This window comes from Rhinolophus sinicus, chromosome 1, assembly GCF_057876585.1.
Source record: "Rhinolophus sinicus isolate RSI-liver-muscle chromosome 1, RSI-T2T, whole genome shotgun sequence".
NCBI classification, from domain to species: domain Eukaryota; kingdom Metazoa; phylum Chordata; class Mammalia; order Chiroptera; family Rhinolophidae; genus Rhinolophus; species Rhinolophus sinicus.
The window spans coordinates 178,989,485-179,061,573 of NC_142501.1; the positions used below are offsets into that span (position 1 = coordinate 178,989,485).

General features: G+C 37.9%; 1 protein-coding gene and 1 pseudogene across 2 annotated transcripts; both read right to left on the reverse strand.

The window, feature by feature from the left end:
• Positions 1-39,248: 39,248 nt before the first annotated feature.
• DDIT4L (DNA damage inducible transcript 4 like) lies at positions 39,249-44,417 on the reverse strand. 2 transcript variants are annotated; one of them, XM_074323086.2, is made up of 3 exons: positions 44,132-44,417; positions 43,140-43,279; positions 39,249-41,382 (listed from the first exon to the last, which is right to left on the reverse strand). In XM_074323086.2, exons 1-3 carry the CDS (start codon positions 44,191-44,193, stop codon positions 40,892-40,894), a joined length of 693 nt encoding a protein of 230 aa, XP_074179187.2. In that variant the 5' UTR covers positions 44,194-44,417; the 3' UTR covers positions 39,249-40,891. The 2 variants fall into 2 exon arrangements, with proteins under 2 accessions (XP_074179187.2, XP_019613213.1); XM_019757654.3 differs by lacking the exon at positions 44,132-44,417 and adding an exon at positions 43,586-43,982.
• Positions 44,418-46,765: 2,348 nt separating this feature from the next.
• Positions 46,766-47,691, reverse strand: LOC109461429 (large ribosomal subunit protein uL23 pseudogene; annotated as a pseudogene).
• Positions 47,692-72,089: the final 24,398 nt, after the last annotated feature.

The following is a 72,089-nucleotide window of genomic DNA, read 5'->3' on the forward strand; positions in this document are numbered from 1 at the left end:
TACTTTTATTATAAAACATATCCCGCTTTGTGTGCTATATTAAAAAAGAGAAAAAATGAAAAGAAGTTTAGCAAATGCTACCTGGTAAAATAGAAATGACCATCAATTAAGGAGGTGCTGGTAATTTAGAGAAAAGCTGACTTGTAGAGTAAAGGCATTCACTGCCTTGAAACAATGGAGGCGAACTGGGCAATTAATGCAAGGGTTGATAGAGATTCATGTTTTGAAGTAGTTCTAACTGCCACTTGCTAAGTGTGAGACTTTGGGCAAGTTCCTTTTAATATGTTTGAATCTCAGCATGGTTAGTAGTGAAGTGTGTTACAAACATAAACTCCACTGTATTTATATAGATTCTCCTAACAAGGAGTCTTTGGGAAAATGCAGGGGTAGAAAGTTCAAAACAGCACAGTAAATGAGACCTTTGCTTGGAGAAGTTAAACACAGAGTCTTGCAGAATAGAGGAAATTCTTAGTGAAGGGGACAAGACAGCATAATGTAATGGGTCAGAGCATGAACGTTGGGCCAGACGGCCTGGATTTGAATCCTAGCTGTACGACTGACCTGGAATGTTCTCTTGAACAGGTTATTTACTTTTCTGTACCTCAGTTTTCTCATCTGTAAAACAAGGATGATAATGATAGTGCTTACCATATAGTCTTGTTATAAGAATTAAATAAGTTAATATGTGTAAAACACTTAACATCTAGCATATAATGCATGCAATGGAAATACTTATTAAATAAAGTTTGAGGAAAGAAAAATCAATTCTTAAATAGTCTTGACAGTTTTGCATGTACTTTATACAAGAGTACTCATTATGTGAGTATTTATTACTCTAACTTAGATATTATGTAGTTTGACGAAATTAAAATGAATAAAAAGCTATGTTTTTAATTTGTATATAGGATTTTTTAAAAAATGAAATAGACTTTAGTGGATTGAATGTAGTGTATCCTTGGGTCTTGGTACTGTTGAAACTTTGTACCAATCATAGGTAATCTAGGTTGTCTTAGCAGTCCATCTGAATTTGGATAGAGCAAGCTTCCCTAAAGAGCCAAAGAAGGCCAATAAGAAGGATATTTGGAAGAAGACCTGGGTTCCTCACTGTGGGACCAAAGCACTCACAAAACATTATAAATAGCTTCACACACAATTCTACAAGAGGAAGCTCTAGGAAAGTATAATGTCTAGTCTTAGCTGCTATAGCGTGAAGAATTGGCAGGGAGATATTGTGTTGTGACAGGTTGGATTATTCCCAAATTGTTTGCTCTCTGTCACATGCTTTGACCATTGAGATGTGAGTGGACATGAGAGTTGTCTCATCCAATAGAAACTTAAATGCAATTGAGTGTTGTCTTAGATCCTTTTCCTATTCCCTTTGCCATGAGAACAGTAGGTCTCAAATAGTGGCATTTGGGTTTGGGAATGAAAAGACACGTCAGGCCTGAGCCCAACTACATTCAGCAGGGCCCAGCCTAGTTACAGTCTTCAAGGAGCATGAAGAATAAGCAGGTACTTGTTGTAAGCCACTGAGCTTTGGGGCTGTGTGTTGCTGCAACAAAAGCTGACATATAGCACTGCTTGGTATAGTTTTCTCAACTCACCTCCTTAAGGATGTGGTGTAAGTGGTCTAGAGAAATTTGTGGTGTCGTAAAAGCACTTTGGTGCACTAGCCAAACTTAATTTCATACTTAGAATACCCATATGTTGTAAAGACAGTCAATTTCAGAGTTTGTAAACGTGTATTCTCAATTCAGGGCCCTTTTTGCTTATATCTTTGAGGGATTAGTAATAACTTTTGGGAACAAGAGACTATTGCCTTTCTCTGTTGTTACTGCAAAGCCCACATATATTGGTGGCATCACTTGAATTGTCATAATTTATTTGAAGTAGATGGAATGATAACAATACTCTGACTTTACATTTCTATAGCTTCTTCCATGTGAGGTATTAAAAGAACTCTTGAAACAGTGCCTCATTGATTCTTCCACAAGCAGTGAAGTAGCTATAATTATTACACAACATTTGCAAGGTAGAAACATGGAAGCAAGTGAAACCATGGTTCTGGGCAATAACATACTTGGGTATTTGAGGTTACATAGGCAAAGTGACAATGACCAAATACATTTAATATAATTTCTATTATAAGTTATCTTCTATAGCATCTCTTTTGGGACTATAAAAAGTGCAACTTTACAGTAGAACAGAGAAGGTAAATGATATCCAATGTAAGATGAAGCATCTGTTTCCATCCCTTCTATGAATGTTTTGACAAACTTCCTTACTTTCCTTGCAATTTCCTCACATTCTATATAAAAGTGATATCATTTTTGTTTTTTTTCTCCTTTCATTCATTGGAATTCTTGAAAGAATTTCTTTGCGGTTAAGTACATGATTCAGTTATAAACATTTAATAGATACAAGAGAACAATGTATATTCTTGGCTAGCATAATACATAGTTCTACATATTTCTATTAAAGTAGGTTTATTCATTGTGAATTGCATTTCTTTAGAGCCTTAGTTATGTTTTCCCTGCTTGATTTATCAAGTTTTGAGACATATTAAAATCCTTCACTATGATCATGATTGTTGTCAAAATCACCTATCAATATTCTATTGATTGCTTTTCATTCATTGAAGATTTCATCACTATTTACTACTACTTTCCTTTTTCATAACTATTTCGGTATTCCTGTAGTTGCATCATTCAATACCCTTTTCTCTTATTATCAATTGCTCTTTCTTCCACCTTTGCTCAGCCACCCTCTCCCATACCTAAATCTTGTCTTTATCGATAATTTTTAAAAATTGTTATTATCAATAACCAAAATGGTTTCAATTTCAAGCATTCCACATTCTGTCCATTATCTTTTCCTATCTTTCCAGCCCACTTTCTACTGTAATAGTCTTTCAACTACCATATCCAGTCCATTCACCCCACCATTCTTTTATTGTCCATCATCCACCTCATGTTTTGTTTTTCTTCTACTTACTCAGCTTAAATTCTGTGGTCCATTATTGTAATCGCTCCTTTGTATAAAGCCTCAAGTCCCTTTCTCCACTCTCCCTACATTTTATGCTGCTTCAAAACTCCATCACTGGTTACACCCAACTCTCTACCTGCTCTGTGCTTACCAGTGACCATTGAAACGTCGCTGGGGAAAAATGCAAAGTCAGGTTGACTGGTTTTTCTTTTCATTGATGTCCACAAAGGACACTGTCACTTCTACTACATTCCCCACTCATCTAGGAAACTATTTTGCAGTTCTCCTTTGCAGACCTTTATTCTTCCTTTCTACTGCCCGCTCTCAGCTAATAGCATCACTTCTATTTTACTGAGAAAATAGAGGCTCTTAGAAGTCAACTACCAGCTCTTCTCTCTACCAGATATACCCACTCAGCTGCACTCAAAGATGGGTCTTTGCTTCTTTCCAGGACCAACCTCTCCCTTTTGTATTCTGTCCTTTGAACGCTTTTCTAATGGATTTGTTTGCTGTACTCCAGCAATTATTCTTTCTCTTCCTTCCCTCCCGCATCACTAATCATTCACTCTCATCACTGATCGTTCTCATCAACATACAAACATAGAGTAAAACGCCCATAAAAACACAAATCTTTCTCAAATCTCACACCTTCCCCCCAGATACTGCACAGTTTGCTTTTCTTTTTAATATTCGTTTTGTCCAGTCCTCACCTTGCAGTCTCTCTTAAACAAGTCTACTTAGGCTTGATCCTCCCGGTTTACCAAAACCATTCTTTTCAAAATTACTAATGACCCCCAGGTTGCCTTCAGCTTAGTCCCCGTCTTTACTACTTAGCAGCATTTTTATACAACTACTTTATGCTTCCTTGAAATACTTCATTCCGCTTCTGGGACATCTCACTTCCTGGTTTTCCTTTTGACCTTCTGCCTGCTCCTATTTAATTTCCTTCATAGCTTCTCTCCTCTTTCTCATGTCTAAATGTTGGAGAATCCCAGGGCTTAGGACTAGGCCTATTTCTCTTCTCCCTATACAAGATTTTTCTGATTTTCTCAGCCAAGGCTTTTATAATGCTTTATATGTTAACAACTCCTAAATTAACCTCTCCAATCGTGGCTTCTCCCTTTAGCTATATATAGGTTTGTAAATCCAACTTTCTGCTTGAGATCACCTCTTAGATGTCAAATAGGCATTTGAAACAGAATTCTTGAGTTTTCTGTTTATATGTGCTATTCTTGTAGTCTTTCCCGTTTCTGTGACACTATCGCAGCTAATTATGCCAAAAATCTAGGAGTTATCTTTGATTCCTCCCTTTTCCCCATACCCCACATCAATCTGTCATCTTTACCAGATAGCCCTTATTCAGTCATTTCTCAGCACTTCCACTACTGTCACCTTCATCGAAGCCACCATCACACCTCTTTTTGCTTCTACAAGCCTCTGAACTTCTCTTCCTGGCTTTCACTTGTTCCCCCCTTCAGTCAGTTCTGCAGAACAACAGTGGGAATGATGTTTTACAAATAAAAAATACTTAAAGTCTTCCAGTGATTCCCAGTTTTCTTCATAAAATAAAAATTCCCTGCAGTGGCTCCCAACGCCTTCTGTCCCTGACTGCCCTTCAAATACATCTCCTTCTCTGCCTGGCTCCATCAACTCCTGCCACACCAACTTCCTCACTGATCTCTGAACACTCCTAACCTGTTCCTGCCATAGGATCGATCTTCATGCTTGCTACTCGTGTCTCCTGGAATGTGCTTCCTCCACAAGCCCAAATCACTTTCTAGTTTCATTCAGCTCTTTGCTCAAGGAGCACATTTTAAGAGACACCCTCCTTGATAATCAGATCCTAAATTGTCTTAAGTATGCTTCTTTAGTCTCTTAGTCTACTGCGTTTTATTGTATTATGCATTTCTTTGTTTATTGTCTGTTACCTACTATGCTAAAATATCAGCTCTATGATTGTGAGAAATGTGTCTGTCATGTGAGACTCAGTCTATTCACTGATATTATCTCTAGTGAATAGCACTTATCAGATTCCAGGTGCTCAATATGTATTTGTGGAATGATTAATTCAACAACGTTGAATTAATTCTTTTAAACACTTAGTATAAAACATTGTTATAGCCTCTTTGTGGATTGTAAATTTTATAACTTAAAAATATTCTTTGCTTTAATTAATGATCTGCTCTTAGATTCCAGCTTATTTGGTATCAATATTGTGCTGTTTTTATTTGTTTCTTTACATTAGACTGTTTTTATTTATTTTATTTACATTAGGCTGTTTTTGTTTCTTTACATTAGCCTACTATCCCTTTGTTCATCTCTTTTTATTTATTAACTTTGACTCATAGTAATATCTCTGTTTCATTCTGATTTTCCAAATTCTGATAAAATTATTCTATGGAAGCATTGTCTTTAGCAGGAGCTAACCTACACAGAAGAATCACAGTTGCAATTTTTAAAATTAGGTAGGTTTTTTGAAGTTAGCCCCTGGAATAAGAATCTTTTCTTGGAGCATTGCCAGCTGTGGGGTGAAGGAAAAGGCTGTAATCTGTGGGTCCTACTCATTTGCTTCTGTTGAGGAGCCAGGATGGGCAGAAATGGGGGGCCTTTGTCAAGTCTCCAGTAGATCAGCAGATAGCAACCTATAGGGTTGATTTGTGTGACATGCTTTTCATCAAGTTTATTTATGAATGGATCCTGGTATTGAATGATAGTATCTGATAGAAATTGAAGGGAAATTTACCCATTCACCATAAATTATATTACAGTAAAACTCCTCTTTCAAAATCATTTTCACAACAATTATTCTAACCTGGGACCCTAACTGTCATTTCTCCCTCATTTAAATTCTTAGTATTGCTGTCCAAAGCCCATCCACACTCATGGCTGAATGAGAAAGGCCAGGCAGCTGTGAACAACAAAAAGACTAAAGTGCATTCATACTCTTATTGGTGACATGTCCAATATGAGGATCTTTCAAAACTTTGCCTCACATGCATAAAATCGTGGCGTCTTTTCTCATGTTATCGACCCTAAACCTGTTGCTGATAATCTAAAACTAGCTCCTCACTTTTCTAGACAAATGTATCACTCATCTTAATATCTTTCTGGACAAAGGCAACTAGGCAGCTAATAATCCCTAGCCAGGTTAATAAAGTGATAAAAGAAATAAAAACCAGAAGAGGCCAACTGGGGATTGTTATCACATATAAATCTTATTATAAACTTATGATCTTGAAAAAACTAAAATCTAATACATCAGTTTAGAGAGGTCCACATCGAACCATTAGATCCAATAATGAGAGCAGATTCTAAGATATAGTTACTGATAGTGTATCGGACATTGGAGCTTGTTAACTGAGATTTACAAAATCAGTTCAATTTTCTTGAATTTTCATATTTTAGAGAACTTGCTGATTGAATTAGTAATTCTGGTGAGATGTATGTGTGCCCCATGCAATAGAGAAGAAACCATGATCACTGTTATATATGGGACCTGACTTTATTGCCTCAACCGTAGTGCCTTAATAGATAAGAAAGAGACCACAATTTCAAAGCGGATAGGAGATAATAATTTTTGATACTCCTCAGTTTTTAACAGGGCTTTGGACCATAATCCTGTATAAAGCAAGTAACTTAGTTAATTACCTGTGAAGTATTTATAACCAGTAAATCTCAGAGGAGACAGTAGGAAGTTATATTGCTTGAAGTTAAAGATTATGTGGAGGATTTAGTGATTGTGGTTATGCTCTGTAGCAGTGTTTTGAAAACCTACCTTCCTATTGATAAATCACTTGAACTTAAAAAAAAAAAAATCTGCCCCACCTGCACTGAGGAGCTTAAGAAAAATCTGCCCCACCTTCAGATATTCTGAATTAACTGGTCTGAGGTGTAGTACAGGCATCTGATTTTTTAAAAAAGCTTCCTGAGAGATCCAAGATGGTGGAGTAGATAAACACTGTGCTTACCTTCTCTTGTGAACACATTAAAATTACAACTAAATTATGGAAAAATCAACCTGGAGAACCATCTGAAGTCTAGCTGAATAGAAGTTTTATGACTAAGGATATAAAGAAGAAGCCACATTGAGACTGGTAGGAGAGACAGAGACGCGGAAGGGGATAGTCCCAAGCCCCCATATGTTGGTTGAGAATCAGGAGAGGTATCTTGGCCATGGAGGTTTCCCATGGAGGAACAAGGGACCCCAGCTCCACACCAGAGTACTGGTGCTGGGAAGAGGAGCCCCCACAACATCTGACTGTGAAAATCAGAGAGGATTCTGACCAACTGGATGAGAAACCTAGACAGCCATGAAAAGGTAGCATGGATGGACCTGGGGGTACTGTGCTGAGTGGAGTATGTCAGACAGAGAAACACAGATGCAATGTGATTTCACTTGTATGTGAAATATAAAGAACAAAATAAATGAATAAGACAGAAACAAACTCATAGATACAGAGGACATTTTGATGGTTGCCAGGTGGGCGGGGGTTTGGGGGGTGGGTGAAAAAGGGGAAAGGATTAAGAAGTACAAATTGGTTGTTACACAGTAGTCATGGGAATGTAAGGTATAGCATAAGGAATACAGTCAATAATATTATAACTGTGGTGTCAGATACGTACTGGATTTATCAGGGTGATTGATGGGAGGAAGGTTGGGGACAGGGTAAAAAAGATGAAGGGATTAAGTAGTACAGGTTGATAGTTACAAAATAGTCATGGGGATATAAAGTAAAGCATAGGTAATATCCTTAATATAGTCATAACAATATATCATGCCAGGTAGCTTACTTTTTAAATTATACATCTGTCTAACCACTATGTTGTATACCTGAAATCAATATAAAATAACATTGAATGTCAACTGTAATTTAAAATTTTTTAAAGGGGAGGAAAGGTAAATAAGATGTCCAAATGTCCAGGTATAGAACAAATAAGTCATGGGGATATAATATACAGCATAGGGAATATAATCAATAATATTGTATAGCCTAGTATGGTGTCAGATGGTTGTTGGACGTATCATGGTGATCACCTTTTTAGGTATACAAATGTTGAATAACTACGGTGTACACCTGAAACTAATATAATATTGTATGTCAGCTATATTTTTAATAAAAACCTTAAAAATAGTAATAAATAAACAAACTTTTTGAATGATTCCAATGTGTGGCCCAAGTAGAGGATTAATGTTCTGTGGCTTAGAAATGGGCCTTGGTCTTCCTGTATCTGTGCACAGGACCAGAGCTCCTGTGTTCTTATCAGATCCATCTCTTTTCCCAATTTTCACATTTAACTGGAAACACAGAACACATCAGCCACACCCAGGTACTTGTCAGGGCATGTTCTCTTGAACTCATGAGCACTCAGTAATTACGAGAAATTAACTTAGAAAAGCATTACAACAAATCATCCAATAAAAATTTTTCTGGGTTTCAGATAAGGGAAAACAAACCCCAAGTATCACTATAAAACAAATAACCACTACTACTTAGTTTCTAACCTCTAGCATAAAGAATTCTTAATTATTTTAAACTCACTTGTCTTTGTTTTTTCAATTCTATATATTATCGTGCGCTATGTTTCAATTTTGACATGTATAGATCTGCTACCCATACACATAGATGACAAACTTTTGAAAGAAGGGACTCTGTCTTTTATGTCTCTGTGTCCTTTACCTCTTTTATATTCCCTCAGAATACAAAGGGCGCCAGGAATCTAGTAGCTGTTTGATAAGTATTTTTCAAAGCATGAATATATTAATGAATGAACAATTGATCTTTGTATCTGAAGTGACAAAATATTAATTGTATCTCCTTAGAACTATAAATATTTTAGGAAAATTTATTAAGAATTTTAAGTACAAAAATGAAAGCCAAGTACTGTACATTATATTAAAATACACAGTAAATCCCACCAGTGACAGCTTTCCTAGGTAGGCTCAGGCCTTCATCTTCTTTCTACTGAGTATTCTGTATTCCTTACTTTCAGCAAGTCTACAGTCACAGGAGAACCTGTATGTGTGATGGATGGCAATTTATCAGCTTCTTTCTATATCAGTGCCTGAAACTTATGGCTCCCAGCACTTCCCAGTTGCCAGTGATTGATGGGTTTGTTTACCACTTCTCCCTTCGGTCTGCAGGGAGGTACTGAGTGGGGTTTTTGCCAGTACTCTCCAAGGTTTGGCTGAGTCCCAGAGCCAAGAGCTCTATAGCCCAAGCTGTGTTTGCGCCACAGAAGCCCCAAGCTTTTTTGGATTTTAATCACTTTCTGAACAGATGCATTTCTCATAGGATTGACAAGGTATTGACACTTGCACTCTGCTCATTAAAACGTAAACTTTATTTGGTCATAAAGCAGTGTTCATTTTTTTGTTGTTATTATTGGAAATTAAAATTAACAGAAATTTGCAAATTAAATGGAAAATATTGTTTTTTTCAATCTGACTTCTGTTTCCATAATTGCATTTTTCACTAAAATTAAAGAGACTACTAAACTGTAATCTCAAATTATTAATAATCCCTTTTTAGTTGAAAGATGATGAGTTAAGTGAAAACAAATATGTAAGATACCAGCAAACTTCCTGTGTACAGCATGCATCTATAAAGTAGCATACTGTTTGCTGTCCTTGAGAAAGGAAAACATGCATGTGTGCAAGAATAATTACGCTTTACACACATAAGTAACATGTTTACTTTTCATTATCAGATTAAGATACATAGTGTGTTACCTAATTACAAACATTGGCTTTCACACAAAAAATAGGAGTTACTTTTAATTTCATAGAAATTAAAAGAAGGGAGGGAAATAAAGCCAAAATTAATGAAATACTTTTTTTGTGTGCCTTCTTGCTGGCAGAAAACATCATATACATGGTCTGATAATTGACTTGTATTGCTTTGTAGGCCTAGCAGCCCCTCTCTCTCTTTATTTCTCTTGTACTGTTTATTGCTTTCTCTGAAAAGTCCATGGAAACCAGGTCTGGTATTTTTATTGTGCTGAAATGATTCTGGTAAAAACAGGTTCTAAATAAACACGACAGGTGTCAGGAAAATAGCTGGATCTGCTTTAGACGTCTAACAGATGGGAAAATATTAAACTGAAAATGGAAAGAAGGAACCTTTGATTGTCTAATACTGACATATTTTGATTGTAGGTTTTTGATCATTTCCAAGAGCTGCTAGCCATCAGCCTTCATCAAACCACGACATTGTGTGAGAGGTAAAAACTGACAAGGGAATTAAACTGAAGAGAGATGTCCCTTAGAAGGACAAGAAGAGAGAGGGGAGGCTATACCGAGTTGACCAAAAATATTAGTTAGAAAAATACAGTGATTTTCTGAATAAATCTTTAGAAAATAAATACTTTTTATAATAAAATTGCCTGTGCCATAATATCTAAGAAACTGCAATTTCATAAGTTGTGTAAAGCAATGTTGCTATGTTTCCTACTTTTGTAACCTCTGATTCTACAAGCCATGTGAGTCAGAAACTAAACACTGAATATGTCAACAATAGCAAATTATTTCACCAGCTCTAGTCCTTGCAGAATTTCCAGTGTTTCTGGACACCTCCAAAGCGTGTTTGTCTAAGCTGTCCAATACACCCCTTTTTAGCTATAATAGCTCAACTGCCATTTCTTCTTTTTCTCTTACTCTTAACTTCTTGCAGTGCCTGTTGCTGAGAACTTCAGTTCTCAAAAAGTTTTATGAGAGCACCTTGCAATTGCTGTCACCCTGTACAGTGTGTGTGGGGGTCAATATGATGGGATTCTTTTGGTGGCAAGTAGCAGAAACCCAGTTTAATTTCCCCTTGATTGGCTGATGAAATCTAGTGGCAGGATGACAATGGGCTCAGGAGTAAGGGAATCCAGCCCTGTCAGGAGTCTCCCTCCTCCTTTACACCCTTTGGTATCTTCTTTATTCTCATCTTCAGACTGGCTTTCTCTTCTCCAAGCCACGTGTTGATAGTTTCTAGTCATTGTATTTTGAAATCCAGGCACTCCGAAGAGACCATCAGCTCTCTCAGTTCTAGAAGTTGTTGGCTCAGTGTGTGTCAGGGGCTCTCCTCTGGGTCAGTCAACATGGCTGTGGGGGAGTAACACTGTGATGGGCTCAGCTAGAGGCAGGGGCCCACTCCTGGACTAATCAATGGTGGTTAGGGAGCAAGCTTGACGTGGTGACATGGCTGCTAGGCAACATGTGGTCAGGAGTCAAGTCTGCCTTCATCACCACTCAACCCCGAGCATAGTTCTTCTCACCAGTAGGTATTTTACAATTGGAGAATGAATGGTTGATTTGTATGCATACGTGTGTGTGTGTGTGTGTGAAGCATTAGTGGTGGGGAACAGAGGAAACAAAGGGTTTCCCATGCCCTCATAGCACTGTCATTTCCCACTGATGCCTAGAGGGACTGCATTGAAACAAACTGAAGACATTCCATAGGTCCCATGTCATGCTGATTTCTGACACTGCAAGAGCTTGCGGTAGTGTCTTTCATGTTCTGTGCTTCCATGAGGTAAAGAGAATTCGTTTTCTGTGGCCACTGCTGCTGTTCTCTCTGATCACATCAGCTGAGGTCAGGCTGTGTGTCCCTGTTAGGTCATGGCACCAGGGAATAATGGTATAGGACAGATGCCTGTGCTTCTCTTCACGGAGACCACATGGGCTCCTCTGTTTAAATGGGGCTAACCCTCTCTTGCTCCCAGGGCAATGGCCTTACAGCAGTGCTGCCCTGTGCTTCTCGAGTTTTGGGGGGATTTTATGTATTCTTTCAGCATCCTACACCCTAACGAACTCAATCATGAGTTCATTAATAAAGGGAAATCTTAGGCCCCCAAATGTTGTGGTCTGCTGCTAATAATTCCTTTTCCATCTGAGGTTATTGAGATAGGAATCTGAAGCCCCCAGATGATATAGGGATCTGGGTCCTGCAAGTGATATAGGATCCTGGTGTCTGGTGCCCAGAGACCTTGGTCTCATGTACCCAAAGAATGAGAACAAGGACTCGGAAGGAGAGGTAGAGAAGCAAAGATTTTTATTAAAGCGAAAATATAGCTCTCATGAGAGAGGGGTACCCGAAATTGGGATGCCCACTGGCTAAGGCAAAAGGCTCTTATTGTATACTTTTTCTTGTATGCTTGGGGAAGGGAGTCGGTGCCTTCTGATGGATTTTGTCTATCAGATTTGTTCTGTTTGTAAATAAAGCCTGAAGGGATTTCTGAAATAACCCATTTATCCCCAGAGCAATTACATTGTTGCCCTGGAGTGAATGAGTCATTTCAGAACCTGGAGTTCCAAGATATGGCTGCCTTTGTTTATTCTACCAGGGACTTCCCTGTTTACCTAACAACATGCCAGCTACCCTGTCTCAATATGGTACCCAGAGTGGGTCAAATTTGTATTCCTGAGTAACTTTTCCTTTAGGACCAGTTATGTTCCTGTGTGGTTCATGCTCTACTTAGCCTGCTGTGGTGGCTCTACTTAGCCATGTTCCAATCTTAAGGTACACATAGTTTAGGCTTGAACTGGGACCCCTGTGTTTGTCTGACTGAACAGGGTAAGAACATCACAGCACACAACTTCCATTTGTCCGTTTCAGATACCCTACACAGGACGGTGAACAGGACCAAACTTAGGTTTAATTGTGAGTGCTGGGGAAAGTGTCTTAATCAGCAACACCTTTTCCTTCTAGTATCCAGGTAGTACTTCTCCTCTGGATGATGATATCTCTCTGCCTTGAAGGTATAGATCCACCTAGGTATTTGCATTTTTAACCTTTTAAACTTTTGGTGCCATTGTCATGTAAATTGTTTCCTGATGCAATGGCAGGAGGGGGGGGGAGGGCGGTTATTTAATTGGCTCCAGTCAATGGAAGGGGAGATGCTCTTTGTTGGTTGAGGTGCTGGAGTTGGGATAGGATGGAAGTCAGCCGCAAGGGCAACCTGAGTTCAGGCTTTTGAAAGGTGATGAAATTTCAGGGTGAGTGATGATCCTTGTCCCCTTTTCCTCTCCAAATATTCCTTGTGTCTTTGGAGAGTTAGGAGCGAGCCACAAGAGTCCACTAGAGGCCTGTTTTCCAGGAGCTTCAAGGTTGGAGGGTAACTGGTCATTGTCACCTGATTTTGGGACCTGAAACTCAACCCAGAGCTGCTGTTTCCTCCACCAGCATCCACTGTCTTGCAGCTCCCCTTTCTTTTTTTTCCTGGCCTGGATGCAGGTCAATCATTTCCCTTAACTTCAACCACTCTTCAGCTACTTGTTCTAAAGTGCAAATATATATATATTTGACTTACTATATTTACTACTTGTTTTAAATTTGGAAATAGTACCAACAATTGACAAAAACTTGAAAAAGGAGAAAAGATTAAGAAAATACAAATGTTCATTATTCTAAGTATTCAACGTTTTGTGTATATAGTAATTCCTTTCTGTTTTTTTTCCTAAGCATAGTTTTTAAAAAATATATAAACAAATATAAAATAGTTATAGTCACTTGGAGGTATAGTTTATCTTACTTGTTCTACTTATTTTATACATGCCTTTTATACATTCTTGCATGATCTTCATAATCAGTTGGTATGTTTTTAACATAAATTAAGTTAGTATTTAATTACGCTTTCACCCCATGAGTCAGAATGCTTCCTTATTTGATTTTAACTTCTGGTAATAAAGCTTCTAACAAAGGAATCTGTTTTTAGAAAAATCCTCTTAAATAATAGATGTAATGCTGCAGTCAATTTGGAGCTTAGAGCTCCCATGATAACCAAATTGGGTCATAAGACTGAACAATTTTTTGTTTGAGATAGACCCAAACACTCATCCATCAAAAAGTTCAGTTGGATAGTTACATAACCCAACGTAAGGGAAAGGGAGAGGAAATATGTATTTCATCTAAGATATATGGCCTGAATGATGTATAAACTTATAAATGTGAAAGAGAATTTGCTGCTTTTCATGCCAGCTCAGGGGACGTTGTGGGGCTTTTTCTCATCTCTCACTCTATTGTTTTATGTTTCCCCCGACAAACTTAAAAATTTTAGGTAAATTTCTTTTTGTTCATAATCTGGGTAGAAATGACAGCATCTTACAATTTCAGCTTACATAAATTAATTAGAGAATTAAGCCACTTTCCAGATATTTCAAGTTCTCTCCCAGTTCTAGCACCTCAGACAAAACCCCAGAACAATTCCCTCAGTTATCTGACTATTTCAGATGAATTTGGCTTATTTTGGCCTGGATTGAAATCACACTTGTGGGGTGTACATCTATTTATCTAAGAGGTTTTACAAGTTGTCTGTTTTGAAAGAATGCCAGAAAACACCCTTCAATAATTGCTATAGCTTAATTCCAGAGCCTGCCTGCTGAAGCTTTAGGTGTGACGTTCATTAGCTCTGTAGCACATAAGGCCATCTTCTGAAACAGGGGAGGGCCTAAGAGTGAACCTCAGGAATTTGCCAGAGTCCCCTGGGCTGAATGATCTCTGTGCGGCCAGTGTCCAGGGAGAGCAAAGGACAGGTTGTGAAGGAGAGAATCTCCTTGCTTCTTTTTCTTTTTTTTTTTCTTCCCAATGTGGGCAAAACCTCCAGTATATTAGATTGCAAGTTTTATTATATTTCATTTGTATCCATAAATATTTTTAAGGAGAATTTATATGAAGCATGTAATTTGAGAGACCAACCATTTTGACTTGTGGCTCTGAATTTTCTCTTCTTTAACTTCATTCTTCTTCCCAAATTTATTTCTAATTCTAATTTTGGCTGGTAGAGGAGGTGAGTTGACATGTGTTTTGAAGTGTCTTTTTAGTCCTTACAGATGTAATTGAGCCTTGAGAGGAGAATCACAACAAAAGAATTGAAAGAGCTTGCCATCAGAGCAACACAATCAAGAAATGGTGATGGGAGGAGACTTCAGATTTCAAAATGTGGTCACTTGTATCTGGAGTGAATATTTTATTTTGTTATGTTTAAATATCTGAATATTTGGTGGCATCTAGGTCAGCAGTTTTAAACTTTTCGGTCTCAGGGCTACTTTATACTTTTAAAAATTACTGAGTTTCCCTAAGAGTTTTTGTTTATATGGTTTATATCTATCAATATTTACCATTTTAGAAATTAAAACTGAGAAATTAGAAATATTAATTCGTTTAAAATTCTAAAATAATAAACCAGTTACATGTAAATGTAAATAACATTTTTCCTAAAAGTATTCATCTTTCTAAAACAAACAAACAAAAAATAGAATTTAGTAAGACGAGTGATGTTGCTTTACATTTTTGAAACTTCTTGTACTTAGTACAAGACAATTGGATCTTCATATCTGCTTCTGAATTCAATCTGTTGCAATATGTTGTTTTGGTTGAAGTATATACAGATATGTAGTTTAAAAAGGATATTTTAATAACCTTAAAAAGGTCATTATGAGTAATTATTTTTGGAATTATACCACAACTAGGCAAATGATATAATTTTTAAAAAGATTTTTATTAAAATATAGCTAACATACAATATTATATTAATTTCAGTTGTACATCATACTTATTCAATATTTATATAGCTAAAGAAGTGATCACTGTACGTCCAGCAACCATCTGACACTGCACTATGCTATCACAGTATTATTGTCTATATTCACCATGCTGTACATTACATTCCCATAACTTATTTGTTTTATACCTGGAAATTTGGACTTCTTAATCCCCTTCCCTTTTTCACTCCCCTTTTAATTTTTCATTTACAGTTGACATTCAATATTATTTTATATTAATTTCAGGTATATAGCATACTGGTTAGGCATTTGTATAATTTAAGAAGTGATCCCCCTACATAGTTATTACCATATTATTGACTATATTTCCTGTGTTTTACTTTACATCCATATGACTATTTTCTCACTATAAGTTTGTACTTCTTAGTCCCTTCACCTTTTTCACCCTGCCCTGCAACCCCCTCCCATCTATCACCCCAATAAATCTAGTGACCATCTGACACCATACATAGTTATTACAATATTGACTATATTTCTTATGTTATGCCCTATAACCCCATGATTACTGTGTAACAACCAATTTATACTTCTTAATCCCATCCCCTTTTTCACGTACCACTCCAACACCCTTCCCATCTGGCAACCATCAAAATATTCTCTGTATCTATGACTCTGTTTCTGTTTTGTTTGTTTATTTTGTTCTTTAGATTACACATATAAGTGAAATCACATTGCATCTATCTTTCTCTGTTTGACACTCCACTCAGCACAATACCCTCCAGGTCCATCCATGCCACTGCAGATGGCAAGGACCCATTCCCTTCCAGGGCTAAGCAATATTCCATTATATATACAGAGGATGCCAAAAAAATGTATACACATTTTAAGAGAGGAAAAAACTGCATAAAATTATGCTGATGGTAACCACTTTGAGCACCTCTTGTAATTGCAGAAGTCAAACGTGACTTGTATTCATCTTTTGTTATCGGTATTTACTGAGTATTACAATTTTAATAGAGTTTTTTCCTTTCTTAATATGTGTATAAATTTTTTTGGCACTCTCTCTCTCTCTCTCTCTGAGTGTGTGTGTGTGTGTGTGTGTCTGTGTGTGTGTGTCTGTGTGTGTGTGTGTATTTACTCTTTGTCCATTCATCCATCAACAGAAACCCTTGGCCATTGTAAACAATGCTGTAATGAACATATGGATGCACACGTTCCGATGAAATAGTATTTGGGTTACTTCAGATAAATACCCTGAAGTGGGATTACTGGGTCCTTCTCTGTCTCTTGTTATACCTTTTGTTTTAAAGTCTATTTTTGCTACCTCAGCTTTTTTTTTTTTCCTTCTATTTTCTGAAAAATCTTTTTCCATCCCTTTACTTTCAGTCTGTATGTGCCTTTCCATCTGAAGTGAATCTCTTATAGGAAACATATATGTAAGGGTCTTGTTTTCTTATCCTTCAGCCCTCCTATGTCTGCTGAGGGGAGGATTTAATCCATTTACTTTGAAAGTAATTATTGATAGATATGTAGCTATTGCCATTTTATTATTCATAATTTTATTTATTTATTTTTTTCATCTTATAGAAGTCCCTCTAAGATTCCTTGTAATACTGGTTTGATTAACTCCTTTAGCTTTTTCTTGTCTGGGAAGCTCCTTATCTGTCCTTAGATGCTAAATGATAGCTTTGCTGGGTAGAGTAATCTTGGTTATAGGTCCTTGTTTTTCATCACATTGAATATTTTGTGCCCCCCTTCTGGCCTACAAAGTTTCTGTTGAGTAATCAGCTGACATAAGTTACTAGGTGATTTTCTCTTGCTGCTTTGAGGATTCTCTCTTTGTCTTTAACCTTTGCCATTTTAATTGTAATGTGTCTTACTATTTTAATCATAATGTGTCTTGGTGTGGGCATGTTTGGGTTCATCTTGTTTGGGACTCTGTGTGCTTCCTGGAATTGTATGTCTATTTCCTTCACCAGGTTAGGAAAGTTTTCAGTTATTATTTCTTCAAAGAGGTTCTCAATCCCTTGCTGTCTCTATTCTCCTTCTGGTACCCCTATGATGCGAATGTTGTTATGCTTGATGTTTTTCCAGAATTCTCTTAAACTCTCTTCAGTTTTTTGGAGTCTTTTTTCTTTTCTTTTCTTTTTTCTGATAGGGTATTTTCTGCTACCCCGTCTTCCAAATTGCTAATTTGACCCTCTGCTTCATCTAGTCTGCTGGTGATTCCTTCTAGTGCATTCTTCATTTCAGTTATTGTATTTTTCAGTTCTGACTTGCTTTTTTTTTTTTTAACGAATTTTACGTCCTTTTTTATGCTTGCTTTCTCTTTGTTGAAGTTCTCACTAAATTCCTTGAGCATCCTTATAACCATTGTTTTGAACTCTGTCTCTGGTCAGTTGCTTGCCTCCATTTTGTTTAGTTCTTTTTCTGGAGTTTTCGCCTGTTCTTTCATTTGGGACACATTTCTTTGTTTCCTCATTTTGACTGCCACTCTGTTTTTATATAGTAGGTAGATCTGCTATGTCCCCCAGTCTTGGCTTTGTGGCCTTATATAGTGGGTGCCCTGTGAGGCCCAGTGGCACAATCTCCCTGGTCACCTGCTCCAGGTACTCCAGGTGTGTCCCTTGTGTGGGTTCTGTGTGCCCTCCTATTGTAGTTGAGCCTTGATTGCTACTGGCATGTCAGGGTGTGGGATTGACCCTCAGGCTGTGGGGTTTGCTGCATTCACAGTTTATAGACTGATGTGTTGAGGGCCTTACACCACTGAGTGGTATTCACCCCAGTGGGCTCTGGTGCCTGTTGAGACTGCCCTTTGTGTGTGCTGCTTATGGGCTAACTGAGCAGTACTCTGCTGTTGTCTGAAGCCAACCTCCAAGTATGTTGGTTCTGGGTCCTCTTTCCAGGGGCTCTGGTGCAGGCCTAGATCATTCACTGCCTGTGACCAGCTGGGAATTACCTAATAAGAACTACAAAGTGATCCGTGTTTGCTGCCTGTGCTAACCTTGGAGACACATGGGAGAGTTCACGTTGTGAATCAAGGATGTCTGCCACCAGTACCAGGCATGGGGTAGCTCCGCAAAATGTCAGGACACTCTGAGGCCTGCTGCCACCTGCTGCCTCCCTTAAGATTCAGCCACTGATAAATCCTCGTGCAGTACACAAGTTGGGTGAGGCAAGGTCTAAGGGAGTCACTAGAATAGGAAGTGTTGTGGTTACCAGGTTAGTGTAAATTCTGTTTTGGTGCCAGTGCTGAGCCTGAAGCTACTCAGCAAAAAGTCTCAGAGCTCACCAGGGCTGGTTGCTGCCTTTCTGCAGTCTGTTGGACTCTGACAGTTTTCAAAAAAGAGTGCAATACAGATGGAATGCCTCCATCATTGGGAATTTGGGTGGGGTGGGGTCCCATTGAGTCAGCAGGGTGGAGCTGCAGAGCTCACCAGACCGATTCAGATTTAGATTTGGCCATGTGTGTGTGTGAAGTGGCTCAACACAGGAAAGATGGCTGCCATCTCCTGGCTGCACAGGAGGAGGACTTCCTCACAGGGAAATGGCAACTGTCCTCCAGCCCTCAACCCAAAGCAGAGAACTCAGTCTGCTCTCTGTATGTCTCTGACACGCCTCCCGAGTTACTGGAGCCCAAGATGAGTACCTGGGAGTGAGAGAGTCTTTGTGCAGGCCCTTTAACAGGATGCCTGAGTTTTCTGTCACCTTCCATCCCACTCAGATGGTTGGGCTCCCCACTGATTTTTGCAGCCAGATGTTGTGGGGGCCCCTCTTTCCGGCAGCAGTATTCTGGGCTGGGGAGTCCAGTGCAGGGCTGGGGTTCCTTGCTCCTCTGGGGGGATACTCCGCGGCCAAGATATCCCTCCTACTTCTCATCTGCTACTTGGAGGTTTGGGGTTAGCCAGTTTCGTGTCTCCGCCCCTCCTACCAGTCTCAACATGGCTTTTTCTTTATATCCTTAGTTATAAAACTTCTGTTCAGCCAGACTTCAGATGGTTCTCCAGCTTGATTGTTTTGTAATCTAGTTGTAGTTTTAATTTATTCTTGGAAGGAAGCAGGTAAATCAGGCACAGTGTTTATCTATTTTACTATCTTGGAACCCTCCGAGCTTCAGCAAGTGATAATTTCTTAAAAATTACTTGTAACGTAGAATCTGAAGCCATATCAATGAACTTTTTGTGCATTGTTACATTTGAATCCTTTTGTCTGACTTGCAACATGATTGAATCTTGTAACAAGGTTTGGTTTTAGAACATCATGCATTGGTTATTTGAAAAATATTTGTTCACTGTGTTATACCTATTTTCCAAATGTCAACACACTTTATTATATAATACAATAAAATCACATTCAATAATGTCACCAAACATATTAATTTTCTGATGATGGGCAAAGCCTTTCAGTATTGTGACACGTCAATCTTGGTACAATGTTTTCAAACTTTAAAATTTTTTTGAAAGCTCAAGTTCAATAACTGCCAACAAATACTATCAGTTGTTTTTCTTAATATAACAGACTTACATTGTTCATTTTCAAGAAATATCTGCCAAATACCCAAGTCTGAGTAACTACAATAAGGACTGTCAGTTGTCTCTTAAGTAAAAATGATGTTTCATAAGAAGAGCAGCTAGTTCAGGTCACAGCAATGGCTCTGGTGCTTTTCCTTCAGACCAACATGGTACTTGGCTATGCAGCAAATGCCCCATTTCTTTACCCAGAATATTAAAAATACATGCATTTCAGGTTTGAATTTTAATAAAATTAACATTTTTACTGCTTTATGAGGAACATCATTAAGAGAAACTGCTATTAATAGTCATCATTCGTGTTTTATTGCAAGTGCACTACAGTAGTCCTCCCTTTATTCAGTTTTACTTTCCTCAGTTTCGGTTATTGCCGTCTAAAAATATTAAATGGAAAATTCCAGAAAAAAAGTTCATAAGTTTTAAATTGCCCACCATTCTGAGTAGTGTGATGAAATATAGAACTGTTTTCCTCTCTCCCACCTGGGGCATGAATCATTCCTTTGCCCAGTATCTCCACTGTATAGCTTCCTGCCTGTCACTTAGTACCCATTTTGGTTATCAGATCAACTGTCGTGGTATCACAGTGCTTGTGTTCAAGCAACCCTTATTTTATTTAATAATGGCCCCAAAGTTCAAGAGTAGTGATGCTGGCAATTTGGATATGCCAAAGAGAAGCTGTAAGTGCTTCCTTTAAATGAAAAGGTGAAAGTTCTCAATTTAATAAGGCAAAAAAGAAGTTGTATGCTGAGGGTGCTGAGACCCACTGTAAGAACAAATTTTCTATCTGTGAAATTGTGAAGAAGGTAAAATAAATTTATGCTGGTTTTGCTGTTGCACCTCATACTTCAAAAGTTAGGGCCACAGTGGGTGATAAGTACTTAGTAAATATGGAAAGGGCATTAAATTTGTGGGTGAACAGAAAACGTGTTCCTACAGGCGGCAACATGTTGTGCCAGAAAGCACTGAGCTTATATGAAGACTTCAGCAAGGGAACCCCTGATCAAAGTGATGGGAAGCTATGTACAGCAAGTAAGGGATGGTTACGCAGATTCAGAAATAGGTTTGACTGAAAAATATAAAAATTACTGAAGAGGCTTCATCTGCCAATGAAGCAGCTGCTGCCATATTTTCGGCAGAGCTGAAGAAGTGAATTACGGTTCCGTACTATCCACTGGTTTAGGTATCCACTGGGGATCTTGGAACACATTGCCTGTGGATAAGGGGGACTACTATAGTTAACATTCAGTGTATGTTTGTTGTTATTATTTCTGACTCTCAGTGTCCTCAACATTTGTGTTAGATGACACATAAGGGTTCCAACAATAAATGCTAATTCCTTTCTGTATGACTGATTTTTGTGCTAATAAAATTTTAGGAAACTGCTGACTGCTATTCAAAAAGAAAATCTATTAGCATAAGGAGGTCATAAATTTACATACACCATACACAGGTGTAAAAAGAAAATGTAATTTATGTTCTTTGTCACTTATTTGATCTTTCTTTTAAGTACTTAATCTACTAAGTAAGGAGATGGAACAATTTATTCTAATGTAATAATTTAGTGTAATCTAATAGTTTAAGTCTTCAGTCATCCTAGTGGATTTTGGTCTAAATCCTAGTATTTTGGTTTCCTTCATCTCAATCTGCTCCTCTCCAACATGGTGTTCAGATCTATTGGGGAGGAAAATCCTGTGGTTATGGGAAAGAGACAGTCCCTAAGATTTATTTTCAAGGCTATATACTGTCCTCTGGTCCCTGTGGAAATGCCTCTTGTTTATCAATGACTACTACTTTTTCTGTTAGCCTCAGAGGCAAAGTGGTTGTCTATTCTCTATTAATTCAAGGTCAGGGCCAACTACTTCTCCTTGCTTATTGGCTTTAAGATCTTTGTGACATCCATTCAGTCCTTGAACACGTTGTTCTTAACATGCTAACTCTCTGACTAGCAGTCAAGTCATACTATGAGGTGACTTCTGTGTGCCACCGTGGGGTCAGGTGGGAACATCTATCTTAGAAGAACTCAACTAAGACCCGTCTTCTGTCTAATCATGTTGTGCTACTTTTACTCTGTTGCTACCACCCATTTCTCCATGTAATGCAGGACAAAAATGTTTGTGTCTTAGATATTCTCCTAAATAAAATACACTCTCCTTGTTGCCTCTGCAATAGAGCAGGACACACACGTTTCACCTACTTTGACTTGCTTCTCTTCACCCAGGCTGGAAGGGTGGGCTTCCCATCTCCTTTATGTCACACCTTGGGTTCTGGGATCTGGTACACCAGCTCTGGCTCTCCAAGGGCTGAAAGTGGTGCTTTGTGATTTAGACATCTTTCTTTCTCCTGACAACCTGGCTTTCAAATCCCCTCTCTGTCTTAAAGAGGTTAGGAAAGTCAGCTCTGAGAATAAAAGCTGATCAATAGTGTTTTTTGTTCGAGGCTCTTTCCTCCCCTAGAGCCTTAAACCTCAAGGCTCAAATTGGTGAAGAAAAGCTGACAGGATTTGGAGGGGGAAATTAAGAACATTGTTTTAATATTCACAAAATAACATCCTCTGTTATGTTAATTTACTAATGTTTGTCTAACAACAAAATTCATGCTTCCCCCTCTCCCCCATACGGGATACTTGCTTGGTACTGGGTAAGCCTGTAGTCTTTCAGGGCAAAATAGAAGAAAATGAGAAATCAGAGGATATAGAGATTTGAAGTAGTTAGAATTTGGACACAAGCAGTGAGGAAGAGGAGAGACAGACATATTTAAGATTCTCTGAGAATTCTCGTGCCAAGCATTACTGCTAGAAAATCGAAGATTTCCTGAACATTTTATGATGTTGCCTTCAAGACAGATATCTCCATTTTTAAGGATTGCTAATACAAAGGCTGCTTGCAGTCCAACACTTATAGATCTCATCCAATAGTATATCCAGAATAATTGGGGTATAATATAAAATATTGCTAGGTAGAATCTCTTTAAAATTTCAACATTTGTTTTGAGACCATCTAAATTGAATTTGACATGGAACCTGGCTGTTGGGGTTTGAAATCTTCAGTTTTTTCATCTATAAAATGAGGATTATATTATAACAGTCAGCATTTGTTGAGTGTTTTTGTAAGCATTCTTTTTTAGGCATTCTTCTCAGCAGGAGTTAAGTAATCGATAAATAACTCCAGGCTGTATTATGGCTCTCTGTTTGCAGATGACAAAATTGCATCTCTGAGAGGTTGAGTTACCTGTTTGTGATCATCTAGTTAGTGTGAGGTGAAAGGGGATTAGAACCAGGCAGTGTGGCTCTAGACCTGAGTGATAACATCCCATTTTACAGGTTAGAACACTGAAGCATGGAGAAGTTAAGTATCTTGCTCAAGTTGGCACTGCTAGTAAGTGTGCAGCTGGTTCCATGCCGTCTAGCTCCAGAGTTTGTGCTCTCAACCTCAATACTATACTGTCTCAAAGATATTTATGAGCAATAACTGAGAAAATCCATGCAAAATACTTAGCACAGCACCTGGTACCGAGAAATGCTCAAGAAAAGTGAATGGATTATTATTAACCATGAAATCCTACCAATTGGCAAATGTGAGAGATCCTTTAAGCATGGAGTGTTCTGTATAAGTAAAGCTTTGTTGTACCTACGTGTTATTCTTGTAAGTGTCCACATCATTTGATTTTATGAAATTTCATTCATTCACTCATTCATTAATTCACTAATAGATTTAATCAGTCAATCTTACCTGACTTTTAATGTGCTAACACTGTGCCAAGTGCTCTGGTATGTGATGTAGATGCCTTCTTGAAAAAAGGCTCATGAATTTGTTTTACTGAAGTTAAAAAAAGCACTAAACAACTTTTGACAATTCTATATTAGCAGTTGAGCTTCTCCAACTAGATAATTGCAGTTGTTTAAAAGGGACTTGTTCTGGGCTTGGGAGATGCCTGGTAATACTGTACCATTTAGCTGCTTCAGGCTAAGTTTTTGCACCTGTCTTGTAACATTTTTACATGCATAACTTTGAGATCTTTTCTCTCTTAATCTGGAAGCTGTGTGCCAAAACCCTATAGATTTTCAGTTAATGTCCTGCTTACTGTTATTTCCTTACCTATTTTAAAAACACAGCTTCTGTTGTAAATGCCATTTTACTTCTGCTAAGGGGAAAGAGTCTGTGAAGCCCCAAAAGCACACACATTTATGTTTCAGAATCAAAACGTAAATTCAAAGCCAATTCTTTTAGCTCTTTGACCCCCAGCAAGTTATTTAACTGCATTGAACATCAGTTTCTTAGCTTACCAATGGGGATGGTAATTTTTACCCTGCAGGGTTGTCGGCTGATTATGTAGTGAAGGCCAAAACTCCAAAATAGCGCCTGCTTCTCTAAGGCACTCTGTTCCAGCTAGATATTTCTATTGCACTATTATTACTATTCTAATAATTTTTTTAAAAATACAGCTAGAGTAGGAAATCATTGTGGTTTTTTTTTTAAAGATTTTATTGGGGAAGGAGAACAGGACTTTATTGGGGAATAGTGTGTACTTGCAGGACTTTTTTTTTCCCCCAAGTCAAGTTGTAGTCCTTTCAGTATTAGTTGTGGAGGGCCAGCTCAGCTCCAGGTCCAGTTGCCATTTCTAGTTGCAGGGGGCACAGCCCACCATCCCTTGCGGGAGTCGAGGAATTGAACTGGCAACCTTGTGGTTGAGAGCCCACTGGCCCATGTGGGAATCGAACCGGCAGCCTTCGGAGTTAGGAGCACGGAGCTCTAACCGCCTGAGCCACCGGGCCGGCCCTATTTTAATAATTTTAAGAAAGTGTAATTTTGTCTTTGTTGGTTTGAAGTCATAAATTGTTGTTCATTACTTTTCTGAAATTTGTTTTTGTATGAGAATCTTGGTGTGTGTTTTTCTCCCAGTTTTTCAGCAGTGAGAAATGGAGTGATAAGCAGCTTAAGGCTAATGTGAATAAATATTTTAGAGGGAATACATCCTTATTATGAGTACCAATATAGAAGGTTAGATAGGTTGACAAGGGGAAAACGTGACTCAAGTAGAATTTTAACACGATAAAAAGGGCAGGGTAAGAATAAGAAACAGATCTCAAAATTGATATGAAGAGAAGAATCAAAACATTGAGAATTCCTTTGACTTTTGCAAGCCAACATTTGAAATGATAAAACAATTGAATCTTAGAATATTGAGGGGCTTTAAAAAGCCAAAGGGAGTCCAGTGCCTGCCACAGGATCTGACCCACAGCATCTCTGCTGGATGGACATCAGCCTTTCTTTCTAGAGAGAAGGGGTTTAAGTCTAGGTAAAGCATCATAAGGCAGTTCTAATAACTACAAAGTGCTCTGTTAGTCTGATGGAGACGTCCTTTCACAAGTCTACTATTCTTCAAAAGGCCACATAATTGATCTTATCTTTTATATGAAAGTCCTTCAAATATTCAGTTAGTCCTTTCTTCAAATTAAAATACATTTTCTCTCTTAATTGTTCTCAACCGGTTACGAGTGTTTCCCTTAGAATGTAGAGCACAGAACAGACATCATTAACTATTTTTTCATACAAACCGTATCAAGCCACTCCTATCCCTTACTAGCATGTGTATTTTTTTTTCACCTAAAAGATTTTGTTAATAAAATATTTTTATTAACTTGCATCAGGATTTAGACTGAGATCCATATAATTTTAAAAATGTGTTTCCTAACACCTGTTATTTCACTATAACCTTTATTCTAGGCACAGGAAACTCTGATTTTCTCCAAATACACCGTGTTTTTTCCATCACCATAATTTTCTACAAACTATCACTTCTGCCTGAAATTATTCATTTCTGTTCTTGTAAATTTTAATGCAAATGTCCATACTCAGGACTCTACCTTTTTCCCCTCAGGTCCCCTGTCACTCTAGACAGACAGTTTTTTTTTCAATGATTTCATACAACAGAACTCATGTACTTTTATTGAGAAGAAAGTGGAGGCAAGGGTTTAAGTTTTTGTCATGTTTAAATTTGCTTGATTTTACTTAAAGTAATTTAAACTTACAGAGGAATAACCATGTCAGTAAGACTTTGAACCAGAAATATTTGAATTTTTGCAGGAAAAAAACTGAGTATTTTTGTCGAATTTATTTATTTAAAATAAAGCTCGAAATATTTCAGGAACAGATGTTTAGAGGTCTTTAAGAAGCATATTCTATTTCTTAATCAGAAAATCCTAGAAATTGCTCAAAATATATCTGTGTTCTAAAACTTTTCAGTCGAATGAATTCAAATTTATTTTTTAAAATAATAGAAACCAAAAAATTGGTTACCTTTAGTGTTAGGTGATTCTGGATATTTTTAAGCAAGAAAATATTTTAGAAGTGGATTTTTCACTTTTTCAAACATCAGGTAGCTTGCTTTCCATGAAATAATATTTTATTGTTTATTTTCATATTGTGTATTAATCACAGAAATGAATATTTTACTTAATAATATTTAGTAGACACATTTACAAAAGCTAACTAACTAATATCACATTTCTACTGAGAATTTCTCTAAGGATTTTCTTGTGTCTGAGTTTTGAGGAGAGTATGGCAGCCTGATACCTAATGACCAGGAGGATTCATTTACATTATATTTAGAAACATAACCTCCCACATGTTACTACATCCAAGGGCTAGGCAACAGTTTTAGCTTTTGCAAAAACAACCCTATTTTATTTACATAGTACCCACAAACCCTGCCTAGGTTTTTTGTTGTTCTCTCTCTCTTTTTTTTTTTTTTTGGTTACCATTTTATTTTTAACAATGCTACAATTGAAAGAAAAACAATTCTGTTTTTTCTCATTTATGATAATAGCATGATCTGCCTTAACACATTAATTAAACTGTTGCTTTCATGATTTTTAATTTCTCAAGAATATAAATCGATAAAGTCTGGAAAGTTCAAGGAGGGAGTCTTGATGTAGTTGAATATGAAGAAATTCAATATATTTAATTAGAGCCTGTATTAAAGTAATGTGACAGAGAGCACTTAAAAATAGATAGTTGTTGTAGTAATTTATGCTTCAACATGCATTTATCAGTCACAGGAGAGCATCGAGTGTTGAAGCACTTGAATTTCCTGTCCTTATTCTCAAAGCTGCTTTGAAATTTGAGCGAGAGAAGCATTGCAGCAGCTGGCGGAGGAGCTACCAAGTAGCGCATGTGTACAGAAAACAGCCCTAGGTTCTTATTGAAAAGGACACAGGATCCGTTAGTTTAATAAATAACTAATAACAACAACAACAACAAATGGAGATTGTTGAGTGACTTTTAGACTCGGGAAGTTAGAAAATCAGAGAACCTTAATGATGGAAGGGGGCTTTTCTTTGTGTCTATTAAGACTACGTGAGATACTAACTTACATGCCTCCCAGGCAGGTGCTATAAACGTTACATGGGTCGGGTGGGGACAGTGGCCGACTGGAATGCACATCCACAGGAAGAGGCTTCCATCTGTGCCAGCATCTTGTTACTGTAAGGGACTGCAGGCCGTGCTGCACGTCAGCAGATTTCTCACGAGAAGGCAGAAATCCGGATTGTGAAGAGCAAGTCTCTGGGCCACTTTGTGCAACTGCACAAATTGTGGAAGTACAGCTTGCATGGCTGCTTGTCATGTGGCTGTTTGGGAACCCAACAAAAGATGGCCCAAGCGTGAAATCTGACCCACTGGTAGGGAGTTTGCAGCCTCTGGTTTAGACAGTTAGAAAGTCCCCTCTTATTATTGAACTGAGGTCCGGTTTTCAATAGCTTTGATTCCTTGGATGTTAGGGTTGTGCTGAACTAATATAATATTCACACATGCACACAACAGTGTTTCAAATATTCGAAGTCAGTTATTATCTTTCTTTACTGAATTTAGGGTGTAGGGAGTCAATCAAAGAAACTAATCGTTAGTCTGTTGTGAATGAATGGTAAGGAATGCAGGCTGGTCCCTAGTGCTCTCTTCTTTTCATCTGATTGCTGATAATTACTTTAATAATGCATTCTAGAATCCTGTCTTAAATCAAAGTCAAGATGACTGGTTTGTTGTTTGAAGAATCTGTCAATCTCTGGATTACCCACGGAAGAGTTCTGAAGGTCTGTCACCTGTGGGCTCCTTCCTGCCAAGTCCCTGGACCTGTGGGAGCATGGCTGGCAGTGTATGGGTGAGTGGGATCCTAAAATAGTCTGTTCTGACCACACCTGGTGTTGAGAGAACTTGGAGGGAATTTAGCCCCTTGGTGACTTGATGAGCTTTAGACTATATCCTCTCTCACAAATTCCCTCTGTGTGTGTGTGGCTGGTCTCCATTAGACTGAAAGGGCCATGGTTAAAAACAAGTAGTACAGGCTACTAAGTTTGTGCTGGGCTCAGTTCCATCCAAGTGCTATATATACATATTCATTAAATCTTCACAATACGTCTATGAGGCCTTAGCCTTGCTTTTATTAACAAGGAAACTGAGCACAAAATACCTACTCAAGACCACACAGTTAATCAGTGTTAAAGCAGGGCTTCAAGCCCAGGAGTTTGGCTCCAGGATGTGTTCGTCTTTCTTCCTACAGCTCAGTCTAGTTGCCTGGGTCTTCACTACCAGTTGAAATTCCTTCACAGACTGCAGCTGGACTGCAAAAAAAATACCTATTTTGGCAGAGGCCAGGATCAGCTCTCTGCCTTCTGTCTGGCCCTCAGCTGGCTTGACCTCCCTACATGCTTCATGCCACTTCTACACCAGCCCACGGAGACAGTGGCAAGCGCTCTTGGGTATCCTTGCAATGGCCGAGGAAGTCGCATTGCTTGGTGTTGACCTTCTTGCTCTCCTCCAGTCTTCATCCAATGTGGAACTTGAGGCTCTGCACTCACCGCCACCTGGACTTGGTGTAGAGCGTGGTGTTTTTACTTGGTCCCCTCTACGTTCAATCCTTGACCTGACTTGACTTGACTTTCTAGCATTTAAAGCCTGGCTGGCCTGGCTTGGGTTTGCAGTTGGATTCCACAACTTAACAGGGGTGAGACTTTGAACAAGTTAAATATCTCTTCAAGTTTACCCCTTAGCAAAATGGAGAAATTATACCTTATTTATTGGATTATGAGGATTAACCCGCAACATATATAAAATGTCTAGTAGTGTGTAACACAAAAGTGTTCAAATGCTATTTATTATAATTGTTATCGGGAAGTAGGAACTGGGCAATTTCCAACTAGACTTTTAAAATCTCAGCTGAGCCTTTATCCTAAGCTTCAGATAGTTGCCCAGGAAAAGATAAAAGTACTTGCTACAATCTTTGAATAGCTGGCAATTCCAAGTTTAAACAACTGGGCCCTATGTTGTCCTTACCTATGGGAACAATTGATAAAACATAAATTTATCAAAAATAATCAATTAGAATGATTGTTTACAACATATATGCAATGAAAGAAACATAACAATTTTATTATGCATTAATTTATTCAAACTGTCATTTTATTAAAAAAATTCTGAGATGATTACGTTTGTTCACCTGATTTTTTTTTTCAGCTTTGTGCTACAACCTGTCTTTTGTCAAAAGTTCAAACCTGACTTAAAAAGAAACCCATTTATTACTTTTTTATTATCAAGGAATATTTAGAAAATATGGAAAGGTATAAAAAGAGAAGTAAAGATTACCTATAATTGCATTTAACCAGAGATAAATGCACATAACATTTTGGTATATGTTCTTCTAGTTTTTTTCTTTGTAAATATATAGTAAAATAAATAAAGATATTGTAATAGGAAATAGTGTTAAGAATTTCCCAAATCGTTGAATTGTCTGTAAAAAACAGATTTCAAATCCTAGTACATAAATCCCATCTTATGGGCATATGGCTATATCATAATTTAACAAGTTACCTGATAAAATTCCAATTTTTACTTCTATAAAATTGATATCTTTAAAGGATGTGGCTTTTTCTTTTTCCTTTTAGAACTTGAACCCCTTTTCTATTATTAGAAGTCTCCCCCACCATACAAGGTGAAAGGTACATCCAATATTTGATTTTCCAGCCATCCTTGCAGCTAGTATGTGGACTCCCTTTACCTTGAATAGAAGGATAGAGTGCTGAAGAAGTGGGGCTGTGCAGAATTCATAGGTGCAGAAGGGTGGCAGCCAGTTTCCCATGTGGACATTGACAGTGGTGCCAGCAGCATCCTTAGGGATACTTACAACGAAGTCACTGAGTTAGAAAGTATCCTTATTTAAATATTCCCTTAGAAAGTATAATTTAACTTACATTCCTGCAGCCATGAGCATACCCAGTCTAAGTTCTTTGCTTTTAGAACATGTGTTCCCATTACACATGTTACCTCAAAAGCTATTGTTAAATAGTTTGGGAGAGATGTGGATGTAATGTGGAATTTGGTTTGGACATAAGCAATTTCACCACAGTTGCCAACAAGTAACAAAAACTGAGTGTGGGTTATATTAACACAGTGAGAGACTTCAAGCCACAGAAGAATACAGTGCTGTGATGGGGCCCATTCACATTTTCTTTATTGTTGTAGCTTTTTGTTTGTTTGTTTAATTAGGATTGTTATTGTTTTTGTTACAGTGTTTCCCTGAAAATAAGACCTAGCCAGACAATCAGCTCTAATGTGTCTTTTGGAGCAAAAATTAATATAAGACCCGGTCTTACATTATATAAGACCGGGTCTTATTTTACTATAAGAATTAATATACTTACTATAATTTACTATAATTAATATCATTTACCATAAAAATTAATATAAGTAAAATAAGACCAGGTCTTATATTAATTTCTGCTTCAAAAGACGCATTAGAGCTGATGGTCTGACTAGGTCTTATTTTTGAGGAAACACGGTAGTACTCTGGTTACAGCAACACACAGGTTTGGATGGCCTTCCCTAATCCTATTTTTCCTGTGAACAGTGGTATTTTTAGAATGCAGTTCAGCAAAAAAGGAGGTTTCTTAGAATGCTGCATTGGGCTAGAGCAGAAGCATGGGGACTTCCCTCACTTGCCCAGTCATCAAATCCAAGAGCAACTTGTTGCACATACAGATTTCACAATACCCTACAGATTCCAAATCTTCAGGGATGGCTCTGGTTATCTGTTCACAGGAAATTCAGGTGATTCCTACATTATACAAGTGAGGGCAACTCTGCTGTAGGGACGAAGTCCCAAAGAGCAGTTTCCAGGCTCTCAACTTCACGTGGAAAGGTGCTGGCTTGGGGAGTAGATGGCCAGCAGCTGTGATCAGATGGCCATCAGCTGTAACTAGTTGGCCATCCGCTGTAACCAGTTAGCCATTAGCCAGTAATATAACTGCTGTGGCTACACTAGCAAGCACAGATTGCAGCTAGGAAGCGCAATTGGCAAGTGGATTGTGTTGATCCTACTTCCTGTGTCTTCTTGCCTGGCTGCCAACGAGACTGGGGTGCAGGAAGACCCCTCATTGGGGTACTGGAGGATGTTTGCTTTTGTGTCTCGACCAGCTGCCATCGAGAATATAGTGGTATGACTCCCATATCTATGGCTCTGTTGAGGTTCCTTTTTGGCCTCACCATATCCTGCGTTCTTGTGCAAAGAGCAGGAGCTGAGTCCCTGCATTATATCTACCCTACTGTGGCTAGTCCTTCTACCTGCCCCCCCCCCCATATTAACACAGTATCACCTTCAATTAAAGGCACCTTTAAAAAATAATAACAATACCACTGTTGTGATTTAAATTGTCCTGTTGTGTAGGATCCTCCATGCTGTCTGGTTTTATTGCAACAGTCCTTTTAAGGCAAATGTGGTGACAGAGACAGGAGTGCAGTTTCCAGGCTCTTGCCCTTACATGGAAAGTTGCTCACTTGGGTAGTAAATGGCCATCAACTGTGATTGGATGGCCATCAGCTGTGGCTAGTTGGCTGTCAGCTGTAACCAGTGAGCCATTGGCCACTGATATAACTGCTGTGGCTATGCTAGCAGCAAATGGGGGCTAGCAAGAAGGTGGTGGTTGAGCTAGCAAGCGGCGGAGTGTGGATTGTGGATTGCAGAGAGGCGGATTGCAGTTAGCAAGTGAGGTTGGTTGGCAGAGACAAGTGGACAGCAGGTTGTGGATCATGTGGCTCCTGCTTCCTGTGTCTCCAACCCAACCGCCAGCAAGACTATAGTCACATATAGACTCCCCTATCTATGGTTCCATGGGTGTTCCTTTTTGTCCTCACCATGTCCTGCATTCTTATGTGGGGAGCGGGACCAGAGACCCCGCCTGACACCCTGCATGACAGCAAATCTTCTCAGACATCATTTCATCCACTGATCACACCAATGATGTTCATCACACCAATGATAAATGTCATGCGGGAGACCCTGGTCACTGTGTGCCATGTGTCATGCGAGGTTGCATGCGGGGCCTCCAGTCCCGCTCCCCACAAGAATGCAGGATATGGCTAGGCCAGAAAGGAAGACCCACGGAACCATAGGTAGGGGATTCATACCACTATAGTCTCACTGGAGGCTCGATCCACACGACCTGCAACCCGCTGTCCGCTTCTCTGCCTGCCAACCAACCAACTGACCAACCAACACAGCCGCGGCAGTTATATCAGTGGCTAATTGGCTAACTGGTTACAGCTGATGGCCAACTAGCCACAGCTGATGGCCATCTACTACCCGAGCCAGCACCTTTCCACATGAGGCTGAGAGCCTGAAAACTGCTCTCTGGGACTCTGTCCCCACAATGAACACAGCAGGCTGTGTGAAGTGTCTGCTCATATTTCTATTGTATGATATATTCATTATCAAATATGATACAATAACAAAAGCTTTCCCTTTAAATTATATAGACAGACTAAGTGAATTTTTAAACTGCTTTGTAAATATTAAGTACAAATCTTGTGAATATGAGGCTCAGATGTAGGAGAGAATAAATACAGGTGATGGGGGAAGGGTACTTGTCAGTAGAAGCTATAAATGAAATTAAACAGAAGGTTACCTTATATTTAGAGGTAGTTTCTGTTTATTTGTTTTAGCATTGTTTGTTTGTTTTCTTGGTCTAGTCCTAAATTTTTAAAAGAGGGAACTTTATTTTGTTTATTTTTCCTACTTGAGCTAAAGTATAGAAAAAATACAATATAAAACTGTCATAAAATATTTTTTTGTAAATGGTGTAAGTTGTTGTAATACTCTGTAAACTCAGAGTAATAAAGAAAAACCAACTCATAATAACAATGCTTGAATTTGAGAAATATTTTTCTTCTATAACAGCCTTGTTCATTGCTCTTCTAGTTACATCTCTGAGGCTAGAAACCGCATAGTTTATATTACATTCGATTAAATGTATTGTGACTTCTTTTTGCTTAGTAAAGAAAAAAGCAATAAGAATTAGTTGTTTTAAATTAATAACACTCCACTCTTTCTCATGATTTATATGTTGATGAAAGGATTTGAATGCATAGCAGTTTGAGTTGATTGTCATGAACTAAAGCAATACTCCTCAGGGCTTTGAATGAAGAGGCAGCCTTGAACTTAGGCTGTCATAGTGCACACCAGTATTGGTGTAACTCCAGCAATAAAGTACTCTTCGCCCCCACAGGAACTGGAAGAAGCCATCTGGTATGGTGCTGTACACAGTAATGCTATTTTGGGCCTTTATTTCAACTGGGCCCCCTCACATTTGGAGAACTGATTATAAAAAAGTTTTCTCATGAACTGGCTATTTTTCATCATACCTAAGATCCTAAGTGGAGAAGTCTAGGGCATGAAACAGTTTCTAGAGCTAGTACTGTCATTTGTCATTTAGGGAGTTATTCTTTCATCATTTTCAGTGAGTCAGGTCAGAATTTTCCAGCTGTTCTCTCCACCTACTACAAATACATTAGACCCTAGCAAAGCCCTTTCACTGGTAAACACTTCCTTCATTTAATTATAGACACATGACATGTTAGTCAGATTTGGGTTTAGTATATCAGAATTATTCTACATGAGCCTGAGAACACAGTATTGTAAGCTGCCCTTTGAGACTGAGGCAGAGTTAAGACAGAAACTCTGATAATGTGGAATTTAAAACAGTTTTAGATTTCTTCCTTTTCCACATTTCAACCAAACTTTAACTTCTCGTTTTCACCTTTCTACATTAGCCTTAAAATAATCAGTTGTTATAATGGATAGACCACCGTTCACCATCCAGGTTAGGAGCACTCATTCCTTCAGCTGCTGGGAATGTTGATGGTGACAACTTTCAGTCGAGACCCTCTCCAGTAATTGTCCCCACCCAAAGCCACGCCCTGTTTTTTGGAGGTGGACATTCTAATAAACAGTCACAGTCTTCCACTCAGGTTCCTGAACCGGAGTCCTGGCCCAAGTCCAGCTTAAAGTGTATGTATTGGACTCACGGATGCAATTAGTGGTCATTTTCTTGGTCCCCAAATGTGTAATTCTAATGGAGATATTTGGTAGTTGGCAGAACATATTGATGCTTTGGCCTATAGGGTAAGAGCTACTATAGAGTGAACAGGCAGGAGTAAATGAACAAGTGAAGAAACCATGGTGACCAGGAGCTAAGGACACAGTGACCAGGAGCTTAGAACTCTCAGCAACGACGGTCTGGGTCACCCCACTAGTAATTCAGATGGTCAGGGGATAACAGAAGAATCAAGAATGTTTGTAGAGAAGGGAATGATGCCCAGTTATGGCATTGGGGCCACCTGCAGTGGCAGGGCTGTAGTTTGTCCCACTAACCTTCCTCTGTCAGTTTCTCCAGGAAAAGAGACCAGACAAAATCCTGTAAGAGCTGGACCCAGAATTTATTACATGACACAAGTAGATCTGAATGGCACAAGTGATGATGAACAGGGGTGATTGCTGCAATACGTCACTCAGATCTCTTCTTCACATCTGAGGCTGGCATCATCCAAACTCTTAGAAGTGATGGCTGACAGCTCACTGCTGAGTCAACATCTCAGGAGTTGCTTTCAGCTCAAGAGAGTTGCCTTGTTCAAAGTCACACACACCTATCCCAGGCAGCTAGTTTTTAACAAGTGGTCAATAAGGGTAGGGATAAAGGTCAAACCTTCTTGCCTCAGGGGAAATAATTCAGAAGGGTGTTCTAACTCCAGAGCTCCCTGAGAGTCCACGTGAGGCCTTACTGTGTGACAGTATCAACTATTCACCTATTTACGCAGTTCTGCTTCTTTCTCTTTTCCACAAGTGTTGATCAAAAGGGCATTAACTAGCTTGCTGCTTGCAAATCTCCATCTTAAGACTATTTCCAGGGAACTCCACTTAATGCAGTTATTAAAACAGAAATGATGCCAGATACAAAATCTGTGGCTGTTAATCTTATGGTAGTTTCTATACATTCTCTCCTTACCCATTCTGGGTGATGATGTTACTGTCTACATTAAACAAGCAGCAGAAAAACCAAAACATCAGAAGTTTACTGATACTGCCCTTTTTCTCTTCCTTGTATCCAGACACCAGTGCCAGTTTATTTTTCTCTGTAATGACTCTTGAACAAATTAGTATCATCATTATTATATTTATTACAAATTGTATTGTCTCTAGTTCAGACTCTTCTCCGCTCCCACCTAGGCTATTTCAATTGGTTTGTGTCCCCCCAAATTTCATGTGTTGAAGTCCTAATCCTCAGTACCTCAGCAAGTGACTGTGTTTAGAGATAGGGTCTTTGAAGAGATAATTAAGTTAAAATGAGCTGGTTAGGGTGGGCCCCAATTCAATATGACTGGTTTCCTGGTAAGAAGAGGAGGTTTGGACACAGACATGTACAGAGAGAAGACAATGTGAAGACCAAGGGAGAAGACAACCATCCACAGCCAAGGAGAGAGGTCTCAGAAGAAACCAACCCTACCGAGACCTTGATTTCAAATTTCCAGCCACCAGAACTGTGAGGAAATTAATTTCTGTTCTTTAAGCCACCCAATCTGTGATACCTTGCTAAGGCAGCCTACTCAGATTAATAGACCTAGGTAACAAGTCCTTTTGCCAATCAAATTGTTTTTAGTCCTTTGATTTCAACAATATTGAAATAAAATCTAATGGAATGATTTGTATATTGATTATTTAAAATAATATTTTGGTGATACTTATGTGATTTTGGCATATATCTTGAAAGTAGCTCAAATATTGATAATTTGATATAATAACCAAATCGCCCTGATTCCCATCTACTTATTGATATGAAGAATATATTTTCTCAGAGTTTACCTCTATAGAAACAAAAAATAGGAAAGGTGCTTAATCCTGTAAGTCTAGTGAAAAACAATATTTATCTACAGATTAACTAAGTCATCTTACTAAGGGATGATATTTTGTGCTGAATAATTTGAAAAAGTTCAAAACATTTAAAGTTGTTTCGATCGTGTATTTTTATTTTTAAAGTTAATTGAGTCAAAAAATTAAAATAGCCGTATGATCACAGGAAAATTTTTTAAAATATAATTTTAATTTATAATCTTGTCTTTCTTATAGAGAACAAATATTAATAAAAGACTTGCAAGCTTAAACATAACATGAAGGTAAAATTCAGTGTAAATCTAGACTTTAAGCAGATACAGGAAAAAAGGAAAAAGTAACACTGAAAACTTTATTGTTGAAGACCTTATTTTAGTGTTTTCTAAATAAATATTGGTGTTAAATTACTATGCTATTTACATTCCATTGGAAACATTTAACAAAGTGATGTAATCATTTTATTAAAAAAGATCAGCATTTACCACACACTGGAACTTATATCATTTACAGCTTCTTAAAATTAGTGTGAAAATTTTGGATGGCTATTTAAAAATATGACAGAGGGTGTACTTTTACAAAATTTTTTTAGAGACGTAGCAAGCAAGAAACTTTGAAGGACACTGGTCTAGGTTTGATAACAAAAAATGGAATTAATGCCAGACTGAAGAGATACACATATATGCATGTTGTAGTTTTTTCCATTTCCTTACCAATATTTGAATGATCAGATTTTAAACTTTTTTTTTTTTACTAGTATGGATGTGTATACATTTGTCTTGAGCTTTTAATTTGCATTTCCCCAATTACTAGTTAGCTTGAACATCTTTTCGTATGTTTATCAGCCACATGAATTTCCTTTTCTGTAGAGGTCCTTTCAGGCTTTTGCCAATATTTTTTCTTTTGGGTTTGTGTTTCTCTAATTCCTTTGAAGGAATTCTTAACATATTCTGGTTACTAACTCTTTTTCAGTTATATGTAGGAGATGATTTCTTCCAGTTCATGACTTGCATTTTTATTCTCTTTATAGTGTTATGTGATAAACAGAAGGTTCAGTCATTCTTTGTATCATATTTAAAAAATCTTTCCCTACATCAAAATCATAAAAACTGTACTCTCTTGTAAAAGTTTCCCTTTCACATTTAAGAATTTTATCAACCTGTAATTGATTTTTATGCTTGATGTATATACATCAAATTTCATTTTTTCCATGTAGATAAATGATTATTATAGCACCAATTATTGGAAACACCATTCTTTACCCATGATCTAAAGTGCCACCTCTGCTGTAAATCAATTTTCCATATAGGTATAGGTTTGTGTCTGGGCTCTCTTGTTTCATAGACTAACTCGTCCCTTCCTGTGTGGTAGAAACAGTTCATCAAGCCCATTTCTTCCTAGGCACACCTTTCAACCACATTTCCGAGCTCCTCTTGCAGTTGAATGGGGCCATGTGACTGAGTTCTACATGGGATGTACACAGAAGTCACATGCATCACTTCTACACTGGACCCCCTAAGTTCCCCATAAGATCCTTCCGTCTCTCTTTTCGTCTATGGCACCAACATAGGATCCAGTGGAGTATTATGAGTACAGAATCAATGGCCGAGTCTAGACAGCAGACAGTGTTCTGAATATCTGCATGATGGTCCTCCCAGCTCATCACTGTACCCCTCCGTCCTCATCTGCCACCAACATACCTTGGACTTTTGATATTATCATTTGTTAAACCAATATAGATCATTGAGAACTGAGTGTAATACTAGACCTAAGATTTTTATACTTGTACATCCTTCCAATATGCAAATGGGAAAACTGTCAATAGTGCACCATGAAGCTGACTCCATGAGGATATAGATTATGTCATTGGAGAAACAGATTCAGGAGATTGAACCCATTACTATAAAGTACTCTTTCTATTAATAAGAGGAAGAAAAAGATATCTTGTTTTTTCAGGAGGCCATCACACACTCTAGCTAACACAGCTAACATTATTCCCTACTGCGATAGCTGTGGCAAAGATCACATCTTTTTATGAAGGTACATGAAAAAGTAACCAGGCCAATTGCAGAAGATAGGCATGAAGGTTCCAGGATATGCATGTCTTTTAAATATTTGACTTTTTATTATTCTAAGCACAGCTCTGCTCCGGTGAATGGGGAATACTGTCAGTACTATAGTGTCCTTATTTTTTTCCCACCTGAAAAGAAACCACATTAAAAATATTTCTTTAGATTTAGAGGCAAATGTTTCTGACATTGATTTTGCACAGACTTTTGGTGATGTGGATGTGGTCTCTGCGTTGCCTTGTGCTTTTGGAGGCAGCAGGGTGAGCACAGTCTCTGCACGTGGCTTGGTTTTATACACTGGATCTGCTGCATAACTTGGTGACTTTGGGCAGGTTACTTAAACTCAGTGTCTGGTCCTTTATAAAATGGAGATGACAGTAGTCGCATTTCATAGGGCCTTGTGAGGACTAACTGAGATAATTTGTGTAAGGCACCTGGAACAGTGCCTAGCACTTAGCAAGTCTTACTAAATGTGGGTTATGTAGTGAGAGAAATCGGAGCTAATGACCATAAATTTGAGGAGCTGGACAAAACAGGTAAAGAAAGATTAAAAATTCAACTTGATGAATAATAGTGATATTAGAAGGATATGTTGTTCAAATAGGATATTCTGATAAAAATAAAAATGTGCATTGATCTCATCATTTGATATATCTGCATTTGGTCATTAGGAAAAAAAAAACACAGAAAAAGGCTTTACATAATGGGTTTTTGTTTTTTAAAGGCGATTGCCAAGGGAGCTTAAATTATTAATGTCTTCTTATAAAACGTATTACTGTATTTGAAAAATTATGAAGCAAGTCACCTTTTATAGATACATAAGCACATGCAATACATATAATTGGAATATTATAATGAAAGGTACAAACAGCCTTTGTCAAAAAGGGGATAACTGTTTTGTCATCTTCCCTTAAATATTGTCAAACATATTTTAGGGTGATCATTGCATAAACTCAGAAAAGACAGAGGACAAGAAAATTAAAAATATATGATGCTTTATTGTCAAAAATAGACAAACTTTAATTTCCTTTAACAGGAATATTAATTTAAGAGTCTCCATAAGGCATTACCATTTTGTGAGCATAAAAGACAAGAGAGTCAAAGACAACTGTTAGAGGAATAAGGACATTTGTACACCCATGCCAGGGAAGCCTGGCCCACAGAATCGGTCACCCTTGGAGACCTAATAATAGACATGCAAAACAAGGTTGACTTATCCTGGCCCAGTCCTAGAGATAGATGGCTTTGTGATTTGAACAGTCAAGTTTTAGGTCGTTTATGGGATCAGTAACAGGATCCCACACCCGCTTTAGAGTTACACCAGGATGAAGCCATCTGTCCCCCCCATCCTGGCCTCAGGTATGTAAAGTGGTGCTAATAGCTTGGTCAGAAGATCTGAATAAGCTCTTTATCCATGACCTACAGCAAAGATGTGAAAGCCTTGTGGAAATAAACATTATAGTTGTGGAGGTTACATTCTCTCATTAACATAAAAAAAGATAATGATCTAGGTAGTAGGAACAACAACAACAACAAAAAAATAAGGCCTTTATTGTTCCCTCTGGTGCCAAAGCAGACTTTGTGATAGGTCCATCTTAATAATGAAAACTGATGTTTGCAGCTATCTCCTTTGAAGATTTGGGTAAAGAAGAGATAAACTCGAGTTCCCAGGAGAGGCTAGGGATGAGAGAGAACAAGGACTGGCGAAAGGCTACATTTGGGATTAAGCACATGTAATAGTGAAAAGAAGCTAGATTACCAAATGAATGAGAAAGAAGCAGGATCTGAGAATTCGTTTCCCATCTCCATAAGCATTCACCACTCACTCAATGGGAAGAGTAATCAACTACATGCAAAAAAACAGTTCAATATTTTCCATGTTTCTAGTTTAAAGATAACATTAGATACTTGAGAACTACAAAAACTGAGCTTATATTGTATCATAAACTTATTGAAAACAATATTGTTGTTACTAAAATGACAGCTTGAGCTTCTGCCACCTCTTCAAAACAGAAGGGTGGAGAGGATGCAAAGAAACAGTGAAATAGTTTTTTTCTCCCTGTGTTATTTCTTAATCACTTTGCATGAGGTTAAGTTTTAATTATGCTAACCCACTTAATTCTATCCTTCTGTATAAGAATTCTTCAAATTTGAGTAGTAGCAGCAAATTGGTGATGTGGTCTTCTGGTAGTTTGGATGGACTAAGCATCATTCAGTGAGATTATGTGATTGAAAGAATCACTCTGAAAACTTACAGAAAAAAGGACATATGAAAATCAAACTAAGTTTGTTTAATAGTCTATTTGCAAGACTACCTGGAAAAGTTTGTGGGAATCAAATATAAAACTAAAGTGGACTGCTTCTTCTCTTCCTTATTCCATTCCATTCCATAAAAAATGTGACATATGCAGACAATGTACACTCTCTCTTGGATCATTTCTCAAAAGCCACAAAATGAGACCTTTAGTTGGGGTTGCTGTGTACATGAAACACACAGGGAAGATGAACTTGATTTGGGGTTTTTTTTTGAGAGCAGGCAGGGCAAAACTACAATGACCGTAACTGAGCAGATGCAGTTTTATCACCCAATCATAAAAAATCCCATTTTACATGTTTCCCTTTTAGCACTCTTCAATGACTGTTGTTCCAATCAAGGAGTAAAGCTTTTTCTTAACAAGTCGAAATCCTGAGCTTAGGATCAGAGTTCGTCTGAGGCTGGATGAGAAGCGACCTCGACTAAAGAAAAAGTCCCTCAAACTGGTCCACGAGCAGTTTTCCTGCTTAAACACGAGAGTAAGCTCAAAAGTGGGCACCACACTAGAGTCACACACGATCTTATCCAGCTTTATACATACATTTTCAACTTCCATGTTCACATGCATGACACAACCTCGTAAGCCGCAGGGCTCCGTGGAGGAGAGCCGAAGGACGTCCTGAGCAATTCTCTGGGTCAGTTTCTCAGGAACAAGGACTTTTGAGCAACCTAGTTTGGTTTGCTTCGATTTGGACAGACAGTTCTCTAGCATTTTAACCAAACTCTGGCAAGTTGTTTCCTCAAATATCACCTCATTGAGGTTGGGTTCAGGAACAACATAATCCCAGTAGTCAAAATCTGTAGAAAACAGAAGTTTAAAATTAAAAGAAATCCAGGAGCAGGAAAAGCACACCAAGCAGCAACATTGGTTATTTCTATGAGTCTGCTGATCTCACTTTGCTGTTAACTAGTGGAGTAATAGGGCAAGTCATTTAACCTCTGAGACTGAAAATTGATGAAATAAAGGTTTTAGATAGGATATAACCATTTTTCTTTATGTGTACACACACACAAGCTTGAAGACTATGCATCAAAAATCTATTTATAGTTATCCTATATTACTACTGATTTTTTTCTTTCTTGCTCCCTTATTTGTTTATGAGGGTTTTCTATTTGTCTTACAGAGAATATGCATTACTTCTGGAATAACAATATTTATACTTTTTTTTTTTAACTAAGGTACTATTATCTTCTAACTCTAAGACCATATGAATTTATTATTGTAAAATACCACATTTTTGCTCTTGTTCTTATGTGAAGAATTTAACATTAATCTGAGGAGCTATATTAAATATCAAATTTGTTTCTTTCTTTAAAAGCCTTTACTGGAATGGCCTGTAGATGCCAATTTTAGCTTCAACCTCTTTGATTAAAAATTGCTCAAAGAAGACCTTTGAGTTCCAGGAGGATATTTTTAACTGGCTGGGTAGTTTTCCATAGCCAAGCAAAACAAAATAATCCTAGGAAAACAAAATTAGATTTGCGCAAAGGAAAAGAGATAGCTCTGCATTTGGTCACCTACCTTCCAAATTAATCCCACCACTTGGCAAGATGCCACACACACAAGTCAACTAAGCAGGCACCGCCAGACACCCTGAGGGCTCCCTTCCTTAAGCCTACTTCACCCTCAGAGGCTGCTGTGGTTTCCTCTCTCCACATCATGTATTCAGTGAGATCATTTTTTAAAAATAACTAAATGAAGCAAATGCACTCCAAATTATAAGGTTCCATAGTTTATCTATGTTGAAGATGAAGTAGTTTAGAGCTTTGGCCTATAAAATTAGATCATCAACCACTCCACCTTCTAAATGAAGACGGCCCAAAGATCTTAAGCGATTTGTCTGTGCCCACACAGCTCCTCGGTGGCAGAGCTGTGTGTTAACTTAGAAAGTGCTGTTGAAAATTGCAAATGACAGTATTTCCAGCATCCCTGCTGTTTTAAAGTTTCCTTCTGGCATTAAAAATGGAATATTGGGTATATCCACAAATAGAATACTACTCAGCAATAAAAAAGAACACATACTGATATAAGTAACATCATGGAAGGGTCTCAAAATAATTAGGTGGCAGGAAAGAATCCAGATACAAGAGTACATATTATGATTCAATTTACATGAACTTAGAGGGGAAAGTAAACCGGGAGAGGGAGAGTGGGGAATTGATGGCAAGTGGGTACATGGAAATTTAGGGGGAGGGGGTCATAGTAGTGGTTACAGGGGTGATTACATTTGTTAAAACACACATAACTGTACACTTAAAATTTACCAAAACTTCACAACCATGTAGAGTAAGGAACCTATATAACTTTTCATCCCAAAGAGCCTTTTAGTAGCAGACTAGACCGATTCAGCCCTAGGTATTTTATTTTTCACTACTTTTGTTTCTCACTATCATGGACAGAAGTTACTAGAAAGTTTGTAAATGAGTTTCCTCAGGTGGATTTTGTCGCACCTCCATTGAAGAAAAGGGCGACACCACACGGCCGCCAATCCGATCCCATCTATCGAAGGGCTCAACCTTTGGAAAGGAGAGAGGCCGGCAGCTGGGAAACTCACCATTTAGCAGGTTCCCCGGCTGGAAGCCGTGGTCCAGCAACTCTGACGTGCTGCCAGGGTTCTTACTGCTCAAACTGCCAGTGGCAACCATGGTCAACGGCTCGGTTTCCCTCGCGGAGCGGAACGGTCTTTCCGGGGCGCTGGAAGAAGTAAGGAACAAGGATAGATTTGCAAGAGCAGGCAAGACGTGTGGAGGCTCCTAAACTGCCCCGAGTCCCCGGAGCGAACTAGCTGAGGCACTCATTTTCTAAAGGGAAGGAACCCGCCCCTGCAGCTCAAGTTTACAAAAGCCTCGGGAGCGGAGAGGCCAACGAAACGCGCAACCAAAGTTAGCAAAACTTGGAGCCCACTTGTCACGCGGAGCTCATCCCGGCAGTCCTGGCAAGGGCCCCCCTCTCCGCCGCCCCCGCCTCTGCTGCCTTCATCCAGGCCGCCTCCTCGCTCACCTGCCGGGAGTTCGCTGGGGCGGACGCGCTCTCTGGCAAAGCTGCGGGGTGAACCGAGGAAGGAACTCTCCTCCGAAGCCCCTTCCCTCTGGGGCTCAGGGACCTGCAGACCCCCGCAGTAATCCGCACCCTTCTCCACCCAGCGCTGCCGGCACGGGCCCCACAGAGCTGCATCGCCTCTGGGGCAGCCAGCACTTTATAGGCCCAGCCTACTCACCCGGCCCGCCCACCTGCACCGCCCGCCCGGGCCTGGCGCACCGCCCCTCCCCGGGTCGGGTCGCATTTCAACCCCAACACTTCTAGCTTCCTAAAGCTAGCTGCTGGGTGTCGAGGACAAGTTTGCAGTACTGTTGATACCTGCTCTTTCCAGGGTGGGCCACCGTGACCACAATTCCCGGTGCGCGACTGGCCCAAAACTGACCACACCCCTTCACCACCAACCTGGATGCTTTCATGCGACCCCTCCCCCAGCGCGCCCGCTCTGCTGGTGCTTTTGCAAAGATTCTGTCCGGGGCAGCGGGAAGCTGTCCGCCCTTTGTCTCTTACCCTGACTTAAGACGTTGCTGTGTCATACCGAACACTTTGCTTAACTCTGTTTCGATGTTCATTGAGCATTATTTATGCACCTAGTTCTGGCTTCTAACCAAGTCAACTCTACTCTGTGTCCCAGGGGTTCTACGTCCTCTCCTGAACGCGGTGAGATCTAGCTTTCCTTTCCGGCACCGAAGACTCTCCAGCATTTTGGGAAAGGTCTTCAACATCCACTGCACTCCAGGGCTCCTGGCACCCTACTTGCTGTTTCATTTGTGACTAATGCGCTTTCTCCGCGGGAAGGATGAGCCTGGTACTCTTCTAATTAGACCTGGCTCCGGAGCTCCGCCTGGAACTTGAATGAAGGGGAGTTTGCCAAGAAACTAAACAAAACCATTAGTGGGATCTCAGCGGCCGCCTCACCCGCGGGATCACTGAGAGCAATTGTCATTCCCGGAGGCAGAAGTTCCCGGCGAGCCCTGTCAGAAGGAGGAACTTGGGCTTGGGCGGTCTAGAAGGGGCTTGGGGCAATGAAGATACAGTTTTAAAATCGGTTAGGGATAATCCTCGTGGGGCGTGATGCTTGCAGTCCTGAACGAGAATTCAGTGAGGGACAGACTAGCCGAGGAAAGAGTCAACATGCTTGCCCAACCCATAAGCAAGAAGCTAAACTTCTGTTTTCTTACAAAGTTTCTAAGCCACCCCTTTCCCTCTTCCGGTGTGCCAGTAAAGGATCTGCTCAGAGTGGTCATTCCCAATGACAGTGGTGGGTCTGGGGAAGGAAAGGGCGGGGATGCCTGGAGGGAGAAGGCTTAGAACCGTAGGATGTTGGAGTGTTGGCTCCCGGTCCTCTAGGATTACTTTGTTACTCAAACGAGGATCTGCAGGTTAGGGCCCTAAAAGGCAAGTTCAGCTGTCCCGGCTAAAAACTCAATGAGAAAAACAACAGAAGGGGTAAGAAGGGTGTGAGAAACAGTGGGAGGACATTCCGAGGCAGAGCAGCAGAAATTAAAGCCAATTTGACAGTCCATTTTTAACTGGACTCAGACAGCTGTACTGCCCGAAGGTCAGGGGAGCCAGGGAAGGAGATGCGGATAGGTTGATCTTTGAAAGCAGATTTCCACTTCTATTTCAATACTTGAAAAGTGGAAAATAAACAAGCCCATTTAAGCCGATTAAAAAGTGGTTCTAGGGGCTAGTGTGTTCAGGACCAATGGATTTGTGCCCCTTGTCAGGTCTCAGAGGCCAGCTGCCTGGCAGTGGGAAGGAGGGTGGCTGGGTGCAGGCCACAGAGCCTCCTCCTTATCTGAGGGGCAATATTAATGAGGTGCCTCTTACCTGCCTCCAAGTAGATTTATGAGGATTAATAAGTGGGCTGAACCTACCCTAGTGAAATAAAGAAATTGCCCGTTTCAATTTCCTTAGGGTGTTTAGGCGTAACTCTTGAATTAAGTACTCCCAAAGGGCCAGAAAGATCCGTAGAACTTTAGAAAGTAGCAGTTACTCTCAGGCCATCCTTTTTTTCTTTTTTTTCTGTTTTTTTTTTTTTTTGTTTGGCTGAATGCGCCTTGCTTTCAGGAGGAATTATAAGGCATAAGAAAAGACTGATGTAGAACACATACCTGGAGTAATTAGTGGAGATTATCTGTTTTTGTTTTTTCTTAAATTTTTATTGGGGAATATTGGGGAACAGTGTGTTTCTCCAGGGAGTTGTCCTTCAATCTAGTTGTGGAGGGCACAGCTCACTGGCCCATGTGGGAATTGAGTCGGCAACTCTGTTCAGAGCTTGAGCTCTAACCGACTGAGCCATCCGGCAGCCCTGAGGTTGTCTGTTTTTTATCTACTTAAAAAGGGTAAAAAACCTATTCTACTACAATTGGCTTGCATCTTTGAAGTTTAAACAAACAGCTGATTTTAAAAAAAGAAACGGAACAGCATTAGGGAAAACTAAGTGCCATCATAGTATTGTCATGAGATGACACACTTAGTCTATATGATTTTTTAATGCTGTGAATACAGTTGATTATTTATAACTGAAAGTTCATCATATTGGTGTACTTCAGGTGTTTATCAGGTGCAGTGATGAAACACACTTCATTGCTCTTTTATTATGTCCTTTATTGTTAACACTTTAAAAATAGTTTATGAAGGTTCTTCCTTGGAAATAAGAGTTGTATATAAAGAGAAAATCTAATTGATTAAATAATTTGATTGTCTTTCATACACCAATATATTATAACAAAGTACCAAAATCATAAGCATGCTTGCTTTTTTCTTACTGTGATTTACTCATCCACCTTCTTGCAAAACAGAAACAGCAGTAATGAATGACAACAGTATGTTCATCTGATAGATATGCAAATATTTAAGTTCCAGGCCCCCTTATGTATAAAATAGTATTCATAATATCATTGCTTACAGGAAATATAAATTCAGAATAGCAGGGATATTACAAAAAACAAAAACAAAAATAACACCCAAATGTGGTGTTTTAATGTATTATTATAGGAAATACTACTAGTGTCTTGTGTATTTGTGATTTAGCGTGTTGAGTATTTATTACATGTTTCACCAGCCAATTTTCTCTCTTATTCAGTATGAGCCATCGTTCTTGAGCTTTTATTAATACATTCACATTCAATGAATTGCTTATTTCATTTCATAAACTATTACACCAAAGGAAAGAAAAAAAACGACTGAGTTTCTTAAACTGTATAATGGACTCAGGGAGGATTTACAGGACATAGAGGTTGATCTGTACAATATCCAAGGTTCCTTAGCAAGCTCCAGGGCTATTGTGAGGATTAAAAGGGATGATAATCAATGCTAAATATTATCTCCCTTTTTATAAACAAATCTGAGCTCTTTAAATGTACATTGTCTCTGGCTTTCTTTGGTTGTGCTAAATTTGTAAATCTAGTGCCCACATGAAGTTTTAGAACAGGGCCTGGTACATAGCAAGTACTTAATGAGTAATAGTCGTTACTATCATTACAATTTATTTATTTATTTATTTATTTATTTATTTATTTATTTATATATTTTTTTTTTTACAGTGAAAAACTTTTGTATTTAGAATTAGCCAGCTGGACTCAGTTTAGATGATCCCAATTTTGTTGGCAACATTCAAAGCAGCATAGTCAGGAGCCATTCGAACATATGCCTTCTCTCCATCAGGCCTGATCAGGGTGTTGACCATGGCCACGTCAATGTCATAGAGCTTCTTCACAGGCTGTTTGCTCTGGTGCTTGTTGGCCTTGACATCCACAATGAACACAAGTGTATTGTTGTCTTTTATCTTCTTCATGGCCGACTCAGTAGTTAGGGGGAATTTGATGATGGCATAGTGGTCAAGCTTGTTTCTCCTGGGGGCGCTCTTCCAAGGATATTTAGGCTGCCTTCTGAGCCGCAGTGTCTTGGGCCTTTGGCAGGTGGGTGACGTCTGGATGTTCCTTTTTTTTGTGGCTGTGGAGGCCTTTCAGGACTGCTTTCTTTGCCTTTAAAGCCTTCGCTTTGGCTTCGGCTTTGGGAGGCGCACGGGCTTCCTTCTTTGCTTTTGGTGCTGTCTTCGTGAAAAGGGTTTGTCATTGCAATTTTTATTGTTCTGAAATTTCAGTTCTCTGGTTCAGTGCAGCAAGCACTAAAGGGGCTAAGGGGGGTTGGGGAAGTATTATTAAAGTAGAATAAAATTTATAGTCTTTCCTGTTTGTAGGAAATCTGGAAAATATTTGCCACTGATTGGGAAAGGCTTTTAACACATGCATAACTGTATGGGAGAGCAGGAAGGAGATCTTCCAATGATGTGTAAGAAAATAATGCAGGTAAAGTTCTAATGGTGAAAAACAAAGAGTTACACATATTAACTTTCCTTTATTAATCTAGGAAATGGTTTTCTGGAAAAAAGTTAAATTTACAGAAATCATTGAAACGAAAATACAGAAATGAAATTTTTGAAAACTTGATTGTGTCAAGATATGTATGACCCTCCATTAACATTTTGTATGAGATATTTTATCATTATTTTTGTCTTTGAGGATACTCCAACTAATAAATTTCCATTTAGTAATTAAATATGCATATGAGTAATTCTACAGAATGATAAAGGATTTTTCATTAAGTAAGGTGGTGGAGCCTTATGTAGTATAAGAAAAAAAAAGTCCAATATAAAATAGTATATAATAGCTACTGCTAACAGCTGAGAGAGTCTTCCAGTAGCAGAAGGCACTGCCTCTCTAAATTCAAGCAGAGAAATGGTTACCATAGTGACTTATCTCTTAAAATAGTTGTATGATTTTTTCTCTTCATAAACAATGCTGTCTATTATCTTCCTTTAAATAAGGAAAGCTCATGTTTAAATGTACACAGTCTCTGTTTTTTCTTAATTACGCAAAGATTTATAATTCAGGTGCCCACATAAGAGAATGTCAGTCAGGAACATGATTCATGTAGGTCAGGAGTGGCCAAACTATTTTCAACGTTTTTTTACCAAGGGCCATATGTGGTAAAATACACAAACAGCCGGGCCACTCACTCGAGGTGAAGTACGTATTGTCTTACCTGGTTTATTTAAGTAAACTAAATATATTTTTGGAATTTTCTGCGGGCCAATTAAAAATGGATTATGGGCTGCAGTTGGCTCATGGGCCATAGTTTGGACACCCCTGGTGTAGGTCCTTTGTACTTTTCTTGGGATGCATCTAAAAACCTTTGCAAGTCTCGAGTTTGAGAATATCACCATAACATATCATTTTTTTCTGGAATTTTTATGTGAACAAAGAAGAGAAAATCAAGCTATTTTTTCACGCAGGTGCTGGTCCTTCATAGGTCCCCCACCCTATACAAGCCAAGTGCCTTATTCTGATGGACATGCTTTGCACAACTTTTGTCATCATGTTTTTGTCCCAGAAAAATTACACATTGCTTCATGACATAAACCTGTGACGCTGCACAAGAAAAGAATTAAATCAAAGAATGCCCAAGTATGAACTAGATAGAGGATTCTGCAGAGTAGTCTTTTCAATGGGTTTGATCCTCATTCTGCCGATGTAAAGCACATTAAGGTTAAAAAGCTTGACAAAGTCACAAAGAGATTCTGTTTTTGTTTGTTTGTTTGTTTGAGCTTCATGGTGTAGTAAATGAGGGTATGGACTATGGAGTCTGACTACTTAGGTTCATATCCCAGAAATTACAATAGCTGTATAAACCTGAACTACTTCGATAAGGTACTTAATATGTCTATACCTCCATTTCTATTTTTAAAATGAAAATTTTAATACCTTATATCATAAAGGGCTGTTGTGGGGATTAAATTAGTTAATACACAATGCAATAAAAATAAATCAGCCCTGATTATAATTATGAACTTTGCCCGGACTTTGAAAAATCCCCAATACCCTGGTGACATTTTTATGAAAAGGTAGCTAGGGGAGTGTTTACATATGTTCCAGGGAGTGTATAAAAATGTATCTTTTGTACATATTTGTTCATTGGTTGATCAACATTCAGTAAGTATTTATTGAGTATTACCTGTTAGGCACTGAAATACAAGAGTCCCTGTCCCTAGAGAGATTATAGCTTAGAAAAGCATGTAGACAAATAAATAGAAGATTACAATTAGTGAGATAAGTTAGGAGCAGTACAGGGTGCTATGGCAACATAATGATGTAAGTAAGCACTAATCTATTTCAAAGGAAGGTTTATAGTTTTGCTATTCATGGACCGGTGGCATGAACATCACTTAGGATCTTGTAAGAAATGTAGAACCTCAATCCTCAACTCAGGTGAAACAGAATTTGCTTTTTAAAAAGATCCCTAGGTGATTCATATTGTATGCAATTAAAACTTGGGAAGCACCGATTATAAAGAAAATAAGCGGAACAGTAAGACCATCTAAGCATTTGTAAAACTCTCTGGGCCAATTAGTAAAAAATATGTATTGAGTTCCTGTCATATGCAAGGCATGGCCTACACCGAAGGTGGGTTCCCAATCTTGCCCTTATCTTGGTGGATTCTCCATAGCTCCAATAAAACATACTGGCCTTGATGAGTCCAATCAATCCTGTGTAGTTCTTAGCCCTTGGGCCTGGCTCATAAAACCATACACAGCTATGTAAAAACAGTCCAGTTTTTCGAGAAGACTGTATTATAAAAAAATAAAATCCTGTTTAATAAACTTGAGAAACTATCAAACCATAAATTGTTTTCAACATTGATGAAATAGAAGTCAATTATTCATGAAATAGAAGCCCATCAGGATAGGGATTACATTATAAAATGTATTTAAAATGATTGGTCTGTGGAAGGTTGTATTTGGGAAATGAATTTGGCAGGAGTGTGTAATAAAATACTTTAACATATTGACTTGGCTTTTTGAAATACTGTGCTGGTAATTGAGAACTGTTTTTCTAGATGATATATATTGTGGTGGAGGTTCTAAATCATAAATTGTTGAAGCAGATTTTCAAGAGATGTCAATAGAGCTGTAAGCACACTGGAATACATTCAGTTGTCTGGCATTATTGATGCATCATATCTAAGCTGAGTAATAAGCAGTCCTTAGCAAACTAATTTATTGCAATACATAATTCCCTTTTCACTAGGTTTAGATATCCATATCCTAAACATGAAAACAGCACTCCCTTTTCTACATGGAGCAGAGCAACACACATTAATGATTTGACTTTAGGCTCTAACTCAACCAGACTAGATTTCAAATTCGTTTATACTGACTTGATCTCTGACTTTGGACAAGATGAGTCCCAAAATCACCTAGGAGTTTTGAGAAACTGAAAAGAGATTCACCCAGGCTGAAGGACGAGAGAGTTATCTGTGGATTTTGGAGTAGTAGAGACTAGGCCTGGCTTTTTGGCAATGTCTAGGATGTAGTAAAATGCTGGAGAGGAACTAGGCGAGGTTCTCATATTTGGAAAAGATTGCTGTTGTGCCCTGAGAACCACACAGAGCAGCAGGAAATGGCGAGATCTAAAGTGATGCTAAGGGCACAAGTGATGGACATCTTGGTTTTAACCTGTGGACAACAAATGACTAGAGGGAGACTGTTTTCATCCCCACTCCTGAAGCCTCAGCATTGCACAGGATTTAATATCCTTGACATGAGCATTGGTGTATGTAGTGGAAGGATGTGTATGATGAAGGGGAAGAATGACTGACATTACATTATCTGTTCTTTAGTGGAATAAAGGAAAAATATCAGCTATTAAGCTAAATAGCAAAAAACAATTCAGAATGTTACTTTGTTAAATAACCAGTATATGAACAAAAATTGATATTATTTAATCTATTTACCAACATAACTATAGTTATACTTCTGAAAAATATATTTAAATTTTTACAGTGTAAAATATTTTCAAGATTTTAATTAAAAATATAGCTAACATAAAATATTATATTAGTTTCAGGGATTACTGGGTCCTTCTTTGTCTCTTGTTATAGCCTTTGTTTTAAAGTCTATTTTTTGTTTTATAAAGTCTGGTATAAGTATTGATACTCCAGCTTTTTTGTTTCATTTCCATTCTCATGAAATATCTCTTTCCATCCCTTTGCTTTCTGTCTGTGTGTATCGTTCAATCTGATGTGAGTGTCTTATAGGCAGCATATGTAAGGTTTTTGTTTTCTTATCCATTCAGTCACCCTATGTCTTTTGATTGGAGCATTTCATTCATTTACATTTAAAGTAATTGTTGATAGATATGTAGCTATTGCCATTTTATTATTCATAATTTTGATTTTATTTTTCATCTTAAAGAAGTCCTTCTAAGATTCCTTGTGATACTGGTTTGATGATGAACTCCTTTAGCTTTTTCTTGTCTAGGAAGCTCTTTATCTCTCCTTCAATTTTAAATGATAACCTTACTGGTTAGACTACTCTTGGTTGTAGGTCTTTTCTTTTCATCATGTTGAATATTTCATGCCAATCCCTTCTGGCCTGCAAAGTTTCTGTTGAGAAATCACCTGATAGTCTTATGAGACCTCCCTTATAAGTTGCTAGTTGTCTTTCTCTTGCTGCTTTTAGGATTTTTTCTTTATCTTTAACCTTTGGAATTTTAATTATAAAGTGTCTAGGTGTGGGTCTGTTTGGGTTCATCTTGTTTGGGACTCTCTGTGCTCCCTGGTCTTGTATGTCTATTTCCTTCACCAGGTTAGAAAAAATTTCAGTCATTATTTCTTCAAATGTGTTCTCAATACTTGCTTTCCCTCTTGTCCTTCAAATACCCTTATGATGTGAATGTTGTTATAGTTGATGTTGTCCCAGAGGTCTCTTAAATTTTTTGAAATTCTTTTTTCTCTTTGCTGTTCCGATTGGGTATTTTCTGCTACCTTGTCTTCCAAATTGCTAATTTGATCATCTGCTTCATCTAGTCTGCTGATGATTCCTTCTAGAGCATTCTTCATTTCAGTTACTGTGTTCTTCACTTCTGACTGGCTCTTTTTATGGTTTCTATGTCTTTTTTATGTTTGCTATCTTTTGTTGACGTTCTTACTAGGTTCCTTGAGCATCCTCAATCTAGCACCTTAGACCACTTGGCTATGCTACCACCCATTCTTGAGCAGCCTTATAACCTTGTTTTGAACTCTGTCTCTGGTAGGTTGCTTACCTCTATTTTGTTTAGTTCTTTTTCAGGAATTTTCTCCTGTTCTTTCGTTTGGGACACATTTCTTTATTTCCTCATTTTGGCTGCCTCTCTGTGTTTGTTTCTATGTATTAGGTAGGGCTTCTATGTCTCCCAGTCTTGGCTGGGTGGCCTTATGTAGTAGGTGCCCTAAGGGGCCCACTGGTACATTCTCCATGGTCACCTGCTCCAGGTACTCCAGAAGTGTCCCTTATGTGGGTTCTGTGTGCCCTTCTGTTATAGTTGAGCCTTAGTTGCTATTGGCACGTTAGTAAGTGGGATTGACCCTTAGGCTGACTGGCTGAGGGGTTTGGTCACATTCATAGTTCATGGGGTGCTGTGGCAGGGGTGCTTACCCTATTGGTTGGGATTCACTCCAGTGGGCTCTAGTGCCTGTTGGGACAGCCCTTTGTGTGTGCTACTTGTGGGACTAATTGGGAGGTGGTCTTCAGCCAGCCAGTCTCCAAGTATGTGGTTCTGGGGCCTCTTGGGAGGGGACCAGTGCAGGCCCAGGTCACCCACTGCCTGTGACTGGCCAGGGACTATCTGGTAAAAGCTACAAAGTGATCCGTGATTGTTTGCTGTTTGTGCTAAACCTGGAGGCATGTGGGAAAGACCACACTGCAAGCCTGGGACACTTGTCACCAGTACCGGGGCTGGGGTAGCTCTGCCAAAAGCCAGGACATCCTGAGGTCTTCTGCCACCTGTCAGCTTCCTTAAGGTTCAGCAGCTGATAGAGCCTCGTATGGTATGCAAGTTGGGTGAGGCAGGGCTTTAGGGAGTCACCAGATTGGGAAGAGTTGTGGTCACCATGTTGATGTATATTCAGGTTTGTTGCCAGTGCTGAGCCAGGAGCTACTTAGCAAAAATCTCAGAGACACTCAGGCTAGTTGCAGCCCGCCAGGCTCTTGCCAGACTCTGATAGTTTTCCAAGAACGAGTGCAGTGTGGGGAGGGCTGGCTGCTCATGGAGAAAGTGCACTCTGAATTGGGGGAGTTGGGTGGGGCCAGGTCCCAGTCAGTCAGCAGGGTGGAGCTGCGGAGCTCACCAAGCCAATCAGATTCAGATTGGTGGGGGTAGTCTCAACACAAAAAGATGGCACCCAACTGCCAGCTGCATGAGAGCAGGACCACACACAGGGAAAATACTGACTGTCTTTCTCTCCTCTCCTGAGGCCATACACCTCTGTCTGTCGCCCATATGCTCTAACACCTCACCAGTCACCGTCCTTCTGCTGGAGCCCAAGCTGAGTGCCTGTAAGTGAGTGAGTCTGTGAACGATCCCTTTAAGAGGACATCTGAGTTTCCCAAAGCCTACCATCCCACCTGGATGGTGGTGGGGGCTTCTCTTCCTGGCACCAGTACTTTGGACTGGGGAGCCTGGTGTGGGGGGCTGGGGCCCCTCACTCTTCTGGGGTGAAACTCCATGGCTGAGATATCCCTCCTCATTCTCAACCACCACATGAAAGTTTGGGGCCAGCCCGTTTTTCATCTTTGCCCCTCTTACTAGTCTCTCATATCCCGAGTTATAAAACTTCTGTTCAACTAGACTTCAGATGGTTCTCCAGGTTGATTGTTATGTAATTTAGCTGTAATTTTAAAGTGTTCATGAAAGGAAGCAGGCACAATGTTTATCTAGTCTGCCATCTTGGACCTTCTCTCAAACTTTTTTATATTTAGAATTAGCAAGCTGGACTCAGTTTAGATGATTCCAATTTTGTTGGCAACATCCAAAGCTTCATAGTCAGGAGTCAGTAGAACATATGCTTTTTCTCTCCATCAGACCTAATCAGGGTGTTGACCTTGGCTATGTCAATGTTGTGGAGCTTCTTCACAGGCTGTTTGCTCTGGTGCTTGTTGTCAAGCTTGCCCACTATGCCATCAGCAAGTTCCCCTAACTCAGTAGTTGTTTCTCCTGGGGGTGCTCATCTGAGAATATTTGTGCTGCCTTCCAAGCGACAGTGTCTTGGGCCTTCAAAAGATGGGTGACATGTGGATTTTGTGTGTGTCTGTGTGTGTGTGTGGTTGTGGACACCTTTCAGTACTGCTTTCATTGCCTTCACAGCCTGTTTTGGCTTTGGTTTTGAGAGGGGCAGGGGCTTCCTTCTTCACTTTCAGCTCTATTTTCATGAAAAGCTATTTAATTTTAAAAATTCAATTGATACATCTTAAAGCAGCTTTCTTATAATCTCCACTTTTAGCATTTATATCCAACTTAAGAGTTCCAAATCTAGTCCAGTTTTAAATTTATCCATGATTGCAATAGTGTTGTCTACAAAGAAATCTATATATAAAGTACTTCCTAAAAAGTGTTTTTAATGTGTTCTGTATTTAAGTAGTTACTACAAAAAATCCATAAGTCTGGAATATTTTTGTACTTTCTAAATCAGGGAGCTGTTTAGAGATAAACATAAAAAGGGTACTATAACTAGGGTACTATAACAAGGGTACTTGTAAGCAGTTATGTAGGTAGAATCTAATAGTGTAACTATAAAAATTAATTTTAATTCTTACACTTTTATCTGGAGTAATCCAGAAGAAATGTTACTGAAACAGGCCTGTAAAACTCAAAGTGAAATAAAGTGATAAAGTTAATAGAGTAGAATTGTCTTTGAACTTACAAACAAATAGCCGGTTAAAAAATTATGAAAGGAAGATCAAATTCCTGCTGCTGACTCATTCAAGCAATTCTTTGCACACGTTTCTACTCCCAGAGGTAGCCACTTTTATTAGTTTTTATGTATTTTTCTAGAACTTCCTTATGGAACTAAAAGCACCTACTAACATATATTCCTATTTTATTCCTTTTTTTTTCTTTTTACCCTAAAGGGAAATATTAATATTATACTTAGGTTCTCAACCTTTCTTTTTGCATTGATAATAAAGCTTAGCGATCTTTCCATATGAATATATAGTCTCTCTTTCTCTCTCTCTCTCCAGTTATATAATGTTCTGTTTTATAGATCTTCATTTAACCAGTACCATATAGAGAGACATTTTCATTATTTACAGATTTTTGCAATTACATACAATGCTGTAATGGATAATCTTATTCATAAGTCACTTGAGTCTGGGAACGTAAACGTATAAGATAAATTCTCAGAGGAGGGGATTGTGCAGCAAAGAATAAATGTGCAAAGCATAGTTCTGAACAGTTTGGATAAATTATCCTCATAGGGTTGTGCAGTTTTGGGCACCTACCAATAAAGTATAAGAATTCCTGTTTCCTCACAGTCTCTCCAACATTTGTTCACTCACATCATAAATGTTTTAAGCATCCACTATGCCTTCTTATGCAGTTTTAATATGCTCTAGAAGCCTATTTGTTAGGAGTTGTAATTTTTCTCATTCTAGGTAGGAAAGATATTATCCTAATTTTAAAAAGGGAGAAACTATAAATGGAAAGTATTAATCGTAATTCTCAGGAAAAATTAGAAATATGTCACATTCTTTCTGATTCCTACTTTTGGGGAAAAGCATTTGGGCTGTATCTACAATGATCATTATAATTTCATTCCTTGGTTAGCTCAGGGAACAACAACAATAAATAAATATATATATATACATATATATGTAAATAATATATATTTATTTTTTATATTTATAAGTATAAATATATAAAATATATTTATATTTATTTCATAAAAATATATTTATATGTTATATATGTATATATATGTATATACATATATATACATATATAATATATAGGTATTTTTTTCCCACCATTGTACTATACTAAATTGTCAGTCAGATGTTTTGTTATGTGGGGATATTGCTATGTTTATTGAAGCCAAAAGCCCTTTAACATTTGTTAAGGAGAGAATCTGCATCAGAGCAGTGAACAATATCCTTTAATATGAAGGATATGAGTTGCCTGTAATTTGATTTAAATGTTCAAATAGTTAAATAAAATTTCCCTCTTTTTAACCAGTACAAAATTGTAACTTTAATATAGATCACAGAATATTCAATTAAATGCAATTCAGTACATCAAATGTTTATGGGTGTTATTATTGACTATAGATGAGATCATGGATTCAGATGCAGTTTTGGGAAAGTTCTTGGTCTGCTCTGTCCAATTTCATAGCCATTACACACATTGCTACTGAACACTTTAAAATGTGACTAGTTCAAATTGAGATTGTATAAAATACACAACAGATTTTAAAGACTTAATTGAATATAAAGAATGTAAAATAGCTCATTAGTAATTTTTTTTTATTGGTTACATGTTGAAAGGGTAAGATTTTGATATATTTGGTTAAATAAAAGATATTACTAAAATTAATTTCACCTACTTTTAAAAATGATTTTTAAACACATGGCTATTAGAAAATTTTAAATGTTATATGTGGCTTGCAGTCATGGCTCACCTTAAGAAATAGAGGGCAACAGTATTCCATGTCTTTGTCACTTTGTCTTAAAAAAGGAAGAATAGTAAATATTTTGTATTTATATGAAGATTTGAAAAATTTTAAAAGTGTACTGGGTAAGTGGTAACTATTAATTTTTGGAATAGGCCTATTGAGGTACACTATCAATATATTAAAATCCATCTTTTTAGTGTAGAGTTCTAAGAATTTTGAATGATGCATGCAGTCATGTAACCATCACCACCACAATCCATATGTACAACAGTTCTATCACTACAGCATATTACCTTGTGTGTATTTGTAATCAATCTCTTGCCTCAGTCCCCACATTTGGGAAACAATGACCTCTGCCAGAATGTTACACAAATAAGATCACACAGTATGTAGACTTTTGAGTCTCATTTCTTTCACTTAGTGTAATCATCCAAGTTATTGTATCAGTAGTTCATTCCTTTTTATTTCCATTACACGAATGTAACATAGTTTGTTTATCCATTGGCCAGTTAAAGGACATTTGGATTGTTTCCAGTTTTTAAAGATTATTAATAAACCCGGTATATATATTTGCTTACAGATTTGTGTATGAACATACATTGTCACTTTTTTTTGTTTGTTTTTTTATTTGATGAATACCCAGCAGTGGAATTGCTGAGTCATATGGTAAATGTATGTTTAACTTTGTAGGAAACTGCCAAAATGTTTCCCAAAAGGCAGTTCCCACGAGCAATGTATGTGTTTCAGATGTGCCATATTCTTTCCAGAACTTAGTACTGCCACACAGAAATACTATATAAACATACAGAAATACAACATTAAAAAAAAAAAAAAAAAATTGACCTGTCTCCTTCATTCTTGCTAAACTCACTTATTAGTTCTACTAACTTTTAAACAAATTATTTTGGAATTTTCTCCATAGAAAATCATGCTGTCTACAAACAAAGATGGTTTTATTCCATTCATTCAAATCTGTATGCATTTACTTTAATTTTTCTGCCTTTATTGCACTGACAAGAACCTCAAGTATGATGATGAATGAGTGGTATTGGAGGACATTCTTGCCTTATTCCCACTTTCAGAGGGAAAGCACTCAGTCTTTCATCATTAACGATGAGGTAAGCTGTAGGTGTTTTAGTGATGCTTTCTATCACGCAAAGGATATTCTCTACCATTTACTGTTTGCTAAGAGGTTTTATCGTGAAAGGATATTAAATTTTGTCAAATATATTTTCTACACCTTTTGAGATTGTTGTATGGTTTTCTGCTTTAAACTGTTGATACAGTAAATTATATCTATTGATTTTAGAATGTTGAATCAACCTTACATTTCCCTTTGATATACCCTGTTTCCCCCAAAATAAGACCTAGCTGGACAATCAGCTCTGTTGCATCTTTTGGAGCAAAAATTAATATGAGACTGGCTATAATATAATATAATATAATATAATATAAGACTGGGTCTTATATTAATTTTTGCTCCAAAAGATGCACTAGAGCTGATTGTCCGTCTAGGTCTTATTTTCAGGGAAACACGGTATTATCATTTTTATATTTTGGATTTACTTTGTCAGTTTTGCTGAGGGCTTTTGCTTTTATTTCATGAGGGATATTTCCTGGCATTCTCTTTCTTCTTTCCTGTAATATCTCTGTCTGGTTTGGATATCAGGGTAATATTCACCTTATTAAATGATTTATGTAGTGCTTACTCCTGTATTTTCCGTAAGAGTTTGTGTAGAATTGATGTTAATTCCTTTTGTTTCATTTTAAATATCATATCCTTGGAGAAGACATGCCTAACAGCTCGATCTAATTACATTCCCTCTGTTATTAACTCTCTTAGTGTCTTTATAGATTTTATCATAATTTATAATTATATAATTATTTGAGGTTTATTTATTTAATGTTTACATTCTTTTCCAAGAGGCCAGGTCCATGTTTGTGCTGTTTACAGTTATATGATCATTGATTAGCACAGTGTCTGACACCTAATAGGTGTTTAATAAATACTGGCTGAATAAATACATGAATCCCTAGGATTTAATGAATATCATTTTTCATCATTACAATTGTGAGCATTACACCTGTAATTGCTTACTATGTATTCATGTAAACTTCCTACAATGAACAGAAAAGCACTTCAGACACAACCTTAATGGGTATTAAAAAACGAGATAATTGCAAACATAATTTATAATGTGCCGTTAGAATTTCCATAATTAACTTAATCTAGTTCTTTGTCTTATTTTCATAATTAACTGATGAAAATGCTTCTGTATTTTGTAATATGAATTGGTAACCTAAAATTTTGCAAAATAATACAGCTCATATTTAGTCTTAGCATGAGAAAAAAAATTAGTAGAAAGGGTATTTTAGTTAGCTTTTAAATATAGTAAATTTTAAATAAAAAATTAATATTATATGTGTTTTATAATACTTTGGGTATATGTTAATTTGTTAATTTTCCTTTTTTTTTTTTTTAAAGTAAAACTAACTAAATATACTTTGGTAAAGCAAATAGCAAATTGGTCAGAATAGGAAGCTACAAAGTGTATAGTCCGGATTCTGAGATACAGAAGCAGTCTTACTTGCTGAGGCTTACAAAGGAAGAAGTTCAAGGAAGGGTTTATAATTCTAGTAACTTCCATTTTAAATAATTTTTCAACTTGTTCCAAATTAAACAAGTACTCTAATTCTCTCTCTTCCATCAGCAACAGTAGTTTTGGAGAGTGGAAGAGAAACGATGCCAATGGTTAGCTAGGTAAACATTTTGTAGAAGAAACCATAAGTATGTTAAAATACAACCAAAAACAAAATCTAAATTTGGTCAGAAGTAACTTTCCCTTGACGGTCAGCTTTCATTTGTTAATTCTTTTATTCTTTCAACAAATACTTGGTATCTAATATATACCAAGTGCTTGATGGGGGATGGTAATAAAGTGAAGAGTAGTGTAGATGTAGAACTTGTCTTCATGGAGCTTACAGTTTAGTGGGAGAATACAAACAGTATATATGAAATAACATCAGGTGATGTTAAGACCTTTTGTAAGGTCTTATACAAATACAAATGGAAGTCGTATTAACATCGTTAGGGATGGGGTTATTTTGGGAAGTTTTCCTGTTTAAGTGGATATGTGAAAGATATGTAGTACCTAGATATATGAAAAGGGAGTGAGGCATGGAATGAACATTACAGGCAGAGGGCTTAATACTATTAATACCAACCAATATTTAGTGGGCACTTACTATATGAACAATTTCATTTGATCTTTACAACGACTCTATGAATTGGGTGCTATTGTTTCCAATTTAGGAATAAGGATGAGAATTTTGGGACACAGATAGCTTAGAAACGTGCCTCAAGTTACACAGGTAGTAAGTGGTAGAACCAGGATTTGAATAGTGTTACTCTAGGTGTGACTTGTTGCGAGGAAGATGGTCAGAATAACTGAAGTGTGTAACATTGATGGAAGGAGGTTGCTGATGGAAAGTGGGTGAATGAGTGGTGTTGGGGAATGAAATTGGAAAGGATGGAGGTAAAGATCAAGTTCTGAGGGGTCTTGCAAGCTACATAAGGGAACAAATTGATTACCACTTAAATGTTAGCCAGTTTGTCCCACAGTTTAAATTCCTACCTTGAAGTATTTCTGAGCTCTTTCAGCTTACTCGCTGTAGAGAAGGATGTAGTCCTGACTCAGCTGACATGCCTTAAACAAGATAAAAGCTATATTCTAGTGGAAAATTATTTTGCTTCGGGAGAGTTTTTCCACTCCAGAGTAAAATAATCAGAGAAAGCTCCTTATACGAATTTACAGCTTTTTGACAAATTATAGTTTTCTTTACTAAAATACATTTATTTTATTTTTGTCCTTGAGTCACAATAATTCATTAAGAATTATTTATTTATATGCTGCCATGACCCAGTGGAACACCCTATTCTATTGTAAGGGTACATCACAAATATTTGTTATGAAATATAAACTATTACATTTTGTGAATGTTTTAATTTAAAAAAAAATAAATTAACTCAGATTCAAAATTTTTCTTGTTTATAACCATTATATTACAATTTATGAATGGGAGTAAGGAGAGATTTTTTTTTTTTTAAAATTTTTTCAATTACCAATTTATTAATCTTAAGAAAGTGCCATCAGAAATAACTATTCTAACCAAACAGAAGCTAAAATTTGAAAAAAAGAAAAAAACATAGCAAACATCCTTGCTGCTTCAAAGAAAAGTAGAGAATCCTTGTTTAATACTCAGTGTACCTCCCCAAATAGAAAATATTGGAAGGGAAAGAAAAATGTCGAGAGCATCTGTAAACTTGGGCCTGCATCTTTTATACTTCAGGAACAGTTGTGGCAATTGTGCTGATAAAAGAGAATTTATGGAAGTAAGTCATTTGTGCCAATACAGGTCTGGCATATATAACTGTGGGCGTGATTGGTGACTGCAAAATTAACCACTTGCAGGAAAACATTTTTTCATCTTCAGAAGATTCTCAAAGGTTTTTCCATCACCCTTTCACTATTAACTAATCCATATCTGACTTTTTCCTTCTTAGACCACTGGAAGGACATTGAGAAGATCCTTGATCAATTTATATTGTAACATTGTATGACATTAAGAAAGATATTTTCAATCACTTCAAAAATTATTTCTTAAGTAACTGACTTGCTTATACTATTATGGTAAGAATTCACAAAGCAGATTAAAATAAGGTTTTTACCTATAGAAGTGTGACTTGAAATCAACTTGCTCTTATCTACAATATGCAGCCATTAGGGAAATGCTAGCAAAAATAATTATTTGGAAGAAAATTTAAATAGCCCTATCATAAAGTAACTTTTTTTTTTTTTACCATTGGTTCTGCATCAACCCTCCCCAAACAGCATTATTTTATTTTTCTTAAATATAAGATTTATTTAACCTGAGATTTTTTTTACACGGTGGACACGATAATGTAGAATAATTAATTATAATGTTCAAGGCTATGCTTTGTTTTAGCTTTCAGATCTCTAACATTCAATCTTCAGCATATAGAGTAGACAACTCATATAGTTAATTTTTATCTCCAGGACTGGGACTGAGGGAATCCATAAGGAGGCAGATACTCTCAGAGTCATGGAAGTGCACTTCAGCTCTGTGCCTCAGTTGTCTTACTTACCTCACTTTAGTCCTGGCTCTATTGTTTCCAGTCCCAAAATAGTAACAGCAAATCTGCTAAATTCACATTCAAATAGCTGTTCCTTTGTCCAATCACTAGTGCCTGGTCATATTTGCCTTCTAACTCTCCACCCAGGTGAAAGATAATGACAATCAGTGGATCTCTTTACAAATTGTAATGCCAGACTAAAAATTATACAAATAATTTCTATTTCATATGGAACTCATGCGATTTTATTAAGTCAATTTTTTTTTCTTAGTTGGTCTCAGCTGCAAGTTATTGTGTGATTCGGTTTTCTTACTGACTTAGGAAAATAGATGATTTGTGTTAAAAACTGAAACTTTAACCACAAGATTAATTATCACTGAAATGGGTGGACTGTAGATCCACGATGGCGGAGTAGATCAACACTGTTCTTACCTCATCCCTTGAACACATTAAAATTACAATGAAAATATAGAATAATCAACCTGGAGAACCATCTGAAGTCTAGCTGAACAGAAGTTTTATAATTAAGGATATAAAGAAGAAACCATGTAGAGAATGGTGGAAGGGGCAGAAACACGAATCTGGCCTGCCCCAAACTGCCATGTGGCAGTTGAAAATCAGGAGGGATATTTCAGCTACAGAGGCTCCCCCCAGAGGCGTGAGGGACCCCAGCCCCACACCAGGCTCCCCAGCCCAGAATACTGGTGCCAGAAAGAGGAGTCCCCACAACATCTGCCTGTGAAAAATGGGATTCCGACCATTGGTGTGGGATGGAAGGCTCTGGGTAACCCAGATGTCCTCTTAAAGGGCTCGCACAGGGACTCACCACTTGCAAGCACTTACCATGGGCTTTGGCGGAGGGACAGTGACTCCAAGGGTGTCAGAGACATACGGTGAAAGACTGAGTTGTGTGGCTTTTGCGCAAGGACTGGAGGGACAGTTGCTATTTTCCCTGTGTGGGGTCTTCCTCCAATAGGAGAGAGATTTTTAGTATGCATGCCATTGTGTATGGAGGTGTTTTGTGCATGTAAATAACATCTGTCAAGTATATCAAAATGGGTCATCAATTGGCATGAAGTGTGATGGTCTTTGGAGGCCATGAATCAAATGGCTAGTGACTATAGGAGGCTAGTTCTTAATCCAAGCCAACCATTTTACATCAAGGAACCAGGAAAAAGAATAAAGTTGCTTAACACAAATGTATGACAGATGGTTTCTGTCGGGAAAATGGGGCAAGCGCATATCTCTTCAATGGTGGGCCAATTGTGACCTCTTTGGAAACACCAGAAAGACATGTAGACAAAGAATTAGAACTCCTTATTAGGAAGATCTTGTTCTGAACTGATTTGTACATCCACATATTTTCAGAACATAAGGCTCATAGCTCAGCATTTTTCTGGAATTGGGGATGTGTATGGACCAGCATAATGGCCTAAACTTTAATCTTTGTTCTTTCTTTTCTTTTTTTCTTTTTTGCTTTTGCAGCAGCGCATCAGGAATTTTACAGATCTGCGTGATTATTAGTCTCATGATTATTTTTCCTCTCATTAATAACATTTTAGATTATGCATTGCTTATAAAATATGTGTCTTAGAAGATGAATTAGCCTTTGTATACCTACCCTTTAAAAAATAAACTTCCTCAGAGGGAGATTTTTCATGGGATAGAAGCTTCTTTAGATTACATACTTCAAAGAATTATGGCAGTCAGCCCCTGTGGAAGGAAAGGTTGGCTTGAGTCCCTGTTCAGAAGTCCTGACCTTTGTACTAGGAATGCAACACATTCTAATTTTTGGTTTCCTGATTCAGGGTTAAGGAAAATCTCCTATAGTCTCATCTTATGGTCAACCCCTTTATATCTGGAAAAAGGGAGAAATTGTATTTTAATGGGATCCTATAAAGTGAAATGTGGAGGACAAAGAGAAAAAGAAGGGTGTCTCCTTTTATACATTATATTTTATTTAGTTCCAGAGCTTACGAATGGGCTATGAGAATTAAGGCAGCATGATACTGATTAAGTTGACACATTCATTCTCTTATACACTAGAATTGTCATTTAAAAACATCAAAAGTTAAAAGAAAAGAAAATCAATGATTGTTTAACAGGACTAGTTGACTCAGCCACTAAGTCACCAATTTGCCTTATTTCTGGGAGAAATCCAGCATTTGATAATTAGAAGTTGAATTGGTAAAAGTAGGTCAGTTTCCTTGGACTTTGTCTCCTCCCCCAGCAGGGGAGCTTTGGTCTGACATAGCACAATTGGTCTCACACGGACCTTGAAGTCCATGAGATGTGGAAGAGTGCCGATACTATTGGTTGCCACATGTTCATCTTGGGATAAAGAGATCTGGCCAGTCTTTCTCGGTATATGGCAGCATTCTTAAACAAATATTTTGTATCTGAACAAGGTGAGTCCTTGGTAAAACCATAAAGTCGGTGAATTTTATCTTTAGTGACCCTCTAGCCTTTTTCTCTACACATCCTGAACACAGTTTACTCATTCTTACCCTGGCTACATGGCAACTCTTTGCTTTTGGAGATATTTAACCCCAAAGCCCTGGCTTCCTTATTATAGGATGCATTAAACCTCCCCTGCAGTGCCTCAGGGTCTATCTAGACCTTTCCCATTTCCTTCAGCCCACTTTCAAAATCTACCTGGCTTAGTTCCGGTCCTTAAGTGCTCTTATTTTTAGGCAAGAATGGGTAGCCACTACAAATCAGATAGTCTGTAATTCTTGTTAATACATTAGATTGCTTATATTTTTCTCTCTCTTGGATAATACAATATCTTAGTCTAGTTTAAAAGTTGAAAATTAAAACATTTCAACAGACAACTGGGGAGGGCCTTTACAGACCATTTATTTTACATTTTTTCAATAATTGCCTACTCCACAAATACCTAGAACTCATTTTATGGATATGTTTATGTTTCTTGTTTTACTTTAATACATTTTAAAGCAACTATAATTTAAGCAATTTGAGAGTTTTCAAAATAAACAATAAAGGAAAAAATATTACCTTCCCATATATTCCATATAAATCTTTAGGGCTGGAAGACTCCTAGAGGCTACTCAGATTTTGTCTATTCATTTTAGTAGACTTTAAAATATAATCCAGTATAATTGCCTTAAAAAGCCAGGAAACAGAGATATAGGGAAGAGAAATATTTATAAGGTCACAGAGATTGATTATTGGCAGCATGGGAACCAGAACACAATTTTAGTATAATTGATATGATACATTTTCTATGCTCTGTTATAAAGACAATTCTTTTAACACTATTCTCTCTCATTCTTTCTCATAGGCTGCATCTTTAATTACCTTTTAAATCAAACTCAAATTCACCTTCCTGTAAGAAAATGTCTGACTCCCTTATTATAAACTTATTCTACTTGACATCTCATCAGTCTTTTGATAAATGTTTGTAGTATGTTTATGTTTAGCATACACTCATTTAAAAAGAAAGTTACTATGTCTAATTTGTTTGTTTTATTTTCTCCATAAACAAGCATTTTCCCTTTTCACTTCATAGCACCCAGTGAATGCTCTGAAATGCTGATGCCAAAATGCTTTTGATTTTTCTCCACTTCTCATCCTGGTTCCTCTACCGTCTTTCTTTTGGGCCACCAGAGTCTGAAAGCAGAAGTTGTAGTGGAGTTTAAGCCCAGCATTCTGAGGGCTGATTGCAATTGAAAGCAACTTCATCTGGTCTTCAGGTGCAACATAAGGGAGGCTCGTATCTTTTTACTTATAATACATTCAAGGCAAAAAAAATCTGTGAGTAAATATGCTGGTTGTAAAGGGAGAAAAAATACAAAATTTTAAAGGCAGGAGGGAAACAGTATTCAATGTAGATCAACCTCCTGTCTCTGCTGTTTATATCTTTGCTGTGAATTCAGGAAAATGAGTTCCCAATCTAATTTTGCTGTGGGTGAGAGCCTGTGTAGCTGTGTGTTCAGAGATCTCCTAAATTTTTGCCCATGAAATGATCCCTATAATGCCCTGAAAGAACCCAGGCTTCCTGGAAAATCTCAAACTTGCTCCTTGGTGCAATCTGATTCGCCATGATATTTATAGTGGGTGCTTTGATTCCGTTCTGGTGCCTTGGGCACACAGTGCATTTTTCTAGACAGTGTTGTCATGAAATGTGACTTGCAAAGATATTTAAAGGCTAAAGCAGACTTCAAAAAAAATTGTTTTAGGTAAGAATCAAGATTGATGGCTGCTCTCTTTCTTAATAACTCTGTCTATCCATCCTTTGCCGCTGCTAGACCCTGACAAGGATTTTGATGCTTAACAATTACTAGAAAAAAGCATCAGAACAAATAAGATACAGCATCTCACTCCCCTATCAGTAGCTGACGGTATAGACTTTAGTCTCTTTCTCAGATGTATCAGATGTGAAAGCGGTCTGATTTAAATCTATTATTGAAAGGATTGTACCATTTTTGGGTGCTCTTTATTGAGGAGGCTCATTTTCCCACTTCTGAGATAAACAGGGTACAAAAGATATGCAGCAAAGGAGGTTCTCTGTTTCCCCTTATCTTTCCTTCCATTGCTTCGGGTGAAGGTATAAAAGGCAGAAACTTTGTCTCATACTTCTTAGAAATTATGCTATGAAAAGTGATCAATATTAACAAAATAACGTGCTTCCTCTATTTCAATTTTCTTTTCTTTTTCTTTTCTCCTTCTCCTTTTTCTTCTTTTTCTTCCTCTTTTTTTGTAGGTGCTCTGTTTTGAAAAACCTGACTGATCTAAACTTACTCATGCAATGGCCAGTAAATATCACACACCAGGTTTTCAGGACAGTCAGGCATGGTGGTCATTGTAAACTTGGGAAGCCTCCAGGCTGGAGCATGGACTTTGTGGGGAGGTCAGAGGGTTGAAAATAGAGATGTGGAATAAGAAGGGAGGGAGGAAGAGGAAGGGAGGCCAGTGAGGGAAGGACTGCCAGATGCTCAAACCTGGACAGTCTCTAAACAAGTGATTTTCATTTCTGGAGTCATATTTGGCTGCTATAACTTGGGGTTAGGTGATCCTGGTGTCTAGTGAGTAAAACGAGGAATGCTGCTAACCATCCCATGGTCTACAGGACAGCCCCACAACAGAATTTCATCAAGCCCAAAATGTCAGTGGTACTGTGGCTGAGAAACCTTCTCTAAACCAACTGAAAAGAAACTCAATGGGAAAAGTTACGTTTTGCAGTACCCTCTACATATATGCACCATCAGCTAATGGTAGATTGTTTTCTTTCTGGTAATACCTGCAAGCCTTCCCAGACATTGTAAGCATAGCTGAGGTTTAACATTAGGTCCCCTTCTTATTTTTTACCTAACAGAGACTCCATATGTAAACATAATTATATATACATTTTTTTCTTGGTATGTTAAATTTCTTTAATCTTCCTATGTTATATCTTCAGTAGTCCTACTTCTGGCCCTTCACCTATCTCATCAGCAGAGATATATTTTCTAAAAGAGCCCTCCTCGAATCACTGATTTATTCATTTCTTCAACAAATTTATTGAGGACCTACTGTGCACAAGACATTGTTGTGGATTCTTTGGATATATCAGTAAATTGGTAAACAAAACAAAACTTCTAGCATACATTCTAGCAAGGAAGACAGACAATAAAGAATACACATCGTTGATAAATAAAGGATATACTACTTTAGAAAGTTTCTTTAAGAAAAAGAAAAAAAGTAAGGCAGTAAAAGTGGAGTATGCTGTGTGCCGTAGTAGCCAGTGTAGTGAGGGGAAACATCAATGACAAAGTGACCTCAGGTGCAGAGGTGAAGCAGGGAGGAAAAGGTCACATGCATTCTTACTTTCCTCTCAAATGCTATCCTCTGGTAAAAGGAGCTGCAAATGCAGTGATAAGTCCCACAATCCGGAGTGCACTCAGCAAATTTTCTTTTAAGGGTGTCTGCATCCAGGAGCATGTTTTAAAAATAGCTTTGCCAATCCAATTTGTGAATTGGTTCACTGATCTTAAGTTTAAAATGTAGGTCATCTGGAAGGGCAGGAATTGGGTTATGGTTCAATAGTTTCTTGAGGCTTCTGTGGTATTACTGAAAGTGAATGAAGGTGGATTTCCAAAAAGACATGGCTATTTGGCCAGCACAGTATGTGCTATCACTCTTGCTATGCATTCATAAATAGCACACATCGTAACTTTAAGCCATGTAGCGTTCATTTATTCTTTCTCATTTCAGAGGAGTTTTTCAATACTTATAAAACACAGTGCACTGTGTACAAAGATGTGGAAGTCAGAATCCTGAAACTTAAAGAGCTTATGTCCAGAAAAGGTAGATATGGGTTGCATTTCTTCCTAGAGTGCAAGTAGGTGCAACCAAGATAGAAATCAAATGTCATAAAAATCCAGGCATACCTAGTTTCCTAGTTTTATTGCACTTCATTTTTTTGTGTTTCTCAGATATTTCTTTCTTTCTTTCTTTTTTTTTTTTTTTAGAAATTGAAGGTTTGTGGCAACCCTGTGTTGAGCAAATCTATTGACAACATTTCTCCAACAGGCTCAGAAGATGGTTAGCATTTTTTATCAATAAAATATTTTATTAATTAAGATATATATTTTTTTTTTTAAAGAGGGCACAGCTAACAGTTGCCTATGCAAGGATTGAACTGGCAACCTTGGTGTTATTAATGCATCCTCTAACCAACTGAGTTACCCAGCCACCCCGATATACTCATTTTTTAGACATAATACTATTGCATACTTTATAGACTACAGTATAGTGTAAATACAACTTTTATATGTGCTAGGAAACCAAAAAATTTGTGTGACATGTTGTATTGAGATATCCGCTTTATTGCAGTGGTCTAGAAACAAACCCGCAGTGTCTCTAAGGAAAAGAAATCACAACCGAAAGCACTGTGGAGGTTCCATGGAGAATATGGCATTTGAATAAGTCTTAATGGATGTGTATAATTTAAATAGGCAGAGAGGGCAGATGGGGAGGGCATTCCCACAATTAGAAAGAGTAAGAAAAAAGCAGTAGAGATAGGAGGCTGCCAAAAAGTGTTTTGGAAGCTGTAGGTTAAGTGTACATCACGCTGTAATCACAAGCAAATTTTTGAAAAGGAATTGCTTAAAGCTGTTAAGAGCCAGATGTGTTCAGACCATAGAAACCTGAACAACAAAATTCTCTCACCCTTTTCTCAGTTCCAAAATGTGGGCCAGTAGATCAGCAAGGTTATGGCTCTGTTTTGGAAGGGCTAGATTTTCTTCATAATGTTTTTCTAATGTATACTTAAGTTTTTGACATGAAGATGCTCATCTAAATTGAAAGACTTCATCAGTCTGAAACCCCTCTTCCAAGGCACTTGTGCTTCTCTGACCCAGACCAAAATTGTGAAGTCTGTGTTGCAATGAACCCTCCTCATTTGAAAACCTTCCCCTCAAATTCATCTCCTATTCTTCCTGGATATTGTGTGTTATCAATGTTCATTATTGTATTATCTTGCAGCTGTGGTCTATCTTTTCATTGTTAAAGTTTACAATAACTGCTTAAAAAGAAAATTGTTCATTAATGTAAAAGAATAATAACTATGGTGCAATAAAGCAATTGCTTGAAATTTTGGTACATTTAAAACCTAATTTTGAAAATGTAGCATTCAAGTTACTATGCTTGAAGCAAGATAGATGCTCAAAATCCAATGGCATCCATTACCCCACCGTCCCATAACTATACATAAGCAAGTGTTAATATTGTAGAACACCTTCTTAATTTTACTGTACTTTAAAAATTGTTTTTGAAAAAAAACTTGTTAAACTTAATGTTGATAGAGTTCCCAGAAATGTTTGGGGAGCATATTACTTTCTATATAAGTGAGGCCCTTGTATAGGGAGTTTAAAGCTGAGGTGACTGTTTTTGTCAATATGATAAGTATTCACTATTTTATTGTATAGATTGTGAAGATGAAATTATAATAATATTTTACTGGTGACACATCTAACAAGACAACAGGTTAAGGAATACCAATTTGATATGTGTGCTTTGGAAGATGGCACTGTAAAAGAGTAAGTTTGAGGAAATTTCAACATACTGTGATCATCATAATAAATTATGTCAATGATTTTTTTTTTTTCCCAACACAGTAGAAGCTTTCCTCTTGGTAAATGTGAGGTATTATTTAGCTATTTGGGACATTGTTTGAATAAGAGAATGATGTTTTACTGAAAAAAAATCAGACTTTTTATTTTAAGCTTTAGAATTTCTGTTTTATATTAATGTTACATATAATAGAGTAAACATATAAGTGTGTGTGTGTGTGTGTGTGTGTGTGTGTGTGTGTGTGTGTATATGTGTGTATTTTTAAAGATTTTACTGGGGAAGGGGAACAGGACTTTATTGGGGAACAGTGTGTACTTCCAGGACTTTTTTCCAAGTCAGGTTGTTGTCCTTTCAATCTTAGTTGTGGAGGGTGACATTCAGCTTCAAGTTGTTGTCCCTTCAGTCTTAGTTCTGGAGGGTGCAGCTCAGCTCCAGGTCCAGTTGCCATTGCTTGTTGCAAGGGGCGCAGCCCACCATCCCTTGTGGGAGTCGAGGAATTGAACCGGCAACCTTGTGGTTGAGAGCCCAATGGCCCATGTGGGAATTGAACCAGCAGCCTTTGGAGTTAGGAGCCTGGAGCTCTAACCGCCTGAGCCACTGGGCTGGCCCGTAAATATTTTTTTAAATAGAAATGTTTCTAACTTCTCAGACTCTTAACTTAAAAATTAGCAATGCTTTCATAATCTCTTATACCTTGGCCACTATCAATTTCCTTTAAACGTTTTAAAGCAATGAGGCTAAACCTAGGCTAGTGGATTTCCATTTATAGTACCAGCTGTAACAACATATATACTTAACACCCATATGTAATTCATATTTAAAAACTTGTTTTGGCTTCACAAATCAGAGGAATTATAACTACAAATTAAAATGATGCAAGAATTTTGATGTTTGGTTAGTAATTGAAGGAAAGAACATGTTTCTTCTTCCTACTCCATTTCTTAAAGTTATCCAGTTTTCTTTCCTTTGATAAAGATAACTTTATGGGAGCTTCGCCACCACAACACATACACCATCTCTTCCAATGTTAACAGGAACTTCCTATTTCCATTCATCTTTCATGATGTGACTCAACAGTGTTCAAATAAGTATGTCCATCATATCCTCCAAACACAAAAAGCTTGTTTCCTAGGGCACATACAGCAACAGCATCTCAAGGAACTCCCAAAGGCCCCACAGCTCACCACGAATCATTTTTTAGATTATACTCTATGTTCTGGTAGAGAAACATACAGGGAGAGACTGGGTTGTGTGGCTTCCAGGTGAGGGCTGGAAGGGCTGCCACCATTGTCCCTGTGTTGAGCCCTTGTCATGTGCAGCCAGTGGGCAAACACCATCTTTCCTGTGTTGGTAGCTTCCTTCTTTTAAGTAAAAATATTTGCTTCTCATGTTGGTTGATGTTCTTCAGTTTATCCACGATAACATTTATGTCTACCTTGCGGTATGATGGATGAGAGAAAATTGTTTTCAAGATTTTGATTTAAGGAGGAAAAAATAAAGAAACAGAACTAGGTTTCCTGAAATCCAGACTTTATCAGCACTTACTCCACAATCTTTCTTTCTTTCTTTTTTTTTTTATAGCACTTACCATTTCATATATTAATTTTTTAGTCTACCTGTCCTGACTCCTTCCCCTCACTTCCAGTTGGTGAGCTTCTTAAGGATTGAGACTGTGTCTTAATTTTGTGTCACCAGACTCCACATGTTCCAAACAATGGCTGGGAAGTAATAACTTTTCAATAA

Excerpts from the sequence above, each read along its gene's own strand:
- DDIT4L (XM_074323086.2), bottom strand. The coding sequence starts at position 44,193 with ATGAACATCGAAACAGAGTTAAGCAAAGTGTTCGGTATGACACAGCAA. Across the intron at positions 43,280-44,131 it reads CAGCAACGTCTTAAGTCAGG|CGCCCCGGAAAGACCGTTCC; the intron begins GTAAGAGACAAA and ends TACTTCTTCCAG. Across the intron at positions 41,383-43,139 it reads GCCGGGGAACCTGCTAAATG|ATTTTGACTACTGGGATTAT; the intron begins GTGAGTTTCCCA and ends TGTTTTCTACAG.